Source organism: Delphinapterus leucas, chromosome 17, assembly GCF_059928025.1.
Source record: "Delphinapterus leucas isolate spDelLeu-1000000601 "Yukka" chromosome 17, BTC_Dleu_Yukka2, whole genome shotgun sequence".
Classification (NCBI taxonomy): domain Eukaryota; kingdom Metazoa; phylum Chordata; class Mammalia; order Artiodactyla; family Monodontidae; genus Delphinapterus; species Delphinapterus leucas.
The window spans coordinates 57869736-57941824 of record NC_143145.1 but is presented as its reverse complement, the minus strand read 5'-3'; the positions used below and the strand labels follow the sequence as shown (position 1 = coordinate 57941824).

General features: G+C 37.4%; 1 protein-coding gene across 8 annotated transcripts; it reads right to left on the bottom strand.

Moving 5' to 3' along the window:
- Positions 1 to 19981: 19981 nt before the first annotated feature.
- Positions 19982 to 67600, bottom strand: CA1 (carbonic anhydrase 1). 8 transcript variants are annotated; one of them, XM_022555038.2, is made up of 13 exons: positions 67504 to 67596; positions 48081 to 48205; positions 47167 to 47309; positions 46780 to 46843; positions 45272 to 45348; positions 40937 to 41085; positions 29791 to 29851; positions 29098 to 29295; positions 27640 to 27758; positions 25134 to 25229; positions 24333 to 24395; positions 21601 to 21756; positions 19982 to 20439 (listed from the first exon to the last, which is right to left on the bottom strand). In XM_022555038.2, exons 7-13 carry the CDS (start codon positions 29825 to 29827, stop codon positions 20323 to 20325), a joined length of 786 nt encoding a protein of 261 aa, XP_022410746.1. In that variant the 5' UTR covers positions 29828 to 29851; positions 40937 to 41085; positions 45272 to 45348; positions 46780 to 46843; positions 47167 to 47309; positions 48081 to 48205; positions 67504 to 67596; the 3' UTR covers positions 19982 to 20322. The 8 variants fall into 8 exon arrangements, with proteins under 8 accessions (XP_022410746.1, XP_022410744.1, XP_022410748.1 ...); XM_022555036.2 differs by lacking the exon at positions 40937 to 41085; XM_022555040.2 differs by lacking the exon at positions 46780 to 46843.
- Positions 67601 to 72089: the final 4489 nt, after the last annotated feature.

Here is a 72089-nt window from a genome sequence, read left to right as displayed (position 1 = left end):
GCTATACTCTAAAAGTATATCTACTATCAGCATAAATGGTTCTGTTTAAGGGCTTTCATTTGCTGAAGTTGAAGATTAAGAATTTTGGTGGTCTTCCTTTTAGGTGCCTTATCTAGATGTATGAGAGAGCTGATTTGCCAGATTAACTAAATCTGCAGTGTACATAGTTTCTCATTCCATTCTGGCCCATTTTACTTGAAGGGAAGGGTCCTGGTTCAGGCCATTAATAAACATAGATAAATAATAACATAATAAACATAAGCTACTCAGGGGGAATCAACATCTGAAGGAAGACCAGAATTTTCTTTAAAAATAATCCAAAGTCAATTGTAATAGCCATGAACATATTCATCAGATTTTTGTGTGCAGGCCTGAATTTTGTTCCAATCAACAGGCTTTTGAAAAGCCCTAGGATTTGTCTGATGAAGTCACCTAGCAATTGCCCAAACCTGATCATATAATAAGTTAGCTGGCTGGTCTCCAAATTTTAATTCTAGAGATCTTTCAGGATTTTCCCAGTTAGCAGTTTTCATCCAATGCTGAGCCTGGCCCTCACCACTGAGCATGTGAGCTAGCTAATACAAATCAGAGAAACCAGGTTGATAAGTTCGAATGACTATATTAAATTCCTCCACAGATCTGTGAGGTTCTTTGGCTACTTCGGAAATTCTTTGACTATGGCTTGTTGTTCAGCTTCAGTCTGAGGAATATAAAAAATTAAGCGTTTAGCCTCCGGATCCTCAGAAAGCTTAATTTTAAAGGGACAGGCTCTGATAAGATTAGAGAAAAAGAGAGTGGGGAGAATTCCAGAGAAAAGGGTAAGTTCGATGAGAGAAGTAGTATGGGAGAAATGAGTGTATAGAGGAGGTGTAAGCAGCACACAAGGGAAGGAGGAAGATGGTGCTAGTGGTGGGGCTGGGGCATGAGCACCAAGACCAGAGACAGAAAGATAATGCCAGCAGCAGAGTCTGAGACAAAGAAGCCAAGGAAGAAGTCATGAGGTTTTGAAAACCATTTTATCTATCTTTCTTTAATACTTTGTTTGCCTCAGTTATTCTCTTATTTTTTTATTGGAGTATAGTTGCTTTACACTACTGTGTCAGTTTCTGCTGTACAGCAAGGTGAATCAGCCATACGTGTACATATATACTTTCTTTTTTGGATTTCCTTCCCATTTATGTCACCACAGAGCGCCGAGTAGAGTTCCCTGTGCTATACAGCAGGTTATTATTAGTTATCTGTTTTATATGTAATAGTATATACATGTCAATCCCAATCTCCCAGTTTATCCCACCACTTTCCCTTTTCCCTTTGGTGTCCATACTTTTGTTCTCTACATCTGTTTCTCATTCCTGCTTTGAAAATAAGATTATCTATTCCAAATTTTTGGATTCCACATATATGCGTTAATATACGATATTTGTTTTTCTTTTTCTGACATACTTCACTCTGTATGACAGTCTCTAGGTTCATCCACATCTCTACACATGACCCAATTTTGTTCCTTTTTATGGCTGAGTAATATTCCGTTGTATATATGTACTGTACCACATCTTCTTTATCCATTCTTCTGTTGATGGACGTTTAGGTTTCTTCCATGTCTTGCCTATTATAAATAGTGTTGCAGTGAATATTGGGGTGCATTTATCTTTTTGAATTATGGTTTTCTCTGGGTATTTGCCCAGCAGTAAGATTACTGGGTCATATGGCAGTCTACTTTGAGTTTTTTAAGGAACCTCCATACAGTTCTGTGGCTGTATCAATTTACATTCCCACCAACAGTGTAAGAGGGTTCCTTTTTCTCCACACCCTCTCCAGCATTTATTGTTTTTTTTAAAAAATTAATTTTATTTATTTATTTTAAACATCGTTATTGGAGTATAATTGCTTTACAATGGTGTGTTAGTTTCTGCTTTATAACAAAGTAAATCAGCTATACGTATACATATATCCCCATATCCCCTCCCTCTTGAGTCTCCCTCCCACCCTCCCTATCCCACCCCTCTAGGTGGTCACAAAGCACCGAGCTGATCTCCCTGTGCTATGTGGCTGCTTCCCACTAGCTACCTATTTTACATTTGGTAGTGTATATATGTCCATGCATTTATTGTTTGTAGATTTTTTGATGATGGTCATTCTAAACAGTGTGAGGTGATACCTCATTGTAGTTTTGATTTGCATTTCTCTAATAATTAGTGATGTTGAGCATCTTTTCATGTGTTTGTTGGCCATCTGTATGTCTTCTTTGGAGAAAAGTCTATTTAGGTCTTCTCCCATTTTTTGATTGGGTTTCTGTTTTTTTGATATATAGCTGCATGAGTTGTTTGTATATTTTGGAGATTAATCACTTGTCAGTTGCTGTGTGCAAATATTTTCTCCCATTCTGAGTGTTGTCCTTTTGTCTTGTTTATGGTTTCCTTTGCTGTGCAAAAGCTTTTAAGTTTAATTAGATCCCATTTGTTTAGTTTTGTTTTTATTTTCATTACTCTAGGAGGTGGGTCAAAAAAGATCTTGCTGCAATTTATGTCAAAGAGTGTTCTGTCTATGTTTTCCTCTAAGAGTTTTATAGTGTCTGGTCTTACATTTAGGTCTCTAACCCATTTTGAGTTTATCTCTGTGTATGGTGTTAGAGAGTTAGAGCTGTCCAGTTTTCCCAGCACCAGTTATTGAAGAGACTGTTTTTTCTCCATCGTATATTCTTGCCTCCTTTGTCATAGATTAGGTGACCATAGGTGTGAGGGTTTATCTCTGGGCTTTCTATTTTCTGTTTTTGTGCCAGCAACATACTGTTTTGATTACTGTAGCTTTGCAGTATAGTCTGAAGTCAGGGAGCCTGATTCCTCCAGCTCCATTGTTCTTTCTCAAGTTTGCTTTGGCTATTCGGGGTCTTTTGTGTTTCCACAGAAATTGTAAATTTTTTTTTCCTAATTCTGTGAAAAATGCAATTGGTAATTTGGTAGGGATTGCATTGAATCTGTAGATTGCTTTGGGTAGTATAATCATTTTGACAATATTGATTCTTCCAATCCAAGAACATGGTATATCTCTCCACCTGTATGTGTCATCTTTGATTTCTTTCATCAGTATCTTATACTTTTCTGCATACAGGTCTTTTGCCTCCTTTTGTAGGTTTATTCCTATGTATTTTATTCTCTTTGATGCGATGGTAAATGGGATTGTTTTCTTAATCTCTCTTTCTGATGTTTCATTTTTAGTGTACAGGAATGCAGGAGATTTCTGTGTATTAATTTTGTGTCCTGCAACTTTACTAAATTCACTGATTAGCTCTATTACTTTTCTGGTGGCATCTTTAGGATTTTTTATGTATAGTATCATGTCATCTGCAAACAGTGACTGTTTTACTTTTTCTTTTCCAATTTGGATTCCTTTTATTTCTTTTTCTTCTCTGATTGCCATGGCTAGGGCTTCCAAAACTATGTTGAATAATAGTGGCGAGAGTGGACACCCTTGTCTTTATCCTCATCTTAGAGGAAATGCTTTCATTTTTCAGCACTGAGAATGATGTTTGCTGTGGGTTTGTCATATATGGCCTTTATTTTATTGAGATAGGTTCCCTGTTTGCCCACTTTCTGGAGAATTTTTATCATAAATGGTGTTGAATTTTTTCAAAAGCTTTTAATGCATCTATTAAGATGATCATATGGTTTTTATTCTTCAATTTGTTAATATGGTGTATTACATTGATTGATTTGTGTATATTGAAGAATACTTGCATCCCTGGGATAAATCCCACTTCATCATGGTGTATGATCCTTTTAATGTGTTGTTGGATTTGGTTTGCTAGTATTTTGTTGAGGATTTTTGCATCTATGTTCAGCAGTGATATTGGTCTGTAAAATTCTTCTTCTTTTTTTTTGTAGTATCTTTATCTGGTTTTGGTATCAGGGTGATGATGACCTTGTAGAATGAGCTTGGGAGTGTTTCAGCCTCCGCAAGTTTTTGGAAGAGTTTGAGAAGGATATTTGTTAGCTTTTCTCTAAATGTTTGATAGAATTCACCCGTGAAGCCATCTGGTCCTGGACTTTTGTTTGTTGGAAGATTTTTAATCACAGTTTCAATTCCATTACTTGTGATTGGTCTGTTCATATTTTCGATTTCTTCCTGGTTCAGTCTTAGAAGGTTGTACTTTTCTAAGAATTTGTCCATTTCTTCCAGGTTGTCCATTTTATTGGCATACAGTTGCTTGTAGCAGTCTCTTATGATCCTTTGTATTTCTGCAGTGTCAGTTGTAACATCCTTTTTCATTTCTAATTTTATTTATTTGAGTCCTCTCCCTTCTTTTCTTGATGAGTCTGGCTAAAAGTTGGTCAGTTTTGTTTATCTTGTCAAAGAGCCAGCTTTTAGTTTTATTGATCTTTGCTATTATTTCCTTCATTTCTTTTTCATTTATTTCTGATCTGATATTTATGATTTCTTTCTTTCTACAAACTTTAGGTTTTGCCTTTTCTTTTTTCTCTAGTAACTTTAGGTGTATGTTTATGTTGTTTATTTGAGATTTTCCTTGTTTCTTGAGGTGGGATTTTATTGCTATAAACTTCCCTCTTAGAACCACTTTTGCTGCATACCATAGGTTTTGGGTCATCGTGTTTTTGTTGTCATTTGTTTCTAGGTATTTTTTTATTTCTATCTTGATTTCTTTAGTAGTCTTTTGGTTATTTAGTAGCATATTGTTTAGCCTCCATGTGTTTGTGATTTTTAGTTTTTTCCCTGTAATTGATTTCTAATCTCATAGTGTTGTGGTCAGAAAAGATGCTTGATACAATCTCAATTTTCTTAAATTTACCGAGGCTCAATTTGTGAGCCAAGATGTGATCTATCCTAGAGATGTTCCATGTGCACTTGAGAAGAAAGTTTATTCTGCTGCTTTCAGATGGAATGTCCTATAAATGTCAGTTAAGTCTATCTGGTCTAATGTGTCATTTAAGTCTTGTGTTTCTTTATTAATTATCTGTCTGGATGATCTATCCATTGGTATAAGTGGAGTGTTAAAGTCCCCCAGTATTATTGTGTTACTCTCGCTTTCCCCATTTATGGCTGTCAGCATTTACCTTATGTATTGAGGAGCTCCTATGTTGGGTGCATAAATATTTACAATTGTTATGTCTTCTTCTTGGATTGATCCCTTGATCATTATGTAGTGTCCTTCCTTGTCTCTTGTAATAGTCTCTATTTTAAAGTCTATTTTGTCTGATATGAATATTGTTACTCCAGCTTTCTTTTGATATCCATTTGAATGGATTATCTTTTTGCATACCCTCGCTTTCAGTCTGTATGTGTTCCTCTGTATGAAGCAGGTCTCTTGTAGACAGCATATATACAGGTCTTGTTTTTGTGTCCATTCAGCCAGTCTGTGTCTTTTGGTTGGAGCATTTAATCCATTTACATTTAAGGTAATTGTCAATATGTATGTCCCTATTACCATTTTGTTAATTGTTTGGGGTTTGTTTTTGTAGGTCTTTTTCTTCTCTTGTGTTTCCCGCCTAGAGTAGTTCCTTTAACATTTGTTGTAAAGCTGGTTTGGTGGTGCTGAATTCTCTTAATTTTTGCCTGTCTGTAAAGGTTTTAATTTCTCCTTTGACTCTGAATGAGATCCTTGCTAGGTAGAGTAATCTTCATTGTAGGTTTTTCCCTTTCATCACTTTAAATATGTCCTGCCACTCCCTTCTGGCTTGCAGAGTTTCTGCAGAAAGATCAACTGTTAACCTTATGGGGATTCCCCTATATGTTATTTGTTGTTTTTCCTTTGCTGCTTTTAATATTTTGTCTTTAATTTTTGTTAGTTTGATTAATATGTGTCTTGGCATGTTTCTCCTTCAGTTTATCCTATATATGACTCTCTATGCTTCCTGGACTTGCTTGACTATTTCCTTTCCCATGTTAGGGAAGCTTTCAACTATTAACTTTTCAAATATTTTCTGAAATGCTTTCTCCTTCTCTTCTTCTGGGTTGTGTATAATTCAAATGTTGGTGCATTTAATTGTTGTCCCAGAGGTCTCTGAGACTGTCCTCATTTCTTTTCATTCTTTTTTCTTTATTCTGCTCTGCAGCAGTTATTTCCACCATTATATCTTCCAGCTCACTTATCTGTTCTGCCTCAGTTATTCTGCTGTTGATTCCTTCTAGTGTATTTTTCATTTCAGTTATTGTGTTGTTCATTACTGATTGTTTGTTCTTTAGTTCTTCTAGGTAATTGTTAAACATTTCTTGTATCTTTTTGATCCATGCCTCCATTCTATTTCTGAGATCTTGGATCATCTTTACTATCATTACTCTGAATTGTTTTTCAGGTAGATTGCCTATTTCCTCTTCATTTACTTGATCCCTGTGGGTTTTTACCTTGCTCCTTCATCTGCAACCTATTTCTCTCTCCTCTCATTTTGTCTAAGTTACTGTGTTTGTGGTCTCTTTTCTACAGGCTGCAGAGTCGTAGTTCCTCTTGCTTCTGTTGTCTGCCTCCTGGTGGGTGAGTTTGGTCCAGGAGATTGTGTAGGCTTTCTGGTGGGAGGGACTGGTGCCTGCACTATACAATTGCCTGGGTTCAGTCACGTATTCAGTCGGTCTCAACATTTTATTCTCTCAAGGCAGCAGCCTTGGAACAGCTCTCACTGAGGGAACGGTGGGCAGATGACCTTCCAAGACAGCCGAACTTGTGAGGTGCCTCGGAGTTATATTCAAAATCTTGTAATAAGCTATAATGGGAAAAAATCCTCTGGCAAACTGATGCACCAGCGTGTCCCTCTGGCTCATCCTCTCTCCCGCATGTCCTCTGGGTGCTGAGGCGGGATCCAGATCTGGCCACACGCAACAGCCACAGCTTCCATCCCAGACTAGAGCTGCATGGTGCCCCAGTGATGGTGAAGGAGCTGGCGCAGACACAGCTGCAGAAGGTGAGCAGCGCAGCCCTCCCTGTGGTGCTGCAGCAGCGCCACCTCCTGCTCTGGCTCAGTGCTCACCACTGGTGCTGGAGGACAGTGCCTGCCTCAGTTATTCTTAAAATCTTATTTTGCAGAGAGGCAAATTTAGGCTTCTGATAATGTTTGGACGCCTCCAAATACCAATCAAAATAAGCATTCTGTTCAATTTTAACACTATTTTAGTGCAATTCAGTTTTAAGAAATTTAAGTTGGGGATTTCAAAAATTCCCCATAATGACCACAGGTATTCTAAATTACTTTTGGTCAGGTAGTTCCATTTATCTAGAAATGCACATGAGGAAGGACATCACTTTTCAAACATAAAAGTCAGCTGGAATTTCTGTAGGGGGTGTGCCGTTGAAATATTTAGATAACTGGGATTCCATATCTCAGAGTTTTTTTTTTGTTGTTGTTCAAGGAAAATAAGTATTTTCAAAACCTTCAACAGCACAGACAGCATATAGCTCAAACAATTGAAACAGCTTGCAATTCAAACAATCTGCAGACCTAATACCAGCCGGTTCTAAGGGAACAGCTTGATCCCGTAGGAGCCAGGCCAAAGCATTTTCAGCCAGTTCCCATAGAATAGCCCCTATTTCAAAGGAGTGGGCTGAAGGCTTAAGTAGTACAGTTTCCGTTGAAACAGTCTTATCTCAAAATCAGACCAAAGTGCCGAATGAGTAGTCACGCATAGAACAAGGCCTTAACTGGAAAGATGAAACCTTAAAACAGATCCTGGATAAAGCCTGGAGAGCTTCAAATACAAGAATGGCATAAGCTTGGATCCAGGAGAGAAGCAAGCTTTCAAGCTCCAGGGTCAGTGAGAAAAGCAGTGAGCTCAATGGGCTCAATCGTGGGTATCCCATCTGTGTGTTCACCAGCCCCAGAGCCTATATGGGTCTTTTCTGGTCCCTGAATGGGCCATCAAAATGTTGACCTAAACCAAATAGTCTGCCAGTTATTTCCCCAGGGGTGAAAAACAGATTTACTCAAGATCAGCAGAGGATTGCAATTCGGGGTCTTCAGCTGTGGTGAGCTACCTTCAAGTCGCTGCATGGCAAATGAAGGAGGAGGCTTTTATACTGGGGCAAAAGGAAGTTGGGAGGCTACAGTAAACAAAATCCCTGGCTTCTCATTGACAGAGTCCTTGCCAGGGAAGGTAAGTCTTTGGGGCTTCTTCTTGTTGGGCTCTGCTATTGTCACAGGGCATGAGAGTTCTCCCTTCTGGTCTCCTGACTCTTTTATTGAGGTTTCTGTTTATTAGTTTTTTAGAATAGACAAAGAGGGTTATAGCAATAAAGGGAAGGTTATATTTGAAAAGTTAGAACCAAAGGAATCACTTCAAGCTCAATGGTGGCATCAGTTAGTCAGGGTCATATTTTACCTCTTTCCACCCTGCAATTGCTCCCTGGGCTGTGAGCAAACCATCCTGCCCTGTCACCTCTGTTCCCATTGGGGCTGGTAGGCACCAGGTCTGGGTGGGTTCCAAGAGTTGTGTTTTGAATAGGTTGAGATGTACTTGTGACATCGAAGTGGAGACATCAAACAGTCAATTGGATGAGATAATTTAAATCTTGATCTCAGATGAAAATATAAATTTAGGGATCATAAATGTAAATAAATAGAATTTATATAGCCTTTGAAACAGGGTAATAGATAAGGTAATCACATTATAGCAAGTCTATAATTCTTCAATTTAAATTTCCTTTCCTACATTGAACTTACAGTTTACTTACTTAATTTTTGATAATAAAATTTCTTCTGGAACACAACTTTTGCCTTATTCATGAGCAGACTGTACTATTGATATTTTATGCTCTTTCCAGCAATGTATGAGTTTTTATTTCTTTACTTCACTGACAACACTGTGTATTATTTTAAAATTATTTACCAATATTATATGCAAAGACTCAGAGAACATTGTTTAAAGTTATACTTCTTTGATTATTAAGATTAAGCATTTTTTCATATATTTATCAATCATCTGTCTTTCTTTTTTACAGAGTTGCCTGTTCATATCTTCTTACTATTTTCTGAAAGCTTTTTCTATAGCAGAGCCCTTGTATCTGTGGATGTCATTTATATTGAAAACTTTTCCCCAGTTATCACTTTCTTTTTCATTAAATTTTTTTTATTATTGTTGCTTGACCTACATATTTACATTTTTCATAGTTCAATCAATTATTCTGTTATTTCTTGATCTGTGCATTCAGTGTGCATTTTTTTAAGGAAATGTTCTTCTCCAACCGTATATTTAAATATTTACTTATTTTTATAGTACATTAATTATTTCACTGAAAAGTCTAACGCATCTCAGATTTATTTTGGTGTATGAGTGAGATAAGTGTCTATTATTTTTCTGAGTAACAAAGCATTATTCCTGCATGGTATGCTTGTTTGTTTTTGCTGGTAGTTTAGGTGGTTTAATAACATGATGGAAAATAACATATCCAAATAGCTTGGCATGTATCTGTTTCTAAAGGGTGTTAAAATACTTGTTGATGATTCGAGGAAGTTATATTCTCTAGTCTTTGAGGGAAAAAAAAATAAGGCCACTTAAACTCTATTCCTTTCTGACATAATTGCTGTTTCTACCTTCTCATAGTAAAGGGATTAGTCCAGATGCCATTCTGAGAAACCTTTAGTAAGTGCACTTGTCCTCTGAGCATTCTAATGCCTGCAAACATTACCATTTGTCCATCCATTTACTTTTAGGATAAAGATACTAAGGATACAAGATGAGGGTATGCACATTTCTTTAAGACTCTGAGTTACTCCTAGGAGTTGCTTCTCTATTGAAAGTGAGATCTGTAAGCAGGAGTGCTTGAGGCCCTTTCTCCTAGCTTCTTTCAAACATGTTACATTTCTATTAAGATCTTTTTATTTTATGCATTTTCCCCTTAGCTTTATAAATGTGTCCATATAAGCCTAGGAATATAAAATCCACTATCTTCTTGCAGTAGGTTAAATAACCCACTATTATTCTAGGACTGCTGTATTTTGTCAAATAGAGAAGTCCTAGAATAAATGCAATTATCTATTCATTTATATATATGCTTATTTGTCTATCTCTCTCTTTGTCTATCTAGTGAGATTTAAAATAGCCAAATCTAAGAAGAGTAATAAGGGAATCCTAGTACAGTGTCTCAAAGAGAACAGTGGGTAAATAAGTATTTGGTATTTATAGATAATCATGAAGATAATGCTGAAATAAGTATTTCTTTATGCTTTCATGGTCTTAGATACAAAGTGTGTTGATGACTTTCAGAGTGATTTGGGCCCAGTATTATCTGATGATATCTTCCCCAAGCAACTTTTCTTCTAAGCCTTTTTACACTCATTTGTAACTCGTTGTCTACCCACTAATAAATGAACCAATTCACTAAGGTTTGGATTATCTTTCTTTTTTTATCTTTTTATATCTGTTTGACAGTGGGACCTCATACCAACTCAAAATAATATTTGGAAAATAGAAAAACAACAAAAAATAATTCATGAGCTATAGTGAAAATATACTGTCATTCCATCTCTAGGGATCTGCTGTAAAGAATGAGGTAGAAAAGCAAAAATAAATGTTAAGTTAGAAGTGAGATCAAGAGAGACATGGAGTCCACTGTAGCTCAGTTTTTATAGTTTAGAGTCAGGATCTTATCCTGGGGTCCAGGACTGACTTTGTTATGAGGAAGGAAGGAAAGGAATGAGTCCCTACATACTGTAAAACTCAGTGTAAAATTTAAGCTACATATAATTATTTACATTTTGGGAGGAGGTAAGGAGAAGATTCATAGCTTTAATCACATATTTATAGGAATTTGTGGTCACAAAATGGTGAAGAACCACTGATAATAGAGTAATCAGGATTATAATAAAATAAAATTTTATCTTTGGAGTTCTGTCAGGAAATTAATTCTTTCAACATTTCTCTCCCTTCCTCTCCTTCGCCCTAATTCCCTCTGATGAATTTAATGTTTTTAGAGTTATTTTGCTAAAGCTTATCAAAATGAATAATTTAGAAAATATCTTGAGCTGTCTGGACTCACAAATTAGCTAAAAGATTTCATTAATGTTCAGCATAATATTTATGAAGAGGGAGGTGGTAAATAAGACAAAAAACAGCAGGGAGTAGGAGAATCCTTCTACTCTTGAGCCTACGGCTGAGCCCCATCAGTTGGCATTGTCATTCTGGATGATTAGAAGCCCAATAGATTTGGCATAAAGAAAGTCATGGAAGAGATAGAGAATCCTTGCTGGATGTTCGAAGTCTCCACCTAAGTTGGCAAGGGAAGAGGGCGCACAGCAGGAGGGTGAGTCACAGAAACATATGAGTTGCATTCTCAGATGATCCAGTTCCTGTCCACATACCTCCTTTCAACAGCTGCTTTTATCGGCTACTTCAGAGAAGAGTGGAAAGCTCCCATAATGCACCTTGTCTGTTCTGCCAAATATGTGAAATTTTGGCAGAAGCAAGTAAGGGGAAACATGCTTCCCAGTTGGCATTTAGCTTAGGGATAAAATTTGATGGCCATCATATAACTTCTGTCACTTCTTTGCCCGTTTCATAATAAGACTTACAGATTTATATTTAAATCCTGGAATCCATTTTAACCCTCTTAAAGAATATTGGTCATCAAGTCAAATATTTTTCAGGTCCTTGTCATGATATTTATGTTTAAATCGCACAATTTCTTTATTTTGTTTTTAAAAACTTGTTTTTATTTTTAATTTTTTTACATCTTTATTGGAGTATAATTGTTTTAAAATGGTGTTAGTTTATGATTTATAACCAAGTGAATCAGTTATACATATACATATGTTCCCATATCTCTTCTCTCTTGCGTCTCCCTCCCACCCTCCTTATCCCACCCCTCTAGGTGGTCACAAAGCATGAGCTGATCTCCCTGTGCTATGTGGCTGCTTCCCACTAGCTATCTATTTTACATTTGGTAGCATATATAAGTCCATGCCACTCTCCAACTTCACCCAGCTTACCCTTCCCCCTCCCCGTGTCCTCAAGTCTGTTCTCTACGTCTGTGTCTTTATTCCTATCCTGCCCATAGATTCTTCAGAACTTTTTTTTTCTTTTTTTTCTTAGATTGTATATATATATATATATATATATATATATATATATATATATGTTAGCATATGGTATTTGTTTTTCTCTTTCTGACTTACTTCACTCTGTATGACAGACTCTAGGTCTATCCACCTCACTAAAAATAACTCAATTTCGCTTCTTTTTATGGCGAGTAACTTTCCATTGTATACATGTGCCACATCTTCTTTATCCATTCATCTGTCAATGGACACTTAGGTTGCTTCCATGTCCTGGCTATTGTAAATAGAGCTGCAATGAACATTTTGTTACATGACGCTTTTTGAATTATGGTTTTATCAGGGTAAATGCCCAGGAGTGGGATTGATGGTTCGTATGGTAGTTCTATTTTTAGATTTTTAAGGAACATCCATACTGTTCTCCATAGTGGCTGTATCAATTTACATTCTCACCAACAGTGCAAGAGGGTTCCCTTTTCTCCATACCCTCTCCAGCATTTATCGTTTGAAGATATTTTGATGATGGCCATTCTGACTGGTGTGAGGTGATACCTCATTGTAGTTTTGATTTGCATTTCTCTAATGATTATGAGCATCTTTCATGTGTTTGTTGCCAATCTGTATAGCTTCTTTGGAGAAATATCTGTTTAGGTCTTCTGCCCATTTTTGGATTGCGTTGTTTGTTTTTTTGATATTGGGCTGCATGAGCTGCTTGTAAATTTTGGAGATTAACCCTTTGTCAGTTGCTTCATTTGCAAATATTTTCTCCCATTCTGAGGGTTGTCCTTTCATCTTGTTTATGGTTTTCTTTGCTGTGCAAAAGCTTTTAAGTTTCATTAGGTCCCATTTGCTTATTTTTGGTTTTATTTCCATTTCTCTAGGAGGTGGGTCACAAAAGATCTTGCTGTGATTTATGTCATAGAGTGTTCTGCCTATGTTTTCCTCTAAGAGTTTGATAGTGTCTGGCCTTACATTTAGGTCTTTAATCCATTTTGAGTTTATTTTTCTGTATGGTGTTAGGGAGTTTTCTAATTTCATTCTTTTACATGTAGCTCTCCAGTTTTCCCAGCACCACTTATTAAAGAGGCAGTCTTTCCTACATTGTATGCTCTTGCCTCCTTTATCAAAGATAAGATGACCATATGTGCGTGGGTTTATCTTTGGGCTTTCTACTCTGTTCCATTGATCTATAATTCGGTTTTTGTGCCAGTACCAAACTGTCTTGATTACTGTAGCTTTGTAGTATAGTCTGAAGTCAGGGAGTCTGATTCCTCCAGCTCCATTTTTCTTTTTCGGGATTGCTTTGGCGTTTCGGGTTTTTTTGTGTTTCCATACATATTGTGAAATTTTTTGTTCTAGTTCTGTGAAAAATGCCATTGGTAGTTTGATAGGGATTGCATTGAATCTGTAGATTGCTTTGAGTAGTAGAGTCATTTTCACAATGTTGATTCTTCTAATCCAAGAACATGGTATATCTCTCCATCTGTTTATATCATCTTTAATTTCATTCATCAGTGTCTTACAGTTTTGTGCATACAGGTCCTTTTTCTCCTTAGGTAGGTTTATTCCTAGGTATTTTATTCTTTCTGTTGCAATGATAAATGGGAGTGTTTCCTTAATTTCTCTTTCAGATTTTTATCATTAGTGTATAGGAATGCCAGAGATTTCTGTGCATTAATTTTGTATCCTGCTACTTTACCAAATTCATTGATTAGCTCTAGTAGTTTTCTGGTAGCATCTTTAGGATTCTCCATGTATAGCATCATGTCATCTGCAAACAGTGACAGCTTTACTTCTTTTCCAACTTGGATTATTTTTATTTCTTTTTCTCCTCTGATTGCTGTAGCTAAAACTTCCCAAACTATGTTGAATAATAGTGGTGAGAGTGGGAAACCTTGTCTTGTTCCTGATCTTAGAGGAAATGGTTTCAGTTTTTCACCATTGAGAACGACGTTGGCTGTGGGTTTGTCATATATGGCCTTTATTATGTTGAGGTAAGTTCCCTCTATTCCTACTTTCTGGAGGGTTTTTATCAAGAAAGGGTGCTGAATTTGTCAAAAGCTTTTTCTGTTTCTGTTGAGAGGATAATATGGCTTTTCTCCTTCAATTTGGTAATATGGTGTATCACATTGATTGCTTTGCATATTTTGAAGAATCCTTGCATTCCTGGGATGAACCCCACTTGATCATGGTGTATGATACTTTTAATGAGCTGTTGGATTCCCTTTGTTAGTATTTTGTTGAGGATTTTTGCATCTATGTTCATCAGTGATATTGGCCTGTAGTTTTCTTTCTTTGTGACATCTTTGTCTGATGTTGGTTTCAGGGTGATGGTGGACTCGTAGAATGAATTTGGGAGTGTTCCTCCATTTGCTATATTTTTGAAGAGTTTGAGAAGGATAGGTGTTAGCTCTTCTCTAAATGTTTGATAGAACTCGCCTGTGAAGCTATCTGGACCTGGGCTTTTTTTTGTTGGAATTTTTTTTTTTTTATTTTTGCGGTACGCGGGCCTCTCACTGTTATGGCCTCTCCCATTGCGGAGCACAGGCTCCGGACGCACAGGCTCAGCGGCCATGGCTCATGGGCCCAGCTGCTCCATGGTATGTGGGATCTTCCCGGACTGGGGCATGAACCCGTGTCCCCTGCATTGGCAGGCGGACTCTAAACCGCTGCGCCACCAGGGAAGACCTTGTTGGAATATTTTTAATCACAGTCTCAGTTTCAGTTCTTGTGATTGGTCTGTTTTTATTTTCTATTTCTTCTTGGTTCAGTCTCGGAAGGTTGTGCTTTTCTAAGAATTTGTCCATTTCTTCCAGGTTGTCCATTTTAATGGCATATAGTTGCTTGTAGTAATCTCTCATGATCCCTTGTATTTCTTCAGTGTCAGTTGTTACTTCTCCTTTTTCATTTCTAATTTTGTTGATTTGAGTCTTCTGCCTTTTTTTCTTGATGAGCCTGGCTAATGGTTTATCAATTTTGTTTATCTTCTCAATGAACCAGCTTTTAGTTTTATTGATCTTTGTTATTGTTTCCTTCATTTCTTTTTCATTTATTTCTGTTCTAATCTTTATGATTTCTTTCCTTCTGCTAATTTTGGGTATTTTTGTTCTTCTTTCTGTAATTGCTTTAGGTGTAAGGTTATGTTGTTTATTTGAGATGTTTCTTGTTTCTTGAGGTGGGATTGTATTGCCATAAACTTCTCTCTTAGAACTGCTTTTGCTGCATCCCATAGGTTTTGAGTTGTCGTGTGTTCATTATCATTTGTTTCTAGGTATTTTTTGATTTCCTCTTTGATTTTTCAGTCATCTCTTTGTTATTAAGTGGTGTATTTTTTAGCCTCCATGTGTTTGTATTTTTTACAGATTGTTTTCTATAATTGATATCTTACCTCATAGCATTGTGGTTGGAAAAAATACTTGATACAATTTCAATTCTCTTAAATTTACCAAGGGTTGATTTGTGACCCAAGATATGATCTATCTTGGAGAATATTCCATAAACACTTGAGAAGAAAGTGTATTCTGTTGTTTTTGAATGGAATGTCCTATAAATATCAATTAAGTCCATGTTGTTTAATGTATCATTTAAAGCTTGTGTTTCCTTATTTATTTTCATTATGGATGATCTGTCCATTGGTGAAAGTGGGGTGTTGAAGTCCCCTACTATGATTGTGTTACTGTCGATTTCCCCTTTTATGACCTTTAGCATTTGCCTTATATATTGAGGTGCTCCTATGTTGGGTGCATAAATTTTTACAATTGTTATATCTTCTCTTTTGACCCCTTGATCATTATGTAGTGTCCTTCTTTGTCTCTTGTAATAGCCTTTATTTTAAAGTCTATTTTGTCTGATATGAGTATTGCTACTCCAGATTTCTTTTGATTTCCATTTGCATGGAATATCTTTTTCTATCCCTTCTCTTTCAGTCTGTATGTGTCCCTTGGTCTGAAGTGGGTCTCTTCAGACAGTAGACAGCCTATATATGGGTCTTGTTTTTGTATCCATTCAGCCAGTCTATGTCTTTTGGTTGGAGCATTTAATCCATTTACATTTAAGGTAATTATCGATATGTATGTTCTTATTACCATTTCCTTAATTGTTTTGGGTTTGTTATTGTAGTTCTTTTCCTTGTGTTTCCTGCCTAGAGAATTTCCTTTAGCATTTGTTGTAAAGCTGGTTTTGTGGTGCTGAATTCTCTTAGCTTTTGCTTGTCTGTAAAGGTTTTAATTTCTCCTTCGAATCTGAATGAGATCCTTGCTAGGTAGAGTAATCTTCAGTGTAGACTTTTCCCTTTCATCACTTTAAATATGTCCTGCCACTCCCTTCTGGCTTGCAGAGTTTCTGCTGAGAAATCTGCTGTTAACCTTATGGGGATTCCCTTGTCTGCTATTTGTTGTTATTCCCTTGCTGCTTTTAATATTTTTTCTTTGTGTTTAATTTTTGATAGTTTGATTAATATGTGTCTTGGAGTGTTTCTCCTTGGATTTATCTTGTATGGGACTCTCTGCACTTCCTGGACTTGATTAACTATTTCCTTTCCCACATTAGGGAAGTTTTCAACTATAATCTCTTCAAATATTTTCTCAGTCCTTTTATTTTCCTCTTCTTCTTCTGAGACCCCTGTAATTTGAATCCTGGTGCATTTAATGTTGTCCCAGAGGTCTCTGAGACTGTCTTCAATTCTTTTTATTCTTTTTTCGTTATTCTGCTCTGCAGTAGTTATTTGCAGTATTTTATCTTCTAGGTCACTTATCTGTTCTTCTGCCTCAGTTAATCTGCTATTGATCCCTTCTAGAGATTTTTAAATTTCATTTAATGTGTTGTTCATCATTGTTTGTTTGCTATTTAGTTCTTCTAGCTCCTTGTTAAACGTTTCTTGTATTTTCTCCATTGTATTTCCAAGATTTTGGATCATGTTTACTATCATTACTCTCAATTCTTTTTCAGGTAGACTGCCAATTTTCTCTTCATTTGTTAGGTCTGGTGGGTTTTTACCTTGCACCTTCATCTGCTGTGTGTTTCTTTGTCTTCTTACTTTGCTTAACTTACTGTGTTTGGGGTCTCCTTTTTGCAGGCTGCTGGTTTGTAGTTCCCGTTGTTTTTGGTGTCTGCCCCCAGTGGGTAAAGTTGGTTCAATGGGTTGTGTGGGCTTCCTGTTGGAGGAGACTAGTGCCTGTGTTCTGGTGGTTGAGGCTGGGTCTTGTCGTTCTGGTGGCCAGGACCATGTCCGGTGGTGTGTTTTGGATGTCTGTGGCCTTGTTATGATTTTAGGCAGTCTCTCTGCTAGTGGGTGAGGTTTTGTTCCTGTTTTGCTAGTTGTCTGGCCTAGGGTATCCAGCACTGTAGGTTGCTGGTTGTTGAGTGGAGGTGGGTCTTATAGTTGAGATGGAGATCTCCAGGAGGGCTTCTGCCATTTGATATTACATGGAGCCAGGAGGTCTCTGGTGGACCAATGTCCTGATCTCAGCTCTCCCACCTTAGAGGCACAGGCCTGACACCAGGCCATAGCACCAAGACCCTGTCAGCCACACAGTAAAAGAGAAAATGGAAATATATATATATATATATCATTGCTCCCAAAGTCCACCAAGGTCAATTTTGGGCTGATTCGTTGTCTCTTCAGGTATTCCAAAGATGCAGGGCACATCAAGTTGATTGTGGAGATTTAATCTGCTGCTCTTGAGGCTGGTGGGAGAGATTTCCCTTTCTCTTCTTTGTTTGCACAGCTCCTGCGGTTCAGCTTTGGATTTGGCCCCACATCTGTGTGTAGGTCGCCTGAGGGCGTCTGTTCTTTGCTCAGACAGGATGGGGTTAGTGGAGCAGCTGATTAGGGGGCTGTGCCTCACTCAGGCCTGGGGGAGGGAGGGGTACAGAACGCGGGCAGATCCTGCAGTGGCAGAGGCCAGCGTGAGTTGCACCAGCCTGCTGTGCACTGTGTGTTCTCCCAGGGAAGTTTTCCTGGATCACGGGACCCTGGCAGTGGCAGGCTGCACAGGGTCCCGGGAGGGGAGGCATGGATAGTGTCCTGTGCTTGCACACAGGCTTCTTGGTGGCTGCAGCAGCAGCCTTAACGTTTCATGTCCATCTATGGTGTCCGCGCTGATAGCTGCGGATCGCGCCCGTCTCTGGAGCTCGTTTAGGTGGTGCTCTGAATCCCCTCTTCTCACGCACCCCGAAAAAATAGTCTCCACCTCTTAGGCAGGTTCAGACTTTTTCCCAGTCTCTCTCCTGGCTACCTGTGGTGCACTAGCCCCCTTCAGGCTGTGTTCATGTAGCCAACCCCAGTCTTCTCCCTGGGATCCGACCTCCGAAGCCCGAGCCTCAGCTCCCAGCCCCCACCCGCCACGGTGTGTGAGCAGACAAGCCTCTCGGGCTGGTGAGTGCCAGTCGGCACTGACCCTCTGTGCGGGAATCTCTCCCCTTTGCCCTCCGCACCCCTGTTGCTGTGCTCTCCTCCGCGGCTCTGAAGATTTCCCCCTCCGCCACCCGCAGTCTCCTCCCGCGAAGGGGCTTCCTAGTGTGTGGACACTTTTCCTCCTTCACAGCTCCCTCCCACTGGTGCAGGTCCCGTCCCTATCCTTTAGTCTCTGTTTTTTCTGTTTTTCTTTTGCCCTACCCAGGTACGTGGGGAGTTTCTTGCCTTTTAGGAGGTCTGAGGTCTTCTGCCAGCGTTCAGTAGGTGTTCTTTAGGAGTTGTTCCTCACGTAGATGTATTTCTGATGTATTTGTCAGGAGGAAGGTGATCTCCATGTCTTACTCTTCCGCCATCTTGAAGGTCCCCCTGCAGTGATCACACTCCAGCTACAGAAGCCATATTCCTGTGTGTTCCACTCAATTTCTTTTCAGAAAACACTTTCAAACATTGTAGGTCAAGAGCATCTTTTGCAAATATATTTCTTAAATTAAACTCATACTCCTCTTTTGGCCTTCATGATGACCACTGATAAATTTAGATTAAAATCCTTTCAAGGTAACTTAAGTGAAATAAGATGGTCATAGGACAGGTGTAACTGTTTCATGCTTTCTCAATATCTGGTAAATATATATTAATATACACAGTCAAATTACTTTTGCAAAGAAAGTATTTTATTTTTATAGACAGATTATGGGGGTTGAGCTAAATGAAGTGTTACTTGGGTCCATTACATTTTTATTAAAGAAGATTCACTTAAATTCTGGGCTCCAAATAAAAATATCAAAAGATGTCTCCTAGAATTTTTAGGTACAAAATAAACACAGCCTTTACACAAAAGCTACCTCAGAGCTATGAAGAATCTGCTTTGTCTACCTTTCTATGTACGATTACAGTCATTGAGAGGTTTTGACTGATTCTCTGATATTAGACAAGACTAGAACATTGGAATGGATGTGCTCTTTCATCTCTAATATGATTTCTCAGAGAAGAGAAAATAAGTAAATCACAAGACTAAACAATGAACACAAGATTTGCAGAATTCTGAATATAGATATGGCTTCAGAAAGAATGGCTTCAGGTTAAGTACACATCTGACTAAAAGCATATGTGATATTTCTATATGATTCTAAGCCAAATGATTCCTTTATCATTTTTATAAATAATTCACTGGTAACTTTTCTTCCAAATTTGAAGTACAGATTCTCCATGCTAGCTAACTAGTTATAATAATGGAAAAAAAACCCAACAAAAACAATGAACTTGCTAATGTTGGGGGGTGGGGAGTGGAAGCAATAACCAGAAGCATCATTTCCTGTAGGAAATATATCATTTTTATCACAGAGTATACAAATGGTAGCAACATGGGCCCAGCATAATAATATTAAATCCATTGTCATCCTAGCTGTCTTTGTCTTCAAGAGTAAGCAAATGAATTCTCAACATTTCATCTCAAGCTACTCTTAGGTTATTACATTTGAGGCAAAATAATGTTGCAAATAAAGCATTTAAAATTCTTGAATGTAAATGAGGTAGAAACCTAATGCCTTTTAAAAATAGAGTACATAATAGACAAGAAGACAGGGATACAATTATTTTATTAGTTCAATTAAAATGAATAAAATGGAAAGAGATACAAATAACTAAGAAATTAAGTACAAATCACTAAGAAATTAATTGTGTTATAAAGAATTCAACAAAATAGACTTGAATTTAAGCACAAGTTTTGTAAACTTACAGATTACTATTTGAGTTAAGCATTAAGAGTAAAAATTAAAGCTATTTAGTTCTGCAGATTAAATTTGAAAGTAGGCTGTCTTGCTAGTATTAAAATAAACTTTTCTTAAAACTGGCTTTATTGGATTACATCAGAAGCAGAGCCTCCCTCCTTGAGGGAGGATAAATTTCTTCTTGGGCCCATCAGAATGAAGCTTTTACTGTTCTGCCCTTCAGAGGCTGGGGTGGTCGGTTGTTGTGCTTAATGGGGACTTCTTTATCACCTTCGACATTTGATAGAAGACTGCGGAACTGTGCCAGCTTGGAGGGAGGATAAAGTATTTAAATAGTCAAAAGCTATTAAATTTACACAGAACACTTTTCTTCTAGTATAATTGATGCACTGATATTTAGAAAATCAGGTTGAAGACTGCAGTGGTTTCACAGATACGAAGGGAGGAAGCTAAAAATTCCTTCACATTTCTTTGCACTAGGCATTTGGCTTAAATTATCGATGATTGACTGGATTAGAATACCAGCTTTCTCACTCTTGGGTGAGAGACTTACCTGCTTGGTGCCCCAGTTTCCATATAGTACTATTTCATTGCATTGTTGTGAAGACTAAATGGGTCAATACATGTAAAGTTCTTAGAATGGTGTTTGGCATATGGCATATGCTCAAGAAGTTTTAGTTACCAATAGGTCACACCACCTGCCCTAAAGGCTTGTTATGAGAATTGACTGACAAACCGTACATAAATAACCTAATAAAAGGAGTTGCTCAATCATTGGTAGTTACTATTTTCATAATTATAAACAATAATTAATGAGATATTTTGTTGAATATTTACGAGCTTAAGTTTCAAAAAAGAACAAAAACCCATGTCAGCTATCAAAATATGCCACTTGAGAGTCACAATTCCCCAAAGTCTTAATAGTACTTCTAGTGCCAGTTTTTTCTTGTTTTTGAAACTCTTAGGAAGATATTTAACAAAGTTGGAGTTTTCCTTATTAAGGCAAGAAGAATAGCAAGAGTTCTGAATCTCATATATTTTTTCTACATAAAGTAAAAAAAGTGTTTATAAATACACTTTTATTTTTGATTATTCAATAGGCCTTATGTCACAAATAAATCTTTTTCAGTTAGAAGGGAAAATGAACTCTTCAAAATCTAATTGAAATAATAATTTCCCCCAATAATACTATGAATTGAAATGGTATTCCGGCTTTGCACTTCTAATGCTCACTCATTCACCTTTTTTTTTTTTTTTTTTTTTTTTTTTTTTTTTTTATGGTACGCAGCCCTCTCACTGTTGTGGCCTCTCCCCTTGCGGAGCACAGGCTCCAGACGCGCAGGCTCAGCGGCCATGCATGTGGGATCTTCCCGGACCGGGGCATGAACCTGTGTCCCCTGCGTCGGCAGGCGGACTCTCAACCACTGCGCCACCAAGGAAGCCCACTCATTCACCTTTGATACTCTACCTGTTCTGAGCTAATACTGATGTTTCCCTTAAAGATGATCCAGATTATACTCTCATAAAGAGGAGGATGAGTCAGAGAGCCATGGTAGGTCCAGTAATCCCGGGATGAAGGAAGGAGAACAGAGGGGTCAAAATTTGTGAATGAGGCTTTTTTGCCCTGAAAGAAAAAGAAAAGTAATATATTATTATATCATGATATAAACTATTTGCATCATTACATATATGACATATATGTTATATTATTTGGTAGATAGATCTTAACTAAGAATTTAATCAATTTTTCTACTATATAGTATTTCATGACTGGTGTGTTTGTGGATATAAACAATAAAAGTAATAGAAGATTGAAAATATGCTACACTGGAATTTTGACTGAGCAATCTGCCTCCTTCTTCATTTGGTTGAAGATAAGCAAAGATTCAAAAAGTTTTTATTATCTGTATTCTTTAAAAAGATAGTTAATTTCCAGTATAAAACATTTATTGCTTCTCTAGGAATGATACCAGATACTGTTCCAGTGGTAAAGATATTTATTGACATGTATATTGGTATGTCTTATCTTCATTCTATTTATTCGTATTTTCTTTTCTGATTGGTTATATTGGTGTATAGAAAATGAATTGATATTTGTATGCTAATATTTTATGTAGTCAACTTTATTAAACTTGTGTATTATTTCTGTTTTTTACCTGTTTGATTTGTATTTTCCAGGTCGATGTCAATGATCATATCCTCTGCACTTGAGGATAGACTTGTCTTTGTTTCCCTAATATTTATCCAAAAATGTACTCTTATTTCTTTCCTTTCTTTATTACATTGATTAGGACATTTATTGTAATGGTCAGTTGTGGTGGTCACAGTTGACACCCTGGTCTTGTTCTTGATTGAAATTGAAAGGCTTCAAATATTTCACTACTAAGTTTGATGTTTGATCCAAGTTGGTATGTGATATTCTTTCTTAAGCTCAATAAGTTTTCAGAGACTTCTTTCTTTTTTTTATCTTCAGGAATTGGCATTGAATTTTTATCAAATGCTTTTCAAGCATCTAACAAGTTTGTGATATGGTTTTCAATCTTTAATTTGTTACTGTAATGACTTATATTGGAAGATAGTCTAATATCAAACTATCCTTGCATCCTGGGGATAAAGTCTACTAGTTTGGAAACGTTACTCTTTTAATATACTGTTGAATATGATTTGCTGTAATTGATTTTAATATTTATTTTAGCTATATTCCTAAGAAAGATTAGCCTATGATTTCCTTTTTGTGGTGTTCTTACCCAGTTTGGGTATTAGGTTTCATTTAATTAAATCAAAATAAAGTTTTCTGTCCCCTCATCTGAGCAGTTTAGTTAACAGTGGCATGATTGTTTCTTAAAAGTTTTGTAACACTTCCCCATAAAGTGGTCTGGGCCTAGAGTTTTCTTTCACTAGATACGATTTTTACTATTTTTTCAATTTCTTTTTAGATTCTTGATCTGTTTAGGCTTTCAACACATTTTGAGTCAGTTTCTCTGCATTTTCCGAGAAATTCATCCTTTTAATCTAAATTTTCAAATGTACTGGTATAGTATTATACAGCTGACCCTTGAACAATGTGGGGGTTAGGAGTGCTGAACCAGGAGTGCTGAACCCCTGCACAGTCAAAAATCCACGTATAACTTTATGGTCATCCCTCATAACCACAGTTGTGCATCAGCAGATTCAATTAAGTGCCAATTTTGTAGTGCTATAGCATGTATTTATCAAAAAAAAAATCCATGAATAAGTGGACCTGTGCAGTTCAAACCCATGTTGTTCAAGGGTCAAGTGTACAAATTTTTCTCTTTTAAAACTTTTTACCACATCTTTAATTATGACCCAATTCCTTAATTCTAATAAATTTTTTGTATGTGTACCTTTTTTTCCATCATCAAACTTGCCAAAAGTGTGTTTTTTGGTTGTTTTTATCCAAAGAATCAACTTTTCATTTTAGTAATAAAATTTTACCTTGTATATATTCATTTTCTTTCTTATTTTATTAATGTTTTGCTTCATCTTCATTAATTATTTCCTTCTATTTTCTTTTCATATATTATTTTTTATATTCCTGAGTTGAGTGCTTATTTATCTTCAGAATTTCTACTTTATAATATATCCATTTGAAGATTAATTTTTTTAGACTCAACATGAACTAGATTTATTTTATATAAAAATACAATGAAAGAAAATGACATATCTCTGACATATGATTTAACTATTTACTATTAAAACAGTAAAGCTAAGGTTAAATATATCATAAAATCCATCTTTTTTTTCTTTTTTAAGCTGACAGGGGGAATCATGGTTATCAGACACTGCATATTAAAGGGATTTTAAAACAATATCCTTAACTTCTGTATTTTTGTATTGATAAAAAATAAAGATATCTTTCCCCATGATGTAAAAAATTCACATTTTAGTTGGTTATAGTTTTTAAACAAATTTGAACAGCTATGAAACCCATTCTTCTACAGGCTTCATCCTGCCAAAATAGATGACCAAAAACTATGAAAAACAAAGCTAAAATAAAACAAATATCTGAGTCAGAGACCTTTTCAGAAGCAAGGAACACCTAAGTAGTACCTTGATTTTCAGATTGGTAGTTTGTGCTTCGGCCTTCCTACTCCTCACATCAAATATGCAATTAAATGACTTCTGTAGTTCTGCGGATTCTTGTTGTCTGATTTAAACTAACTTAATTAGTCTATTTACCTTAGTTTTAACTGCTTTTAGGGCATCAAGTACTTTCTGCAGGTTTGGGTTGGCCTGACCCACCTGGAGATTAAAAAAAATAAAGTGTGAGATAAAAATTGTTATCAAGTCAAATCCTATTTAGTTAATTTTTTTCAATTAAAAACAGTAATTGAAGAAAAAATATGCAAGTCAAAATATAGGAATTTAACAAAACTGTAATACAAAAACAAACCTCCTACTTTTTGTTCTATTAATTATAATTAGTACAATGAATGTCATGTTGTTAGTGTTCAATAAGGGTTAACTAGAATCACTATAATTCCAAAAGTTAGTCACCCAAATATACCCACTTTAATAATAACTTCCCTATAGAACTTTTCAGGGACTCTCCTACAGAGGATGTGAACAAATCTTCCATTTTAAATATCAATTGAACTTTCTTTATGGGACAAAAATCCTCTTAATATATTTTTCTTATGAAACATTAAACTGATAAACTCCTGACTCTATGAGGTAGGAAATTTAGAAGAAAGGGACTTTGGAAGAGCTGAAAAAAAAAATTAGCTTCACCTTCAACACCTTCTCATTTCATCTCTACCTGAAATTTATTTCTCTCTTCAAGTGGGGAAAGTCAAGAGAAAACAAACTAAAATACACTAGGGAACTGTTTGTTCACCTGTGGTCAGCCATTAGTAGAAGGGGAACTTTCCAAAAAAAAAAAGAAGGACTCAAATACTCTTTTGTCTTATTTCATCCTATTTTGAGGTCTGATTGGTAAGAAATAGTTTTAGCAGAGCTCTGTAACTCTCTATAACTCACCTTCATCAAAACACCAATAAGTGCCAAACCATCAGCCTGTGAGGCAGCTTCAGCAAAGCTGGAGTACTTCGCAGAATTCCAGTGAACTATATGAAGCTAAAAATGACAATGTGGTTGAGTAGTTATTTATACCATTGTGAAAGTAAAAAGTAAGTTAGACATTAACTTGTTAATATATAAAGATATATCTTGGTCTCACAATATCATAACTATTCAATATTACTCCTTTTTTAAAAAAAAAAACTTTGGTATAAGAAGATCAGGAATTCTGGCTAACTAGTTTGGGGACAAAAACTTAATTTTCTCTCACTTGAGGTACTTAGTAACTTTATGAGAAGGGGTTCCTGAAGTATCTGGAGTCTTGGCCAAGGACAGATTCTCTTGGGCATATCCAGACACATCTCAAGCCAACATTTCCAGCCTAACCTCTCTGTGGAACTCTAGACTTGTATACCCAAGTATGTGTGTATGTCTTCTTGATACTTTCTTGATATCTCCACATGGATGTTTAATATGAGTCTCAAACTTAATATGGCCAAACTAGAACTCTTGACTTCCTCCTTGCCAGACCTGTTTCATTTTTCCTTCTTAGGAAAAGGCAACACCTTCCATCTAATTGCTCAACCAAAAAATACAACAGTTGTCATTAATTTCTTACTTTTCTCCATTTATCAACATCCATCTTTCAGCACATCTCATAGATTATACCCCTTCACTTGGTTCACAACTTTGAGTCTTTGCATTAGCTGCTGATTTTCTCTGGGGTGTCCTTCCCCATAATCTTTCAACAGCAGTATTTTGACTTGAATTAAGGCTGAACTCAAATGCCAGTTCTGAAAAAATCCTTTCCTGACCACCCAATGTAAAGTGATCATCTGGTCACTTGTATCACTCTAAATCAAACCAATTCTCTCCATGTCATGTATCCCTTCCCTTCCCTTCCCTTCCTTTCCCTTCCCTTCCCTTCCCCTCCCTTCCCTTCCCTTCCCTTCTCTTGCCTCCCCTCCCTTGCCCTCTCTTCCCCTGCCCTCCCCGCCCCTCCCCTCTTCCCCTCTTCTTTGTCTCTTCTCTCTCTCTTTCTCCCCATGTCTCCCTCTCTCCTTCTCTCTCTTCCATCCTCCATCCCACCACCTGTCATATGTTGAACTTTGTGGCTAAGTGCCTGTCATCTCTACCCTGGATTAATTTTATTTTTCTCAAATTAAATGAGAGAATCACCAGTTTATATTTCTTAAATACAACCAAATGTCCTCCCCCAAAGATGCTACTAATACTAATTTAGGCTTTCAGCCCATTTGATTTTAGTCCACCTTCAATTTTATGAAGGACAAATAGGAAAAATACATTTAATGGATTTCTGCAACATTGAAAGTTATTAGCCTGGCTTTACAATGTAACATAAAGTAAGTTATATTTGTATACTATTCCCAAATCCTCTATTAAAATGAAAAATGCATAACCCTGTACCTAACAGTCCCTCTTATGAAAATCTGCCCTACATAATTGCTTTCACTAGGGTGTAAGATACATGTACAGATGTATTTATTGCAGCATTTTTTTTTTGGTAAAAGCAAAAAGAACAGAACAAAAAGGAAAAGGCATTGTAATTGTCCATACGTAGGGCTCAGCTAATAAATTCTAACATATCCATACACTGAAATATTGTACAGACAGTAAAAGAAGAGGTGCAATTAAACCTACAGACTTGAAAAAATGATCATGATAAATTGGTAAGTGAAAAAAAAGCATGTTGGAAAACTATATGTATTACGAACTCATTTTATAAAAGTAAAATAAAAAAGCCAACCAGTCTATATTGGTACAAATGTATTGTATATTCATACATATGAAGAACAAAAGTTCTTTGTTTTTAGTCTCCCATACCCTCTGTTGACAGTTTGATGCAAATGTTCTTTATTTTTCCATGGATATACAGACAGAATGTCTTGAATTGGATCACAAACTTCCATGTGGGGGTGAATCAAGAGGCCAGAGGGTAGTGGCCTGAGCCAGGGAACCTCAAACCCTCATCTAGAGTATGCTACTCTGTGATGACTCCTGTGATTAAACTTGCACTCTTAGTAGAGTCTTACTGAAGTGTTCCAGCCTAGCTACACCTATGCTACTGGTGTGTCCAAACTTGAACATTTAAATAAGAAGAGAATGATGGTGTGTTCCATTTGGGGGTCGGAGTTTTAAAAGGAGAGCAGCATTTCCCCTTGAGGCTAGCCTGACATCAAGATAACTTTTCAAGGCATTCTGAAATGAAAGTATTCTGGGGTTCATGAGTCTGACTCCAAGTTCACCTGCCTCTTTCACATGAAAATTTCCCTCTATTGCCAAACACAGTGTGTCTGTATTTTATTTTAATGGAGCCTGGGAGTGCTTTTCAGGGACCAGAATGCTCATTCCTTTGGAGCCATTATAATGGAGTCTTATGTTATAAGGGAGCTGCTTCTGGGAGGACTCTCAGTGTAATTCTCGCTCACTCGTTAAGTTACCTTACCTCTGCAGAATATTTGACTCCATCCACCAAGTGCTCAGAACCATAGTCATCTTTGACACCCCAGTGAAAATGGAACTGATGGAGCCTATAGCTTTCAGAGAGAGGACCGCCTTTCAGCACTAGAAGAAAAAGGAAACTACTGTTAGTGTTACAATCATAAGCTCCAGCTTATCTTTGCATTTAATATAAACTAACATTAAATTGGATTGAGTAGAAATTAAAACAAACAGTAGCGCCAAAGTTTCCATCTTGTTGGTTTTTTTCCCCACATCCACAATGATGGTCTTCATATGTATGGTGCACCCTACGATAATGCATGAATTATATATAATTCTCAGCACATGAGCTGTAATTTTACCTTTTTCTGCCTTCAAGAAAGCATATTGGAAAATGAGTGAATTATATGATTACATGACTTTCCTTGAATCTGCTTTAATTTGCAAGTTCATTCATTCATTCTTTTAACAAAGACAGTAGTGGGCAGTATGCATCAAGATCTTTAGTAATTTATTTTTAGTAACAAATTACTCAACACATACCTTGTAACTGATCAGGACACAAGAGGGTATCTTGACAGCTTTGTTGAGAATCCCTAGCCAGGGACCAAAAGAATATTCCAGCAGAACAGTAAGGTCACTTTTAAAATTCTAACATTGAATGACCATGTTTCTTTAGAGAGTCTATCCAATCATATGATTAATAAAACACACATAATACCAGACCTAATCCTAACAATGGACATAGCTGCAAGGTGTCTAAAATTTAGGCTCATAACCTTGTAGGAAAGTGCTAAAACAAATTTTGCCTTTTGTCAGTAGAGTTGTTTTATGGAATTGTCATTTAATAAATTATTCAGTAAACAGTTTTGAAAATTTTATTATGTGCTAGATTCTGGGATATGAAGATAATTCAGTCACTATGGCCTAGTAAGGAGAGGGGAATATAGACAAGTATACTTATGCACAGAATTGTTCCATGCAAGATGCACACAAGACCATTTTCTTACTGGCACTTCACAGTTACGGAGCCATTTTTCTGTTCACACAAATAAATATATTCTTCACCTCTGTTTTTCTTCCCTACTAGGCTCCTCCACCCTCATCTCGATTAGAAAATATTTGCCTTTTCAGTTTTTATATTCATGATGATCCATAGACCTTTTTGAAAAGCTACTGTTTATTCAGAGGGTGTGAAGTGAGCAAAAAGACATTGGAAACAAGAAGAAATGGAATAGTGTCCCTGAAAAGGAGAAGGACTGAAAAAAGACAGATCTGGGAGTCCCCAAAATCATCTTTACCACTTGTAAATTTTCTGGATATTCAAGATGCCTTACCAGATTCCAGCAACGTTACACATGTGCACAAAAGACTGCAGATGGTCGTTTGTGTTTCTTAAAGCCCTATTGTTTTAATTTCCCCAGTAAAGTCGAAGAAAAATTAGAAGGGTCTTTTGGCTCACCTGATCGATTATCATTGTCCTCAAAGTTTACGTGGAAGGAATGTCCCACATTGACGATTTCTTTGGCTGTGTCTGGACTGTAGGAGACACTGATAGGTTTGAGAGAGGCATCATGTTTGGTTTCACTAGTTTTGATGTCGATGGGAGATTGGTTATTTCCATTTGCGATGGGGTACAGCTTGCCCCACTGTTCAGGGCCTACCAGGACAAACATACACTTACAATCAAAACTTGATCAAATCCAATGTTTTAGGAATATAACTTTGTTTATTAGATTAGGATTTACTGAGGATCTTAAATGATATTCTGTTTAACTTAATGGAAATTCAGTGTTTGAGAGTGCCCCTTTTCTATGCTATACTATAAAATGGTGTATTTGTCAATACAAATAATATGCTCATAGTCTGTGGGATCAGACTATACATATTTTACCGTTATAGCAATAGATTTTTAATATACACATATGGAGAGAGAGACAGAGAGAGAGAGAGGAAGAGAGACAGAATGCATTTTGTAGACAACAATGACCCAAAGGACAACTGCTAAGAATACATGCAGAGCTATTATGATTCAAAGTCAGGCAAACCAAACCATTAATCTATGACTACATAGGTACTTTAAGTGCTCAAAATCTCTTTTATTGGAAAAGGGAAGAGGCTGTTATTTGATCTACATGAACAGTAGAATGTTTACCATTTTCACCATCATATCCCCAGTCAGGACTTGCCATTATCTTCTACTTAGTTTTCTTTTTCTGAAAACAAAGATAATACCTGAAATAACTAACTGCAACTGAATGTGCAGTAGACAACTGAAACCACAACTTGTGAGTTTTTATAGAACCGTTTCTGTCCTTAATAGGTTACTATTTCATCATCTCTACCTATCAGGAAGTATATGCATGTAAAAAAAAAATATTGTAAAAGAAGCCCACAAGGGTACGGTCAGTTCCAATTGTTTTATTTTCTTATATTGTAAGAGAGAAATATGGAAATCTTAGCTTTTATAAAACCAAGCGCTGTTTCTCTCATGTTAGTAGAAGATATGGCTGACTATTATCATATATGATTCTTTGAATTTCTAACTGAAAATGACTGTGCACTTGAGATTTCCAATTTTTACCCTTGCTGGACACTTAAGCAATACTAGCAACAGTAATTTAGTAAGAAGAATAATTTGCGTGTTTACAGGCTGATCAGAACAAGTATCATGATGTTAATTTAAAATCAGGTAACAGAATCACTAATTATTTGTAATATATATTATTCATAATGGTACATTTCAAAGACACATGATGAGAATAAAGTCCATTTTTAAAGGAGTTGGGATTCATAAATGGAGAAGATTTTATTAATATTGAAATTAAATATGTTCCAATATTTATTTTACACATCAAATACAGGTCTACTGGAATAGAAGGCTTTCTTCTGTATAGTTCTATACAATTTATAGAGCACTTTCATATTATTTTATTTTACCATCACCACTACACTCATAAATCCTATACAGTGAGAATTATCATCTTGCGGCTGAGAGATGTTGAGGGTCTTCACCACAACTAGCAAGAAGCCAAGAAGCCAAGAAGCCAAGAAGCCAAGACTTGAGCCTCCAAGTCCAGTTGTTTTCTTTACTACACCTCTGCTGAATGCCACACTGGGTGAGCTATGAGGTGGATGATCCCTAATTCTCTTTCTATGCCCACAATTCTCTTAAGTCCAATTTAAGCTTGGACCAAGGTGAGACTTGCCACCTGTTGAGTGATGAGAAGATCTACAGGACTTTTCAAGGAGGCAAAGAAAACAAATTAGTATGTGTCAGACTGCCTAGGTCCATATTTCCAAGGCTCTAAATGTGCTCAGAGGAAACACAATCAGAAAATATAAGCTTCCATAGTAATGACTGATTTCCATGCCTTGGTAGTCATACTTCCTTTCACACTCTGGAATTTTCTGAGTTACCTAGGCTTTCTGAAATAAGTGAATCTGGCACAATTTTTAGCAAGGCTGACCAGAGGCACATTGTTTGTCCCTTTTGGCTAATGATAGCCAACTAGCTCAGATGCAGATGGACTATGTATGGCTCTTGAACAAAGTTGGAAGAGGCCCAAGCTTCCATTCCACACTTTAGTAGGCAGAAGAAACTATTACTTAAAAGGGGACTTTTTTTAAAGGTACCATTTATTAAAGGTCCAGTATTACTCAAATGCTAGGCTAAACAGTTTATATGCAGTAATTCATTTAATTCTCACAATAACCGAATTAGGCATTAAAATGTGTATTCCACATAAGAGGAAATTGAAGGCAATTCCTCAGGGTTATGCAAAGCTTGTAAGTGGCTGCTTATATCTTACAAGCCTAGGGTTTAAACTTAGATCTGTCTAACTCCAAAGCTTGTACTCTTTCTTAACCTTCCACTATCAACAAATGCCCATTGGCCTCAACTTGATTCTGTTTTCTGGAGGATTGGATTGGTTAATCTGGTCTGGCTTAAGATGACCAGTAGTCAGACTTGACCCTTGGGCTACTTCATTCTAGACCCAGAGTCTCAGGTTGGCCAGAAGCTCATGGAGTGATAGAAACAGGCTACTCTTTGCCCGATGCCTCCTAATTGCTACTTTGTTAAAAGTAACTTTAAATCTAACTACTATATTAATCAACCTATTTGGAAAAAAGGACAACTTCCTTTTCATTACATGATTATGTGATAATTCATCACATGAATATTTTAACATACATATGGGATTGTATTTTATTTAAAGTTTTAGGCACTAAATTACCTTGAACCCTAACCATTATGACCCTTTATTCCATTATGTACCCAGGGTGTGTTTGTGTACATCTACAAGCAGAAAACTATATAGAGAAAGGATGTAAAATTTAACGAGCACCTGTGGTTTAAGTCCTAACATAACACTCCTCCCATTTACTTTTAGCCCTCTTTTTCTGCTTACAAACTTTGCCTCTTTCAGCTTAATATCTGTACTAAATCCAATATGTCTCACTTTGTGTTCTCTTTACTTTCACCTGTAGTCTCCTCACAGTATACTTTTCTAGGCCTGTGATCTTTGGACTGCTTTTGCATACCAAGGAGTTCAGTCTACACAGCCTCTGCTCTTCTAATCTAAACAGTTTATTCCCTAAAACCGTCAAGTATATAAACACATACTGAAGAAGGCTTTTTTTTTCCCTGTTAGAATATTCCAAATAAATCCATATGTACATGGAATTGAATCAGGAGCAAGTAGGCTGATGGAAAAACCTATAGTTTTTAAAAAAGTAATGTAAAACTACGTAAATAATTTTGATAGAGAATTGACTAATTGGTAACTCTTAGAAGTATCAAGTAATATGCCAATTATATGTCAATAATATGGAGAAAACAATTGTAGTACTTTAAATAGAGATTTTTAAATGTTGAAAGAATGATGTGCAGAATGTTTAATTTTAATAATTACATTGGTTTAATTTGCAAATTTGATGAAAATGTATTAATAGGCTGAGGGTAGAAGGGAAAGAAAGATTTCTTCCTTTACCTTATGAAATGGAATTTTAAGAGGCCAAATATTTACTGAAAAAAATATTTAAAGATAAAATGTTAATATTATCTTGCCCTTTAACCATATGCCATAATTTTATCTCTTGACCTTCTTTCACAATACATAAAATTCTTGCAACAAACACACAAGCAAAAAGAATTATGAAAAGTGATAAAAGATTTACTATTATTATTAAGGAGAGCTATTTCACCGTGCACTCATCTCGGGGTACTGGAGAAGGCTAGAAAAGAATTTTGTTCATTGAATAATTACCATCTGTCAGATCCTTTAAAATAATAACTTAATTCAGTTCTCACAGTAGACCTAAGGGTTAGGTTAGTCTCATCCCACTTTTAAAGAGGAATAACTGAGGCTCAGAAAATTCAAGGAGAAGAGTCAGGATTTGAATCCATTTCTGGTTACCTCTAAAACCCATAAGTGCATCCTCTTCTCTATTTTATTACACCACTATTTTAACAGGCTGTCTATAAAACATTTGCTTTAAAGTTACTTAATAGGACTTCCCTGGCAGGCCAGTGGTTGGGACTCTGCTGTCCCAATGCAGGGGCTGAGGGTTCAATCCCTGGTTGGGGAACTAAGATCCCACATGGGCCTGTGGCCAATAAAATAAATACATACATACATACATAAATACACAAATACATAAAGTTACTTAATAGCTTATTACATTTATTTATTGAGTAGCATCAACTAACTTTGTTGAAGATTTTTTAGTGCCCTGAAATGTTTTAAAAAAAGCAGAGACATTTTCTCAGTGCTTTACAAAATTTGAAAACCATGTTTAGCTAATTTTAAATTATATTAAGCATTTCTTATATGAATTTTTTTCCTCCTAATCTCTTAAATGAACATTTTCCTCTGATTCCTACTTCAGTCTTAAAACTGAAAGCATGAACTCTTATGAAGGCAAGTAAATTATGATGAGTTTCAAATTTAAATTTATAATTAAAAAATAATGCTTTAGTATGGAAGGAACTAGGAATGTGAAAGAGTGCTGTGTCTAACTATGGTAGAGATCTGCTAAATGCCACTGAAAAGAAATTCCAAAAGGCAATACAGTTCTATAATCCTTAGCATTCCATAAGGATAGGTGGTTTCCCTGGGACCCATATTTTCCCTAAAATAAGGAAATATACATAGTGAAAATCAAGTGTCATGTTTATTAAATTTGGCATAACTCTCACTTTGTTCCCTAATTTCCCTGCTTCCCCAGAATTGATATTGTTTAGGGTGACAAGAGAAAGCTTATTTCTAGTGGAGAAGCGGGTCATGGAAAATGGTTATATTATCTTGTACATTTCTGCAGTAAGACAATTGGAAGTTCTGCTGAATCAGTTTAAATGGCAGGATGGTTTATCAGGATTTCACAGTTACTATTTCTTCCAAACTGGTCTTTCTCTCCACTTGTAACAAGATGTCTTACCAACTTTATTCTTTCCAGTGGATGTCTTTGTCTCCATCCATACCAAGCTTGTTCCCATTTTAGGACTTTTGCACTTGCTGTCCCCTCTGTCTGGATGCCTCTGTATCCAGATCTTTACACAGGCTCACATTTCACCTCCTCAGAGACAAGTTTCCTGATGTCTAAATTTAATATACCCCTGCTTCTCAGTCACTCTATTAATTCAGTCTGTCTTCTTTCTTTCATAGTATTTGTTGCATCCTGAAATTATTAATTTTTTTGCATACTGAAATTCATTTATTTACTTGCTTAATATCTATAACCATCTCTGTAATGACACCTGGATAATGATGGACCATTTTATTTTTTTAAATCACTGCATGGAAAACAGTGGTGTTCAATAAATACTTTAGAGAGAACAATTAAGTGGTCATTTTAAACTTCAATTATTGTATTTCTATAAAGACTTAGAAGAAAAAACACTCATCAGGGACTGCACCCACCCAAACGTACTGGTCTGAACCCAGGGGTGTGTGAATGAGTTTTGCTGGAGGTGAACTCATGTTCGTATTTGGAACTAAGGAAAAAGAGCCTTTCCTATCTCAGTTCTATTAATGGAGGAATGAAGAGACCCGTCTGTGTCTGTCAGTCATTGCTGGGAGAGTGAGAACATTGGTTTTTGTAAGTGTCAACTTTTTTGACACTTTGTAAGTATCAAAACTTAACTCTTGAAATGTGGTTTGAACTTTTGACATAGAAATTTCACAGATCCATAACTCATGGATTTTATTACTGTAATAAAAGAAAAACTTTCAACCTTATATTTCCTGCCTTGGAACATTTTATTTTTATTTTTGAAGGCAGTTTTAAAATTCACTAATGAATATTTTTTATTAACCTAGTCAACTCTACATAGGTAACTATTTTAATCCACAGCATAGAGGCATTCAATTTCTTACAATTTCTTGCTTTTGGAAACATTACATTTTAAATATACCTAGTTGATTGTCATACGTATTGAAATTACTGGTTGGAGTGATATATACTGAATACACTGAAAATATAGGCTGTGTACTTTAAAAAAAATATTTATTTAAAATTTTTTTTTGAATTTTATTTAATTTATTTTTTTTATACAGCAGGTTCTTATGGCTTGTGCACTTTTAAGCTAATTGTTAGGAGTCTCTTCTACTGGATGAATGGGTAACTTGTACAGATTAATTGTACCATCTTTATATTTATTTTTAAAACAGACAAAATCATATTTGTCTTATCTCCTATAACTGTTTAGGGAATTGATGAGCTCCTCTATAACAGATGACATAATTAAGCAATATTTTTCATCTGAAAAGAAAATAACATGCATAATCCTTAATAAACCTTAAAATACTGCACAAATGTAAATGATTAACTTCAGCCTCAAAAAAAAGTTTGATTTTAACTCTCAGGTAAATACATAATATAAATACATGAAATAAAATAAAATAGTTTGAGTCATTGCATGTGGCCTGAAATTCAAACAATTGAGTAAAAGACATCTGCTTGCCACAGATTAAACTAAATCCCACATGTAAACATGAAAGGAGATAAATTCTCAAATGTAAATATTAAGGGAGGTGAAGGTCCGTCACATCAGTCACCTTATCTTAAGATGTTTCATGCAACCTTTGTTGGAGTCCATCTACCTAAAAGTTATCTGAAGATTTAAAAACATTTTCTATTGACTCCCCCAAATAATTCTGTTAGCTCTCAAACCCTTTTGTCAAAGACTAGATTTCTAAAACACATTTGCAACTGAATATGTCCTCTCTTAATCCCGTGTTTCTTAATGTACAAGCTGTAGATCACCTGCCTCAGGTTCACATATATGTGAATTAAAATGCACATGCATGTCTCATCCACTCCCTTACTTTTGTGAGATGACCTGGTGCAATTTAGATTGCTAACATATATCAAGCTCTGCTGGTAGGTATTGGTAGCCTTTTTAGACGTATCCGGGGGCTATAGGAATCTGCCTTCACAATCTAATTACTAAAGATATGTTTCAATGAAAGCAAGTCTCTGATCAGACCCCCTCCATTGTACATTCATTAGTAGAAAATTGGCACAAAATAGTCATGTGACTTGTCTGCAGTTTCAGGAGGGCTTGCTGCAAGTGAGGCTCACCACCCAGCACCTTGAATGAAGGACTCACTTCAAACACGCTTTGATGATATCAGGACTGGTGATCTTTGTTGTTGGTTCAGGCAGCTGGGTCCACTGGGACCCAATGGGGCCTAGACTTACATACTACATCAATGGCATTCAAGTGTTGTACTTGTCCACTCATATATCTTGTTCATGTTCTAGCAAATTTTCTCTAGTCACTTATTACTTTTGATACCACTAATTTCATGAGCACAAAATTATTTCTAACACCCTTTATAGTATATAACTAACCTTTCAGTGTTGAGTTAGCTGTAGATATTATAAGTAGTCATTCTGAAGATCCTAGGTCCTGATTAGGATGCTATTATGCATTCCTATTAAGCATTAGATTATATTAACAAAGACATTATTAATACTGAAGTAACAACTACTGAATCAAAATCTCTTCACAGGAGGCCTGAGAATCTGTTTTAACGAACATTCCAAGGTGACATTTTAAAACACACTTGGACAGTTTTACAAACACTCTTTTAAGTGGAATGTCATTTTCCTCACATGCCTTCCTCTTTTAGGAAGAATACCAAATATTAGCAGCCACTTGAAAAATTATTTACTGTTTTACTAGTTTTTATCCTCATAAGATTTTAAAAATCCTTTAATGCTTTTACTGGTACCTGACTACAGAGGAGAAAATCTTTTTTTCATTCATTTTTTTTTTTTGATGCTTTTTTATCTGTTGGGTCAATGTGCTAACAACAGGGTGGTGACGTTCTCTGCAGGGGTTTTTGAATCAAATGCTCAAGTCGGATACATGGTTAAGTGAAGACAAGCATAATAACCAAATGCCTTTTAGTAGTGGAAATATCCATGCCTACATGCAAGAAGTTGCCATTTTAGTTCTCTCTTAACTGATTCCTGTCCTAGTAGGGCTACCGAAGAAAAGCGGCAAGACCAGTAATTGAAATACCGGTTTGCAGAATGACTCAGAGTGTACAGAAGAAGTGCATTACAGTGAACCCCTTTACTGATCTTAAAAGAGTGATTCACTTTGTTATAAAACAGAAACTAACACACCATTGTAAAGCAATTATACTCCAATAAAGATGTTAAAAAAAAAAAAAAAGAGTGAATACAGACACCTAATGTGGATGAAGCCATAGCTACAATGCTCCTTTGGTCTCTAAAGACTTTCTTTAGAGTCACAGCTATTTTCAGGTGTTAGCATTAACTAAAATTTGTCTGTCTAACCTAATTTCTCTGAGTCATTCTATTTCTTTATTGTGAAGCAGGTTAATGATTGTACTTACCTTGAAGGTTTTGCTTTTTTATGAGGATTAGAGATAAAGGCACATAGCAGATGCACAGTAAAACATAGCTATTATATTTTCACTGAGTGTACTACTAATAATGGAAAACTGTATGGGTTGTGGTTAAATTGGATGGGAGAGTTAAATGACCCTGAGAGTTGAGGACACAGGTCTGTGTCAGAACTTCCAGGACTTTGACTGATGAAGTCTATTAGCTAATCAGCCTTAAAACCATGGGACATAATCCTCCCTAGGGTTTGTTTTTTTTTCTCTAAGAAATGGGTAAGAAATAAATGAAATGATTATAGATGCTTTTCAAGAAAAAACCCTTTCTTCTAGAACAGGCCCATAGAAAGGGGTTTTTACTCACTGTAATTATACTCACATGATCTTACTTATAACTTTTAAGAAGATTGTGAGCTGAGTAGAACAAATGTTAGTATCCCTCTTTCAAAATGAAGAAAGAGGCTTTCACAGATGAGAAAGTTAAGGTACTTACCCAAAGTTAGATGTAAGTGTTAGAACAGTGTCTTCAAACTCTGTATCAAGCATCCTTTCCAGTGACGAATTATAAAATCAAACTAAAAATAGTGTTTCATCACTTTGTACTTCATTATTAAAAAAGAGTTCAGTGATATGGTTAGTTATTACCTCCCAAACAGTCTTTGTATTTTCCTTAAAATAGACTTCTTAATGTCAACACAGACAGGGCTTGGTTTTTTGTCCATGGGAGGGGTCAGGGTGCTATATGGGCCATCATCTTTCCTGGATGATGGCTGCTGTGGGTTTTTGCATCTCCACAGCCAGGCTGTCCAGGCCCACAGAGCTATCACACATCCTTCTTGATGTTCTTTCGGTGTCTACCCTTCTAACATTTCTGTAGAGAAACCAAGCTACACATGATTTCAACTCCCTGGTTGCAGTGTAACTCATGAACATATATCTCCACATTTCCACAAAAATCTACTTTATTTCTTCTAGTCCTAGGGTGAAGGATCAGAGCACAGGATGGAACATAATAGATCCTCCTCCCTTATATTTCTAGGGCTGGAGGAAGAAAAAGTAAATTTATATTAGATTCTCCCTACAACAAGATTTCAAAAACAATCATTGCTTTTAGCTAAAGGCTAAATAGCAAGATTTTAATGAAAGTCCTTCCAGATCCTGTCTCCTGTAAAGAGATTACTTGTGTAATTTAGTTGCTAAAGGCCATATGTCTTATTCTGACTTTTCTCTGCTTTTCTTTAAATTTTTAAAAAAGTTGCTCTAGGGGGCATCCCTGGTGGCACAGTGGTTGAGAGTCCGCCTGCTGATGCAGGGGACATGGGTTCGTGCCCCGGTCTGGGAGGATCCCACATGCCACGGAGCGGCTGGGCCTGTGAGCCATGGTCACTGAGCCTGTGCGTCCGGAGTCTGTGCTCCGCAACGGGAGAGGCCACAACAGTGAGAGGCCCGCGTACCGCAAAAAAAAAAAAAAAAAAAAAAAGTTGCTCTAGGCAAATGAGAGCTACCTAAATATATAACTTATACTAAGCTGATCTCAAAGATAGACTTGGCTACAAGTAAGTGAAGAATATTAAGAATTCTTGAAGATCTCTGATAAAATATAACTCTTCCTTTAGCACTGACTCACATAGTGAGAGTGCACAGGGTCTTTTCCTATAGTTTCTTAGGGCTCCTTTCTGGAATCAGAAAACTTTGGGGCGGCTACTTGGGCAACAGTTCTCAACTGTGACTTGAAAGGCCTTGGGTTTCCAAACTTCAGGGTTGAGAGTGAAAAGGTGTTGATTGCATTCCCTTACACCTCACTTATCTGGTCTGTGGTGGAGTTCCTTAGTATGCAATAGTTAGGTAGTTCAGTAACAATCCTAAGTCCTTTAAGACTGTCCCAGACTGTGCCTTTAACTACTTGGTAAAGTTCCACACAACCTTTGTGCAACTGCCTGAGGATTACAAAATGAGGCAATGACATGTAGGTTAGTGCCTTAGTTTTCCGTCATCACCCAGGAGGCAGCCGGAACCAGTCCGGTGAGAAAGAACTCCAGGAAAAACACTTCCCCAGGTTCATGTCAGTAATGCTTTTAAAATGGAGACCCACAGAGTCCAAAGGACTCCTTAAGGGCCTTAGTGGCTATGAACAAATCTCCAGTTAGAATGAAGCTTATGAGCATAAACTTCCTAGAACAAATAGGGCTGATTTTATGCAGTGATTTGATCTGGGGAAGATGAATTCCTGGCAATGTTATCAGTTCCTCCTGTTGGTAATTTCTGGGGGTGCTAGCTAGCTGGGTTTACATTTGACATTCTTACAATGTGGTCTTTTGTTGCTCCTGTTGCAGGCTCCAAGAGTTCTCAGAGATCTCCCTCAGAGTTGGACAGGATTCAACTGTGCGGTTGCTTGCAGCTGGCACCAGCTGTTGCTACACTTTTCAATCCTAATTTTGTTTTTTGCTTAAGATTGTGTTTCTAGTCCTCCCCCAACTTCTGATACTACAAATATAGTGCCAAGTTGTTTGCTGGTGAGCATGATATTATTAATAAAGGCCAGTGGCTCCTTTCAAAGGAGCATCAACTATTAACATAAAATCACTCCTGGAAATAAGGCTGGCTGTGCCATTTATTTTGGTTACTACATTTTTAAAAGAATCATTCTAAGTTTAAAATAAGAGGTGGCAAATAAAACTTTGCTTAAGGATTCAAGGCATTAAAACATAAAGTTGGAGTGGTGAGGAAGAAAGGAAATCATCATTTAGCAGCCGTTAAATATCATAAAGCTTGAAGAAAAGATAGGGTGACTTTTATTAGATCAAATATTAGCAGCAAAGTTCTGGCATGATGAACATGCCTTCTGTATGAGATGAGTATGACATCCACTCAAAAAACAGCCCAGTGGGGAGAGAAATGCCAACCATAATAGATGTGACCTTTCAGTGCCTTGGCCATTGGCATTGCGCGAGGGTAATCCTAGATCACCCATTTTTCCATTTGGATGTAGCTGAGACTGACGGGGCAGGTGTCCTGCCTAAACCAACTGATTTACGATCTGCTTTCAGTCTCCTTCCTACTTGCCTCTTCCAAAGTGAGCTTGAAAATCCAATTCTTTCCACTACCTCTTCAGAGAACCTAGAGTTAAGGTAGTGATATATTATTTTTGTTACTGGTAAGGCTGCTTGAGCCAATGCAAAGATTGATGATAAATGCATGCACCTGAAAAAATATTTAAATCTATTAAATTAGGATTGAAATGTAGCTACTCACCGAAGACTTGAATTGCAGTGTCTAGAGAAAGCTACATTGAGCACAACTTAATCCCCTCATCATAATATGAACAAAGCATAAGACAAATGGTACCACGGCAGTCGGGCACCACAAATTATGGTTGTCGAAATGAGCTATGGATTGACTTCGTGACTCACAATTACTCACACACATCAATTAAGGTCACCAGCCTGCCTCCTTAATCATCAGGGCTGCCCCCAGATCATTCAACCCAACTCCAGGCGATGGACAGTGAAAGTTTGTTGGGACTTCGGTGATCCATCACTTCTTAGGGTATAAAATTGGGCTGGACAGTACTGCATGTGGGAGGGAGAGAATCACATTCACTACATGTGACAAGTAACACTTACAGATTCCTGCCTCTCTCTGATTTGTCCTCAGGAGGAAAAGTGCTTAAAACCAGCCCAGAGGGGATGTCATAGTTCCATTCTGGAGTAAACATGTGTGAACCTGTCTTTTCTGGAAGTTTAACTCTGTTTTTAGTTCCTGGCTTGAATGTCAAACCTACACTTGTACGCCCAGGTTCAGTTCTATCCAATGCCATCCAGAGAAGCTTTGCTTTCTGGACCTCCCACCTGGACTCTGACCTTGCCTTTGTCTGGGGATGGCCATCACAGATGGACTGCTGCCTGCCTCAGGACCCATGTGCCTTCTCTGCCCATCCCCTGCCTGCCAGCTTAGCCCAGCTTCTCATCCAGAATCCTCTTATTCTATCCTGTTCTGTGACCATTAGTTGAATTCAGGCTCAGATAACCACTTAGGCCACAGGCTGAGAGTACTTGCCAGAGAAGAATACTGTCTGGGGACCTAAGCGACCGGGGGATAGTGCAGCCAGACATGAGCCAAAAACAAAGGCCAGTGTGTGCTCTTCAGTGGTCAAAAATATGTGGAAAAACATCTGGCCTAAATGGGAAAAAGATGAAAGCAAGAAGAACATGAGCCATTTATTATGTGCCACACTAATGACTAATGCCAGGCTGTGCACTTGTAACTCAGCTGACTTGGGTAGCATTTGTGTCTTAAGTCTCTCACACATTGTGAAAAATCATTCATGGATATATTTATTTATGACTTTAATTTTTTGAATGGATAATAAGTTCATTTTGTTCTAAACTTATGAAAGGGTACAAAGTAAAAAAATCTCCCTCCCATCATCCCAGAGAGAAACAAAGCTATCAATTTTGCTCATACTCTTCTAGTTGATGCATATACATGAAAATAACTGCATATATTTTCTCTTTCAAAAAATACAGATAGTATTCTTGGTATACTTTTTTGGCCCTCACTTTTCCCCCTTAACATATTATTTAATTTTAAAATTAAATGTCTTTTTGCTTGAACAAATAACCCCACACTTCTCTTGGGATCAAGTACAGATAATACCTTGGAATCACAGAATGAAGTTACTTTAAAGAAAGCAAGAAGATAAGGCACATTAGAAAATTTCCTAAATTCCTCTTTGTGCATGAGAGGAAAATAATATAAAATTACTTCAACTTTGAAAAAGCTTTGTGGACTATAGAGTCATTCACAAATATAACAGATTACCAGTTGCTCATCTGAAACACTTGGGACCACATGTGCTTCAGACTGTAGAATGTTTCAGATCTTATAAGAGAATTACAATGCAAATATTATATAAGTAATGCCCTCAGTGGTGCCTGGTGGAGCACCCTGTAATTTAACACATTACTATTTTTATAACAAAATGTATAAGCAGTCATAATAAGTGGAATAAATAAGGACTATAATTAGCTTCATATCAGTTCAGGTCAAGTTTTGTTCACAAATGAGTTCAGGTCAAGTCGGGTCAGATTTTTGCAGAAAAACTTGGTTTTCAGAAAGTTTGGGATTTCAGGGTTGGAAGCAAGTCATAGTGGACCTATATTTCCCTCTCCTATGTTGAGCGGGTCAACACAACAACAATGTGAGTGGTAGGAAAACAGTCAGATCTAGACTCAAGGGTCTAAATACCTGCTCTACCATTTAATCCTTAGATGACACTGTGGAAGTTTCTTGACCTCTGTAAGTCTCTGTTACCTCATCTGAAAAATGAGGAAAATAATTCCTACCTTGCAGGACTGTAGTGAGGGCTAAATTATGTTTCAAGTATCTGGTACCTGGTAAGCAAACTAGGATGATTGACAGCTGTTATCATTATTTATGAAGGTGAAGTCTAATGAAATAGAATTTAAATCTTTTATTTTTCATGAAGAATTTGAAAGTAGCAGGAGAGAGAGGTAGGAATTTAGTATAAGAATCCCAGGAGAGTTCTTTAAGGAATAAGGATCAATACCCCAAAGCTTCCTTTCTGGAATTTAAATTTATGGAAACCTGTTAGGGTAGACAGGGCAGTGCTGACCTAAGCTCAGAGTCCTGGAAGTTCCAAAGAGCTTCTGAAAATGAAATCCCCAGAAAGTGGATAGTCCCAAACCAACCTGGAACGAGAAGGACAACAGTAGTCTGGACCTATCAGGAATCGGACATATGAAGATGTCCTACTCCAGGCATTTGTGGTCACACTTTCAGACCGGGACTTACTATGTTAATTCATTTATTTATTCATTTAGCAATTATATTTGAATGCTGAACAATCATTGTTGTATGAAAATATTCAAGAAATGTTGGGACATGACCCTATTTTATATGGGTATTATAGCTTATTGGGGACTTATAATAAATAAGTAAACAACAAGAAAATTACTGAAAATCGTAAATTCTTTGAGTAAACTGGGTAGGGTGTAGTGAGGGCAAGAATAGGATACTTTAGATTAGGCAGACAAAGAAAGCCTATTGAAAATAGTGATCTTCAAGCTGAGATGAGAAGGAACCAGCTGTGTAAAGAGGAAGTCAGGAGGTGGCCAGGGAGGGTAGTGGTGGAGATACAGGAGCTGTTTCTTCTGCTTGGAATACTCCTTGCCTGTAACGCCCTGTCGCTGGCTCCTTCTCATCATTCGGATTTCAGATTCAGTGCCATCCACTCAGATCTTCCTGACCTTTCTAAACTTAACTTCTTCACTTTTGCCAGTCACTTTCTACCCATTACCCTGATTTATTTCTTCAGAGCTCTTATCACCATCTAAAATTATCTTGTTTGTCATTGCACTTGCTTACTGTGTGTCTCCCCTCTTTAGAAGGAAAACCTCATAAGAGCCCTGAGCACTTTGTCTAGTACCTGTGGGTATCTAAATATTTGTTGAATGCCTAAAAAAAGAAACTATGGAAAGACCCTAAAGTATAAAAGAACTTGGTGTATTCTAGGAAATGAAATCAGGCCTTTGGGTCTTGTCACATTAATGGCCCCCAATGAATCTTGCCTCCTGGCATCCATGCTCTTATGAAGCTCTCTCCCACATTGACTTTGGGCTTGGCCACATGACTTCTTTGGCCAATGGGACATCCATGAACAACATAAGTTTGATAAATGCTTATTTGGAACACAGATGAGCCATGAGAGAGAGCCCTATCTGGTCTTGCCTCCTTCAAATGGAAATACCACTTGGAGAGCAAAGCCCCGTCATCCCAGAGTCCCAGTTGAACTTTTCTTCCTGCTGATCTTCTGGCTAAATACAGCTGCATGAGTGGCAAAACCAGAAGAACAACCCTCCTAATCCCCTGAACTCCCACACCACAGAAATGTGAGATAAAAAATAGTTGCTTTAAATCACGGAGTTTTTGGGTGATCTGTTACCTGCAAAAGAACTGGACCAAAGCTGAAGCATAGTGAGCAGGGGAAAGTGATATGAAATGGGTTTAGAGAAGTAGACAGGGAAACAATCATTCAGAGCCTTAAACATGTAAAGTTATTTTATATTAAATGTGATGGGAAATTATTAATAGATTTGAAAGAAAGAAAGAAAGAATTTATGATTGAAGGGATCACTTAGGGGGCTATTCCAGTCATCTACTGATGTTTTGACGAATGGAATATGGTGAAAGAAACTTTACTGATTTCCAGGCTCAGGCCTCGAGACTGACACCTTCTACTTTCTTTCTCCAGAAATAATCTCTTGGAGGCCTGAGCCTCCATTAAAAAGTTGATCCTCTGCTGTAGAAATCATGTTAAGAGGTCCTAAGTCACAGAGCCCCCCAGGTTCAACAGGAGGGGATCTACTCTACCTATCTTTGGGAAGAGTCCAGTCTGCCATAAGACCCCAGATATTATCTTTCATTCCTCACAATAACACTCTTAAGTCATTAATGTCATTTTAATTTTTATGGATCAGAAAAATAAAGTTTAGTTGGGTTATACCACTTTGTTTAAACTTTCATAGAGGTAGAAATTCCAAAAGCAGACTATTTCTACTATAAGAGATTAGATAGGATCTGGATTGGTAATATACGAGAACCTTAATGGCAGAAAGAGGAGAGGCAAACATTGTTAGAGTCAGGGAGAAGATAAGAGAAAAGGAAGGAATATTCTAGGAAAGCAACTCTTTCTTCTCACCACTCTTTTCCCAAACTATACCCCACCCCAAGTACCTTCAGTGACAGCTATAACCACAATCTCTGAAGAATACCTCCTTCTAAGTTTTCCACACTACAATTGCTTCAAATCCCTTTAGAAGGAAAACAGAATTATTAAAACATTTTTTTGCAGTAGTTAATAGCTAAAAGCTGGAAACAAATATCATCTAACAGAGAAATGGGCAAATACATTGTGACATTGCCCTACAATGGAGTATAAACAGAACTATATGCATCAACACAGATAAATCCCAAAAATGTAAGCAAACTAAGCAAAAAAAAGTTAAATTGGATAACAATGGATATAGTATAATACCAATTACATAAAGTGTAAAATATACATAACAATGCAAAATATTATTTATGGATTTATACTATGTAGTAATAGCAAACAATATAATTGAGGAAAGTAACCATGAATTTCAGGTGATCATGGTCACCTCTAGGAAGGAAAAAGTAGAAAAAGAACAAGAGGTATAGACTAAGAGCTTTAATTGTATCAATAAGTTCTTATTTCCTTAAAAAAAAAAAAAAAAGCAAAATGGCAGGTAGAAGCCAAAGAAACTGTCTTTAAAATGGATTTTGTAAGATCAGAGGCCAAAGCAAAATTGTCTAGGGGCCCAGCTGACAAATTGCGACAACTTGGGAGACATTCGACCCATTAGTTCACAAAATACCACATAGTACCTTGAACACAGTGGGAACTGAAAGAAGTAAACTGTAACTTGATACCTTGAAGTAGTGCAGTTGGGGGAAAAAAAATGCATGGATTTTACCCTAGTCAGGGATGTAGCATTCCCACAAAGGTTTTCAGCAGCCAAGGTAGTGGGATGACACCTCTCAAACTGCTTTTGAGGTAAGTAAGAATATAACAGGAAGGCAGATGAAGGAACATGAGACTTGCCTCTAAACATACAAAACATCCTGAAAGACTCCAAGGGTGAAAATGGGGTGAGGTTTTGAATGAGGTGGGAGTATAGAGAATCTTATTCTAGCAGGTTAGATCAAGAAATCAGTGTTTTAATTTGCCTTATAGGTTGGTGGGTGAGGCTTAGGGAAATATAAGTTATACTTAAAAATAGAAAAACCTGGATTAGTTAACATAAAGAAAAATGAGGTTTGACCAAATGCAAATGATAACATCAGGACCTTTTGAATTTTAATTTTAATTGGTGGAGAGGGTTTGAAAGGAGAAAAACAAAGGGCCTCAAACTAAAAGAAAGGCTGACATGGAGATAAAAGTGAGGCAGAAAGGGTTGCTGGAGAAACAGAAGACCAATTTTGTTGAAGGTTATTTTCTTTTCTCTTCATCTTTGCAAGAACCCAGTGGAAGCTGCTTACAGTGGTACTTTACATGTAGTTGACAACTTAGTGAAATTTATAATAAAGCTCATTTTACCATGGCCCATGATGAACACTGGCCTCCTTCAGTTACTCTGGAATACCCAGATTCTCTGAAAACTGAGCCCTAAAGTAAGCACAACTGGCTAGAAAAACATTTACTAGTGTTATATATGACATACCAATGAGGAGACCAAATTCCTTGGAGGAACCAGAGAGCTTGTGGTAATGTTCCAGATTATGTTTCTTGGTTGTAGCATTTGGTTAAATGGAAGAAATTAAAAAACAAAAGACATAAAGATACAGAAAGAACAGTTTAAGCTCCATTAAATTTTTGTCAGCCAGTCTTTGGGAACAAATTACGTAGTCCTTTTCCTATAAATTCTTCCAGGAAAATAAAAAATATGAGATTTTATAGGTTTTTTTAATCACCTGCAACCCTACATGCATGAAATAGTCACTTTTTCATATATTAAATAGAAAATTAAGCCAACCAGATTTTATTTATAAGTTGAAATACCAGCATCCCCTGAAAATAGGCATACATGTGTTTTAAAGACACTACTCACCTTTACTTGTCAACCTATCAGGTGAAAATTAAATATCAAAATTGGCCCAGGAGGTGGGTTCAAGATGGTGGCCTACAAAGATCCTGAAGTCATCTTCTCCCAAAGACACAACAAATCTGCAACTACATATGGAATAATTCCCTCTGAAAGGGACATGAAAATTAGATGAACAGAGTCTCCACAACAAAGGGTAAAAGGGTATCATTGAGATAGGTAGGAAAAACTGAGATATGGTCATGCTGAGGAAAAAACCATATCCCAGCCTTGGTGATCCACAATCAGGAAGGATCACAAAGGTAAGATTATTTTCCCTGAGAAGAAAGAGATTTGAACTCCACATCAGGCATCCCAACCCCTAGATCCTGCACAGAAGAGATGAGCTTCCAAAACACCTGGATTTGAAGATCAATGGGAAATCCAGGAAAACTATTAAAACTACAGGGAATGGGAAACTCACTCTTAAAGGGCTTGCACACAGACTTGACCCCAAAACCAGCACAAAAGCATTAGATTGAAAATTGCATGGACCATAGGTAAAGGGGATCCACTTACTAACTTTGAAGTATCTGCTGGAGAGGCAGGGACCAGTTGGAATGCTCTCTCTGGGGACTGAGACACTGACAGGAGCCACCTTGTTAATGCCAGCACAGGTGGCATTTTGGAAATCTCCATCTAACATGTTAGCCCCAGTGGGCACACCTGCAGAGAGCCTTGCTCACCCCTGCCACCTAGCCAGGACTTACAGCTGATTGGGCAATAACCACGTCCACCAGCACCTGGCAGCATCCATGGCCAGGCCCCATAGCAGTTCTGAGGTCCAGCTCTGCCCACCAATGCCCAGCAGCTGCCATGGCTGGGTTCCAGAGTCATTCCAGGGGCTATCCAGTGCACTGCAGCAGCAGCTTCAGCCTTACCACAACAGGAGAGTGTATGCAGCCCACATAGGAGACATCACTTGAGCATCTGGCTCTGGTGGATAGTTGGGAGTACACTTCTGAGCCTCACAGGACATATCCTACATAAGTGTACTCCTTTAAGACTGGGAGAGGCAGCAGATTTACCCAGTACATAAAAACAAAAACAGAGAATTAGGCAAAATGAGGAGACACAGAAATATGTTCCTATCAAAACAACAAGACAAAACCTCAGAAAATGATCTAAAGAAAACATAGATAAGCAATCTACCTGGTAAAATGTTAAAAGTAATTGGTCATAAAGATGTTCACTGAACTTAGGAAATGAATGGACTACACAGTGAGAACTTCAACAAAGAGACAGAAAATATAAGAAAATGCCAAACAAGTTATAATTGAACTGAAAAATACACCAGAGGGATTCAACAGCAGATTGGATGAAGTAGAGGAATGAATCAATGAGCTGGAAGACAAAGCAATGGAACTCACCCAGACAGAGCAGCAAAACAAAAACAGAATTTAAAATAGTGAAGATACTTTAAGGGACCTTTGGTACAACATCAAACAGAATAACATTCACATTATAGGGGGTCCCTGAAGGACAAGAGAGAAGAAAAATTATTTGAAGATATAGTGGCTGAAAACTTCCTTAATCTGTAAAAGAAACAGATATGCAGGCCCAAGAAGCCCAGAGAGTTTCAAATGTGATGAACTCAAAGAGACACACACCAAGACACATTATAATTAAAATGGTAAAAATGAAGTATAAAGAGACAATCCTAAAAGCAGCAAGAGAAAAACAATTTGTTATATACACAGGAAACCCTGTAAGGCTATCAGCAGATTTTTCAGCAGAAAGCTTACAGGCCAGAGACAGTAACATGACATATTCAAAGTGCTAAAAGGAAAAAAACATCTTTCAAGTCAAGAATTCTCTACCCAGCAATGTTATCACTCATAACTGAAGGAAAGTTTAAAAGTTTCTCAGACAAACAAAAGCTAAGGGAGTTCACCACCACTATATTGGCCCAACAATGTTAAAAGGGGCTCTTTAAGCTGAAAGAAATGGTACTAATTAATAAAAAGAAAATGTATGAAAGTAAAAATCTCACTGGAAAAGGCAAATATATAATAAAGGTAGTGTATCAATCACTTATAAAGCAGGCATACAAGTTAAAGACAAAACTAGTAAAATTAACTAAAATTACAAGAATTAGCTAAGAGGTACATAAACTAAAAAGATGTAAAATGTATCATCAAAAGTATAAAAGGGGGGAAAATAAAGCTTTGGAATGTATTCAAATTTAAGTTGCTACAAACTATTTACATAAGATGTTATATGTGAGCCTCATGGTTGACTACAGGGAAAAATCTTATAGTAAATACTCAAAAAGAAATGAAAAAGCAATCTAAACATAACACTGCAGAAAGCTACCAAGACACAAGGGAAGAGAGCAAGAGAAGCAGAAAGAAACAGAGAGGTACCACAAAACAGCCAGAAAACAGTGAACAAATTTGCAATAAGTACATACCTCTCAATAATTACTCTAAATGTAAGTGGACAAAATTCTCCAATCAAAAGACACAGAATGGATGAATAGATTAAAAAAAATCTATATGCTGCCTACAAGAGACTCACTTCAGAAGTGGGGACACACAGACTGAAAGTGAAGGGTTAGAAAAAGATATTCCATGCAAACACAAATAAAAGAAAGTTACAGTAGTTATACACATATCAGACAAAATAGACTTTAAAGACTATAATAAAAGACAAACAAAAGCATTACATAATGATAAAAGGGTCAATAAGCAAGAAGATATAACATTTATAAATATATATGCTGCCAACATAGGAGTACCAACATATATAAAGCAGATATTAATGGACCTAAAGGGTCCATTACAATAATAGTAGGAGACTTTAACACCACACTTACATCAATAGATAGACCATCCAGACAGAAAATGAATAAGGAAAGAGCAGACTAAAATAACACATTATCAGATGCACTTAATAGATATATATGTAGATATAGAACATTACATCCAAAAGCAGAAGGATGCACATTTTTCATGGGTGCACATGGAACATTCTCCAGGATAGATCACATGTTAGGTCACAAAACAAGTCTCAATAATTTCAAGAAAATTAAAGTCACATCAAGCATCTTTTCCAACCACAATGGTATGAAACTAGAAATCAATCACAAGGGAAAGAATTGGAAAAACCACAAAAACATGGAGATTAGACAACACGCTACTGAATAACCAGTGAGTCAAAGAAATCAAAGAAGAAATTTTAAAAATACCTATAGAGAATGAGAACAGAAATACAACATACCAAAATTTAAGGAATGCAGCAAAGTGGTTCTGAGAGGGAAGTTCATAGCAATACAGGCTACCTCAAGAAAGAAGCAAACAAATAATTCCCAAATAAATGATCTGACTTTATACCTAGAGGAACTGGAAAAAGAACAAAGACCAAAATTAGTAGAAGGAAGAAAATAATAAATGTCAGAGAGGAATAAGTGAAATAGAGGCCAAAACTACAATAGAAAAGATCAATAAAACTAACTCAAGAAAAGAAGAGAGGGCTCAAATAAAATCAGAAATAAAAGAGAAGTTACAACTGATACCACAGAATAGACTACTATGAACAGTTATATGCTAACAAATTGCACAACCTAGAAGAAATAGATAAATTTCCAGAAACATATGGTCTTCCAGGACTGGACCATGAAGGAATAGAAAATCTAAATTGACCGATTACTAATCAGGAGATTGAAATGGTAATCAAAAAGCACACAAGAAACAAAAGACCAGAACCAGAATCTTCACTGGCAAATTCTACAAAACATTCAAAGAAGGTTTAAGAACTATCCTCAAACTCTTCCAAAAAATTGAAGATGAGGGAAAACTTCCAAACACATTTTACAAAGCCAGCATTACCCTATTACCAAAAGCAGACAAGGACAACACAGAAAAGAAAATTATAGACCAATATTCTTGACAAGCATTGATGCAAAAATCCTCAATAAAATATTAGCAAACTGAATTCAATACATTAAAAGGATCATACACCATGAATAACTGGAATTTATTCCACAAATGCAAGGATGGTTCAACATTTGCAAACCAATCAAATGTGATACATGACATTAACAAAACGAAGAATGAAAATTATACTATTATCTCAATAGATACAGAGAAAACTTTTGACAAAATTTATCAGCTATTTATGATAAAAACTCTCAACAAAATGGGTATAGAGGGACCATAACTCAACATAATAAAGGCCATATGTGACAAACCCACAGATAACATCACATTCAACAGCAAAAAGCTGAAAGCTTTTCCTTTTTTTTTTTTTTTTTTTGCGGTACGCGGGCGTCTCACTGTTGTGGCCTCTCCCATTGCGGAGCACAGGCTCCGGATGCGCAGGCTCAGCGGCCATGGCTCACGGGCCCAGCCGCTCCGCGGCATGTGGGATCTTCCCGGACCGGGGCACGAACCCGTGTCCCCTGCATCGGCAGGCAGACTCTCAACCACTGCGCCACCAGGGAAGCCCAAAGCTTTTCCTTTTAAGATCAGGGACAAGACAAAAATTCCCACTCTTGCCACTGTTATTCAAAATAATATTGGAAGTCCTAGTCGCAGCAATTAGGCTAGAAATAAAAGACATCCAAATCAGAAAGGAAGAAACAAAGCTCTCACTATTTGCAGATGACACGATACCATATATAGAAAAACTATAAAAACTTCACCCAAAACTTGTTAGGACTGATGAATTCAGGAAAGTTGCAGGATACACAATCAATATACAGAAATCTGTAGGGTTTCTGTACATTAATAATGAACTAACAGAAAGAGAAATTAAGAAAATAATCCCCCGTACAATTGCAACAAAAAGAATAGAATATCTAGGAATAAATTTAACCAAGGAGATGAAAGACTTGTATATTAAAAACTATTAAACACTGATGAAAGAAATTAAAGAAGATATCAGAAAATGCAAAGATATTCTGTGCTCATGGATAAGAAAAATTAATATTGCTAAAATGTCCAAACTACCCAAAGCAACATCTATCAAAATGCCAATGGCATATTTCACAGAACTAGAACAAACAATTCTAAAATTTGTATGAAAACATAAAAGACTTCAAATAGCCAAAACAATCTTGAGAAAGAAGAACAAAACCAGAGGTATCAAGCTCCCGGATTTCAAATCATACTACAAAGCTATAGCAATCAAAACAATATAGTACTGGCCCAAAAGCAGACATATAGATCCATGGAACAGAATTGAGAGCCCCAAAATAAATCCAACACACATGGACAACTAATATGGACAATTAATCTACACAAAGGAGAAATGAACATACAGTTGAGAAAGAACAGTCTCTTCAATAAATAGTGCTGGGAAAACTGGACAGCTACATGCAAAAGAATGAAAGTAGCCTGCTATCTCACACCATACACAAACATTAACTCAAAGTGGATTAGAACCTTGAATGTAAGACCAGAAACAATCAAATTCCTAAAAGAAAACATAAGTGGTAACTTCAATGACATCAGTTTTAGTTATGTTTTTGTGGATCTGACTCCAAAGGCAAGGGGACAAAAGCCAAAATAAACAAACAAGACTACATCGAAATAGAAGACTTTTGTAGAGTGAAGGAAACCATCATCAAAATGAAAAGGCAATCATAAATAGATCTACAGTGAATATTGTGGTACATGACTCTTTTTGATAGCCAGGACATGGAAGCAACCTAAGTGTCCATTGACAGATGAATGGATAAAGAAGATGTGGCACATATATACAATGGAATATTACTCAGCCATACAAATAAATGAAATTTAGTTATTTGTAGTGAAGTGGATGGACATAGAGTCTGTCATATAGAGTGAAGTTAAGTCAGAAAGAGAAAAACAAATACCATATGCTAACACATATATATGGAATCTAAGAGAAAAAAAAGGTTCTGAAGAACCTAGGGGTCCGACAGGAATAAAGACGCAGACTTAGAGAATGGACTTGAGGACATGGTGGGCGGAAGAGTAAGCTAGGATGAAGTGAGAGAGTGGCGTGGACACATATACACTACAAAATGTAAAATAGTTAGTGGGAAGCAGCCACATAGCACAAGGAGATCAGCTTGGTGCTTTGTGACCACCTAGAGGGGTGGGATAGGGTGGATGGGAGGGAGATGCAAGAGGGAAGAGATATGGGAACATATGTATATGTATAGCTGATTCACTTTGATATAAAGCAGAAACTAACACACCATTGTAAAGCAACTATACTCCAATAAAGATGTAAAAAAAAAAAATGAAAAGGCAACCTACTGAATGCAAGAAGATATTTGCAAATCATGTATTCAATAAGGTGGTAATATCAAAAATATATGAAGGCTTCATACAATTCAACAAAAAAACCCGAAACAACCTGATTTAAAAATGGACAGAGGATGTGAAAAGACATTTTTCCCAAAGAAGCCATAGAGATGGCCAACAGGCACATGAAAAGTTCAACATTCCTCTCAGGGAAGTGCAAATCAAAACTTTAATGAGGTGTCACCTCACACCTGTTAGAATGGCTGTTATAAAAAAGTCAAGGAATAACAAGTGTTGGAGAGGATGTGGAGGAAATGGAATCCTTGTACACTGTTTATGGGACTTTAAACTGGTACAGCCACTATGGAAAACAGTACCAAGATTCCTCAAAAAATTAAAAATAAAAATACCATATGACCAAGCTATTTCACTTCTGGGTATTTATCCAAAGAACATGAAAACAATAATTCAAAAAGATATATACACCTATGTTCATTGCAGCATTATTTACAATAGCCAAGATATGGAAACAACCTAAGTGTCCATCAATGGATGAATGGATAAAGAAGATGTGGTATATATATATATATATATATATATATATACACACACACACACACAATGAAATACTACTCAGCTATATAGAAGAATGAAATTCTGACATTTGTGACAACATGGATGGACCTTGAAGATATTATGGTAGTGAAATAAGACAGAGAAAGATAAGTATTGATTACTATATGATTTCACTCCTATGTGGAGTCTAAAAACAAAACAAAACAAACTTCACAAATAAAATAAAAAAAAACAAGAAACAAACTCATAGATACAGAGAATGGATTAGTGGTTGCCAGAGGGGAAAAGGGTTGGAGGGTGGGCAAAGTGGGTGATAGGGGTCAACTGTATGGTGATGGATGGTAACTAGACTTGTGGTGATGATGACTCTGTAGTGTGTATAGGTGTTGAACTATAACACTGTTCACCTGAAACATATATAACTAAAAATTCGGCCTGGACACTCAACATTAAAGCTGTTTTTAGAATGTAACAGAAGCTAGCAAAGTTAACATGTCCAAAATGTAACTCTAATCTTCCATCCCCCACAATGCTTCCCCTCAGTATTCCACCTATAAGTGGCACTACTACCTTCCCTATTTCTTGAGGAAGAACCCTGGGAGACTTTTTTGAGCATTTCCTTTCATAAAACCTATTAAAAAAACACTAGCAGGTTTAATATTTTCTTCCTTTTAAATATATTTTAAGTCCATCTACTTTTGCCCAACTTCATAGCACCTACCCCTTTGCCACGAGTTCTCTCTTGCAAAACTACCAGGTCTGGAGAGATTTCACTCTTGGAGAAAATTCTGGTCATGCAAGAGGTAATTGATCCTTTCAGGAAATTCACACTCTGTCTCCTAAACAAACCCCTAAATTGAGAACTGGGTCTTAGGGACAGGCATGGCATCACCCTTAGAATGGGTACCAATGACAATTCTGAGGCTCGGGCCACTGGAATCTGAACCCATGACTCTCCTCCTGAGCCAAGACTCTCAAGGGAAATGAACTGGCCCATGTCGGGGGTGATAGCCACTGTATACTGACCTCTCTGAAGGAAAGATTGCCCAATTTAGAATTTAGGACTCCCACAAATAATGATCAGATTATGAGCTTACTACAATCAAAGACTACATATGCTCAAGAAGACAAGCACTGTGTATCTCAAAGACGTTTAAAAAGATAATAAAGGAGAAAAAGTCAAAGAGGTAATATATGTAAAGCATTTAGCACAATGTCTGAAATGCAGTGGGGGCTCCTTACTAGAAGCTCTATTTGGATCTCACTTCTTCCTTTCTTCTCTGAACCAGTGCTCTCAGCACTGGTTCTCCAGCTACTGTCATCCTGAGCTATGCACTGATCATATAAGTTACCTCACTCTGAGCAGGCAGTCCACAGTTTCATGGTTCGGGGTTCATGGCAAAAGATGCATGGAGGTAATATAGTAGTTTCCTACTGCTGCTGTAACAAATTACCCAAAATTTAATAGCTTAAAACAATGCAAATTTATTCTCTTAACACTTCATGTGGTCAGAAGTCTGAAATGAGTCTTAGGGGCTAAAATCAAGATGTTAGCAGGGCTGCATTCCTTCTCGAGGCTCTAGGGGAGATCTGATTCCTTGCCTTTTCTAGATTCTAGATACTGCCAGGATTTCTTGTCTCATGGCCCCTTCTATCTTTAAAGCCAGCAGCTTAGCATCTTTTCTCTTTTTGCTCTTCTGCTTCCCTCTTATAAGGAATCTTGTGATTATATCAGGCCCACCTGGATAATTCAGAATAACCTTCCCATCTCAGGATCATTAATTTACTTGCTTCTGCAAAGTCCCTGTAAAGTAACAAATTCACAGGTTCTGAGGATTAGGACATGGGCATCTTTGGGGGCCGTTATTCAGCCCACCACAGTTAGGGAGCAGAGAGGAGCTTCTCAAAGATTCATTGAATAGTGGCAGAGATTGGTGGTGGTGGTGGTGGTGGTGGTGGTGTATTGAGGAGGAAAGTGGCTAAATGGGGAAAAGAGATGAATTTCAGCCCTGGGCATGATGGGCTTGGCACATTTAGGGAAGGAGAGTCAGGGAAATTAGCTTCATCTTGAGCTTAAAATGATCCAGGGATTTTGCTTTCTAAAAAGCAGGTATAATTGTGTGTGTTTTGGGTGTGTTGGGGGTGGGGATAGGGGTGCTTGAAATAATATGATAAAGTAATAGTTTCATTACTACTGTAAAAAGTATTGTTCTTTGGATATTTTTTAATCGACTGTGGTTGATATAGCAGAAAGGAGTAGATTTTTCTATATTGCTATTTCGTCTGGTGATCTTACTGGATTTTCTAAGTTCTACTTGGTCACCCACTGATTCTATCAGATTTTCTAGGCAGATAACATATCATATATTATTTTGAAGAAAATATCAGTGCTGATATTTGAAGAAAATATCAATAAGAGACACATAAGAGGAAGTGGTTAAGGAGAGCTGAAAATGTATGTTTTGGCAAAATGATTATCAATAAAGTCATTTATGTGCACTGTTCACCTTTAATTCCCCTGCGGCACAATAGCACGAAGGTAAGTCAGATTGATTTTAATGTGAGTTTTATTTTATAAGGGCTGTTAAGCCTACACAGCTTTGCTTAGTCATCATGGTTGGTGTTTTGTGGCATGTTCATCCCCTCACAGTTTAAGGAAAAAGTAAAGGGAACACTTTTCTTTTTCAACACTTTGGCTTCAGGTTGCCCCTTGTTACTTTTACTACTAATGGGAGAAACTCCAGTTTCTTAGTAGTTAATTTAAACACTAACTTTTTTTTTAAACATCTTTATTGGAGTATAATTGCTTTACAATTGTGAGTTAGTTTCTGCTTTATAACAAAGTGAATCAGCTATACATAAACATGTATCCCCATATCTCCTCCCTCTTGCTTCTCCCTCCCGCCCTCCTATCCCACCCCTCTAGATGGTCACAAAGCACTGAGCTGATCTCCGTGTGCTATGTGGCTGCTTCCCACTAGCTATCTATTTTACATTTGGTAATGTATATATGTCCATGCCACTCTCTCACTTTGTCCCAGCTTACCCTTCCCCCTCCCCATAAACACTAACTTTTACCCATATCTTTCCCGCTCCTGGTGGAGTGCCACACACAGGAGCACAGCACAATAAATATTTCTGTTCATGCAGGTGATGAATGTTGTCAAGTGTTCCATCTGTTAATCATTTAAGAAGTGTAGACTTACATACTTGCAAGGCATAGCTGTGAAAATGTTACTTCTTTAACTAAAAAGTTATCTACTTGATCTTTCTGCTAAAAGATCAGCACTAACTGAATGATTTGCCCTCACTCTGAGCTCTTCCTGCCTCCAGATGATATCATGCTCGTTCTTCTCCTGCCTCCAGTATGTTGGTTAATGTTGCCACCAAAGCCCAGGGTCAGAGTCTAAGCCCACAGGCCTGGACTTCTCACATTCTCCCTCCCTTTCCTTAGGCTTCCTCATGTGAATGCTGTCCATTTTATCTCCACAACACCTCTGGCATTCCTCCCTTCCACTTCCTTTTCATTGCCACTGCCTCTCACCTGCTGACATAAAATTGCACCCTACCTGGCCTCACTGCCTGAGCCTCTCTCCCCTCCAATCCAGCTCAAGTCCTCCTGTGAGAATAATAGCCCTGAAGCCTAGTACCAATCAGCTCACTCCTGGTCTGTTAAGTTGCAGCAGCTTCCCAATACTTTGCATAAAACGTGAATAGCACAGCCTGGCATTCAAGGGCTGCAAATTTATTTTTCTAGTCTTGTATCTTGCTAGTTCCCTTCATATTGTTTATGTTTCAGTCAAAGAGGATTATATGTTATTCCCAAGTTGATTCTGTGTCTCTCTCCACCTTCAGGCTTTGCCACGTGCAGCTCTTTCATGTGAAACACCCAGCTTCTCAGCCCAAACACACATATCCACTTGTGAAAATCCAACCTATTATTCAAAGTGCATCTCAGATGATAAGTATTTCCTTAATGAAGACTTTCATGAAATTCATACTCTCCCAAGTTTTTTGGCTGCATTGGGTCTTCATTGCTGCGCGTGGGCTTTCTCTAGTTGCAGTGAGCGGGAGCTACTCTTCATTGCGGTGCCCGTGCTTCTCATTGCGGTGGCTTCTCTTGTTGTGGAGCACGGGCTCTAGGCTGCGGGCTTCATTAGTTGTGGCGCGTGGGCTCTAGAGCGCAGGCTCAGTAGTTGAGACGCACTGGCTTAGTTGCTCCGTGGCATGTGGGATCTTCCTGGACCAGGGCTCAAACCCATGTCCCCTGCATTGGCAGGCGAATTCTTAACCACTGCGTCACCAGCGAAGCCCTGTTTTGTATCTTTCTTATGACACTTCTCATATTCAAACCTTGGTTACATTTATGTGTATACTTGTCTCTCCACTAGATGATAGGATGGCTAGGAATCTTCCACTATCCTTAACAGATCCTCAATAAATATTTGTCAGATGTTGGATGGATAAACAAGGGAGTTGAGTTTGTTCATTTATTTCCATGGGATGTGTGTGATGCTGGGAACAAGCACTGTCAGGCCACCAGAATATGTGCCTGGAGCTGGAATGACAGCATTTTCAATTGAGGAAGACTGTTGTAATATACACTAAGCTAAGAATCATCTCGTCTCAGGAAAATTGGCCAGAATTTTAGCACTCCATTTTCAGGAAAGGGATACTGTCTCTTTACCTAAGACTTGGTCTAATCTTAGAACCAGAAACCTGAAACCTCCTAACTGGAGAATAAATGTTTCAATTTTTAATATGTCATAAATTGTGACAGAGGTGAAAGTATCATATTAGCCTGAATATTGGCCACCCCACTGTGCCAGCCAAGGGGTATGGGGTGACAGAGCAGCTAGAGAAGGCTGGGGAGGGTGGGTCCTCAGCTTCTGGTCATGGTACTGGCAGCAACAGCTGCTACTTGGCTCTGAAGGCAGCCTTCTGCCCTCCCTCTTTGGCTAAGAGGTGGATGAGAAAAGTCACAACAGCTAAGAGATCCAAGAAGTGATGGGGAGGTGGGTGTACAGATGGGGCAGGGGCTCCAGGAAGACTCTGGCCTCAGAAGTGCAGCTGAGCTGCATGAAGCAGGATGATTCGTTAGACCGTCTTCAGCCTATGCAATGGTGATGATCTCTAAATTGAGTCATAATATCTGCTTGACAGACTATATTGCATCTGTTATGAAAAAGAATAACTTCTACATTCCAGAAACAGAGGATTATCTGGGGTGTAAACTTACAGGTGCCTCACTTTGTAGCAATGTGAAAAAATTAAAGGCACATAAATCTAGAAATAGATAGCTTCGGCTCCACCATAATGGATGATGAAAAGTGAGATTAAATGATTCTGAAACTTTACCTGACATGATAAACCTCTATCACTTAAGAAAGTGAACCCTGCTCAGTTGGACACAGCCTCCCTAATATTATTATGGTAAAAGGAATTTTTTACATTGCAGGTCGGGGAAGCCAAATATGGTCTTCATATCACAGTGTCCTGCACCCATCCATACACAGGATATTACTTCAAGATTAGCATTTGCAAGAATTGGTAAATCACTTAATAGACTTTGTGTGGGTTTTATTCTAGATAAATATATAAAGGGTTGATCCACTTTTAATATTTAAAACATTTTCTCCTTTTCACCTTCAATATAGCCTGGACTTGTTAATTTGTTTTTAGGTTCATGGAGAACAACTGTGGCCATAATCTCTTAACACCCAGATGAAGAAGAAACAAAAAATTGGGAAAGATGAAAATCTGATTTCAAATCCATGACCCCCTCTCCTTGTCAATGCCTTGCTGGCAAGATTCAACCAGTTGATAAGAAATGTATGTGGGTCTCCAAAATACAAAGTCTTAAGAACACACACAAACGTGGGCATCAGTGTTTACAGAACTGGGGAAGGCAGTGGCTTCTGGCTGGAAACAGGCGTGATGTACTAGGGTGAGAAACTCAGAAACTTTGGCTCCCAGAGTGCAGACAACCAGTTAAGCCCAGTGGATCCCCCTTCGTCTTTGGAGAAAATTTGATCAGCCAGTTTCCAGTGTGCAGCCTGCTTCTTGGAGATCAGCTCTAGAAGCTCTGGGGAAGAACTGCAACTTTGTGCAGAATTTGCAAATACACAGAGTTGAGGAGGGGAGAAGCCCACCATGCCCTTTCTCACAAAACACAAAGAGGTGTTTTTTGCCTTTTGCATCCAAAAGAAGAGTTTTTAGACTCTGCTCACCAATAGGCAATAGTGTGTGAAAAGACTCTCTATGTGACCATTGTGTAAGAAAATGAAATTCAAAGCAATGAGAAACCAAAAGAATGGGGGGTAAAATGCAAAGCATTGATAATATTTCTTATGGAAGCATAAAGTGGTACAATCATTAGTTTGTATACTCATTTGAATTATAAATGGATATAGACTTGGGTCCCTAAATCTCATGTTTAGAACTCTATGCTACTGAAGAATTGACCAAAATAATTTGAAGTATAAGGACACTAATTGAATCAGAGTTTGTGAGAGAAGGCATTTCAAAGTAGCCTAAAGACTGAAATAATGATCCTAGGCAACCGTGCTTGTAATATTTTAAGTGTAAAAAGTGAATTGCATATATGTCCATGCCACTCTCTCCAAACGTAAAGTAGATAGCTAGTGGGAAGCAGCCGCATAGCACAGGGAGATCAACTCGGTGCTTTGTGACCTAGAGGGGTGGGTTAGGGAGGGTGGGAGGGAGGGAGATGCAAGAGGGAAGAGATATGGGAACATATGTATATGTATAACTGATTCACTTTGTTATAAAGCAGAAACTAACACACCATTGTAAAGCAATTATACTCCAAAAAGATGTAAAAATAAAAACGTGAATTGCAGAGCAACAGCATAATATGATCCTGATTTTGTATATAACACATGTTTTGCATGTATACATGCTTATGCATTCATTGAAGAGTGAGTGGAAAAACACCAACCTGGTAACATTTGTTACCTTGAAGGGAATATGATTGGAAAGAACAGGAGATGAAGGACTCAACTTTTACAGCTACTCACATTAGAAAATAAATAAAAACACAGAGTATTGGAGGGAAAAGAAGGCAGATTATTTGTGAATTGCATTTGCAATTAAAAAAATCCTTTCTATCTTTAGTTGTGGTACATAACTGCTTTAAGCATATGGAAGTATTTTTTCCATTTTATTTCTATAAAACAAACATAAATACCTTTTTGATGATTGTGTTTTATTCTAACTGAGGCAGTTGACATGCACAGTAAGCTCTTTTGGGTTTCCTTATAATTTTTTCAAGACTCACCCTCTGTCTTTCTTAAAATTTAAATGTTTTTGAAAAAGAGAAACATGTTAGAAAACTCCAGATAGATATAATTACGTAAAACTGGTGGGGGGAGGGTAGTGTCCTATTCCTTAAAAGGTCTAATAGCTATGCATCAAACCAGGAAGTTCCAGGCTCATCACCATCATGTCAATCTTACAACTTTCCCAACAAGGTCCTGCCTCCCAGAAACTAAATCTGACTTTCTCCTTGAGCCAGTACCAAGTCTCTGGACAGAGTTTTAATGGGAGGATTTGGGGTCATGGGTTTTCTCCAAGGAAGCTCAGAAAATGCTTCCCTTGCAGTTGGAGTTTGAAGGCTGCAGCTCAGTGGCAGACCAGGACAGCTAAGAATATTTTGAAGCAAGTAGCCACTTTTCTTCTCCTCTCACAGCCTTGTATGTACCCTGTTCTCTGTGCTCTTCCCTCTGAGGTTCTCCCCTGTTCCAATTAAACTGTACATCATAATTGCAAGGCCATCTCAGATACACTTTAAAATAACATGTTTACTTTGTGAAAGCTCTTACTTTAGGGAAACCAGAGGTCAAGATTGCAGTTTGTTGACACATTTGTGAAATGGCTTTGCCGTCCTACTTCCTTGTTCACTTCCATTTTATCTTTCATGGTATTCTCTCTTTTGCAAGTTTATGGTTTTCTAATACTACCTCTTGTCTATCCTACTTTGGACATTGGACTGCCTAGGACACATCTCTACCTTCCAACACTGTATCCAAGTTTGTCTAACTTTAGCAAGTTAACCACCTTGAAATGAATTCACATCAGTGTGTTAATGGCAGAAAATTGTTTTATATGTTAACTTCTTTCAGTCACATCTGCATTTTATATAGTGATTTTAAACTCAAGTGAAAGAATATACTTTCAACAACATTTTCATGGACTAGCACAGGCTAGAAAAGGAGAGATCTTTGGCCACAGCCGCTTCTCAGGGTCCCTCACATTGTAATAGGTACCCCAATTTGAGATGCTGCAAAGGTTGTACTTGACAGGAAACAAGTGAACAATGTTCTTTTTAAAAAGCGTACTCTCAGCCTCTACCTGAAGAGGAAATGAATGGGCACCCTGGCACTGTCATGAATTGATCTCAACGTTCTCCATTCATCCTCCATCCATTACTCATGTTATTATGTTCCTTACTGATTGGAAGTTATGTTTACTTGTGTGATCCCTGCGTGTTCTTTGAATAGCCCCCAACTATTATGACTTTATTACCATCTTTAGCATCGATCTACAGGCTCTGGACCAATCCCATGTGTAGGTAGAGGAAGTTTAAAGGAGATTTAAATTATCTCTCCAGTTTCAATGACACTTGGGGCTGGGAGCTGATTCTGTGGCTTAGTCCTATCTTGCCTAAGGCCTGAACCTAAATCACAACTTGTATAAAGAGCTCTATTTTTTTTCCTAAACTTCAGACTCTGACTTGATAATGGGTCAGGTGCCCCAGGCCTTCTAGATTTGTCATTTTTAATCCTTTTTGGTCATGAACTCCTTTGAGATTCTGATAAAAGTGCTATTTATGTCTGCACATATTCTCAGACTCACATACCCTCCTCAATTTGAAATACAGTTTTAGGGTTTTTTTGAACCCTAAGGCCCACCTAGGAATGGGATCCCCAAATCTTGTAGGATTTTGTGTCACATATAGTGCACCTAAGCAGAAATCAGCTCAGCTGAAGTGGTACCCTAAAACACATGCTACTGATCTCATCTGCCCTTGGGGCACCAAAATCTTGTGAGCAATAGTCAGGTAGAGTCCACCCAGGACAAATATTTGTCTAAAGTAATACCCAGAGAGGCTCTTTGACTTATAACTTTATGAGAAAAATAAAACTATTTGCTGAGCATGAGTGAGCATTACAGAAGGAGAACAATACAGAGTTTACTATATTGATAAGACCTTAATTGCACAGAGTGAATTACAGAGCAGCAAAATTCTGATATGTACTTTCAGTTCTGCACTAAGGAACTTTTGAACTCCTATATTCACAGTGGCTAAAAGAATTGTGACCTGTGTTCTACAGACTAATATAAGCTCAACCATGAAATATTTGTTAAATGCTGACTGTGTGTCAGGCCCCAAGCTAGGTTTTATAGATAAAAATATGAGTGAGGAGCTCAAATATAGTACAGGAGAAAGATGTGTAAATAAATAATAGTAAAAGTACTGCTACTTTCTAAGTGTAGGCACTGTGTTAATGGTGTCACATATATTACTTCACCAAATCTTCAAAACAATTCTAGAGGCTGGCTTATTATTACCCTCATTTTATAAATGAGGAAACAAAAAACATAGAGAAATTGAGTAAATGGACCATATACCATGGTGGAACTGAAATTCAGACCTGAGTCCAAGGAAGACCCAAGTTTTGGGGACCCTCTGACATATGGAATACCCTTCATACCCATTAGTTGGCTATTATCAAAAGCCAAGCAAAACAAAACCAAAAGAACAGAAAATAACAAGTGTTGGCAATGATGTGGAGAAATTGGAACCTCTGTGCATTGTTTGTGGGAATATAAAATGTGCAGCCACTGTAGAAAATGGTATGGTGGTTCCTAAAATATTAAATATAGAGCTACCATATGATCTAGCAATTCCACTTCTGGGTATAAACCTAAAAGAATTGAAAGCAGGAACTTGAACAGATATTTGTACACCCATGTTCATAGCAGCTTTATTCACAATAGCCGAAAGGTAGAAACAACCCACATGTCTGTTGACAGATGAGTGGATAAGCAAAACATAGTATATACATACAATAGATTATTATTCATCCTTTAAAAGGAATGATACAACATAGGTGAACCTTGAAGACTATGCTAAGTGAAAAAAGCCAGACACAAAAGGACAAAGGAATAATACAAATATAATTCTACTAATAAGAGGTACATAGAATAGTCAAATTCACAGAGCTGGAAAGTACAATAGTGGTACCAGGGGCTGAGAGAAGAGCAATTGGGGAGTTACTGTTTAATGGATATGGAGTTTCAGGTTGAGAAGATGAAAAAGGTCTGGAGATGGATACAGTGGTGACAGTTGTACAATAATGCGATGTACTTAATGCCACAGAACTGTACACTTAAAATGGTAAATTTAATTTTTTCACAAAAAAGAATACAAAATTAATAATAAAAATTAGTTACTAAGGTGAATATGTACTCAGGACAAAAAAATCATAACAAACATTAAAAAATTTAGCAAATATCAAAACATCACAAAATCCAGAAAAATAATACAGTATTTTATATTAAACTGCCTGATACAACTCTGTAATATCTTTTCCTTACATTTTTGTTTCATAACCTTCAGTTACCTCTTCATATGACAAAAAGTATATCATTTTCTATAGAGAGAATAGAAAGATAATTTAGTCTTCCAGCCTGGTTGATTAAATTTTTTGGTTATTGATAATGGGATGCATAAAACTTCACACACATTTGAAGTTCTGCTTCACACTTGTGCCTTACAAGCAGGATTCTCATAAATTTAATTTTGTATTATTCCCATCAAAAAATATGATGTGGTTTTAGTTGTATATAAAGCACTATCAGATCTATTCCTAAGTGGAAAGAATTTCTGTCTTGACTAGGATGAGAACCAAATTCTCTGTCTACAATTTTATATATTTGGTGATTGAAATTTTTTTCCGACAGTCTGCTCTGTCTCTACATTTCACAGTCTCTCTTCCACAGTCTACCAATTTCCAGAGCTGGGAGCTATTAGAACACTTTTGCATTTTGATAAGACTTTGGGCTCAGCATGTTTGTTTTGGCATAGTGGATGCTACCATAATGGCTAGCAATAAGTTATCAATATACAGAAATGACTGTGAACCACATAAATATATCACATTAAACCCAAACTAAAATTCAACATTCCCTCATCTGGATCTCAAAATACCTGCAGCCTCTCTAACAACATCTGACACAGGAAACCTGATGATAGTGAGATGTCAAAGTATAATTGTGGTTAAATACCTTTTGTAAATTTTATGTAAACATATGTCCACCTGTAGACATTTCTAGGGCTTTTCCAGGATCTTGGAAGTGGGTTCAAGCAAGTGGAGTGTCCTGAAGCTTAAGCATCATATTTTCACATTAACACCACCTCTACCCAAGTCTCAACGCTTTTGCTTCTCAAAACAATACTATTCCACCGCAGACAGTTATAAAGTAGTGAGGCAAAGGCAACAAGAGAAACCTAACTAGATGTTAAAGTCACACCAACAAAGGACACATAGAACAGCCTGGGTCAAGGAAGGCTTTGGAGGAATTCACCTACCTTGTGCTGACCTTTACTAGGATAGCACTGTCGTATTTCAAGCCTTTCATCTCCACTTTCAGAAAATTAACACTAAGCACCTCTAATTCCACATCTTGCCCACCTGCCTTATCCTGCCCAATGGTGCCATAAAAGATCTGTTTACTCCTTTTTTTTTAAAGAAAGATTTATGTTTAGAACACATATTTACAACAAATTAAAAGATTAAAACAAATGTTGGCATGACAGAAGCAAAGAATAAAATAGGCAAAAGTTCCCAAGGCAAGAGCTCCATGCTTTCAATGGATTTATGTCTTTTCAAGAGGTATAAGATGCATGGTATTGAGGGGATGTTTGGATAAGATGGATGAACTGCAGCCAGGAACTCCAAGGTACAGTGGAGACTCCCGTACGATGACTGTATCCTGGCACCTGCTAGCCCAAACCGCAGAGACGGAAGGGTGTATGTAGGTGAGCTACAGATCATGAGCTCGATGCAACCCTAGAGGTAATATTCTAAAATAAGTATCAAATTGATTGTGTTAATCAGGTAGGGAATAGTCAATAAAATGACAATAGGGTTATTGATAATGAATAAGATACATAAAGTATAAAAACATGCAGACTCCAATCATGCAATAAAGAGATAAATTTAGTCAAGTGGTGAAGAATATTAGCCTGTAGAGGGAGTATCGACTAACAAATCAGACAATTAAAAGTTGTAAAAGAGATTAACATTAAAAACTGGGGAAAGATACACATAATGTACAAGGTTGTACAAAATGGTGTGAGCTTGAAAAGTTCCATTGCCTCAAGGACACACCCACATGTTGACCTTTGGCTCATGAGGAGGCCCCCTGGCCCTGGGTAATACCTAACTGTGTCCCTGCTCCTCTCTCAGATTTTTTTTTTTTTTTTTTTTTGCTGTACGCGGGCCTCTCACTGTTATGGCCTCTCCCATTGTGGAGCACAGGCTCCGGACGCGCAGGCTCAGCGGCCATGGCTCACAGGCCCAGCTGCTCCGCAGCATGTGGGATCTTACCGGACCGGGGCACGAACGCGTGTCCCCTGCATCGGCAGGCGGAATCTCAACCACTGCACCACCAGGGAAGCCTTCAAATTCTTTAATTGACATTTCAACCTTGACCCTGATCTTCTGATACAGTAACCTCAGCCCAACGAGATCATATGTCTCTACTCTCTATTTTAGTCAGCGACTATGCAAAACAGTGAAAACAGTAAAGTTGAAATTAATAAAACCTACAGCATTAACATGTTTGTATTGAGTTTAGGAATATTTTAACCATTGAAATAATCTATGAAATATTATTTTTAAGGTGCTCAAAACAGTAAATAGAACTTGACATTTTAGAATATTATATATAAGAGCCATTTTATTTCAAAGGTATAAGAGAACTTTCTTAAGTTTCTACAGTGTTTAAACATTTAAGAGAACATAATTTACTAATGCATACATTTGATTTATTACTTTTACCAGAGTTACTTTAATTATTAGAAAAGTCTTCCCCCCACCCCTACCCTGGCCTTTAACTTGTCAAGTGTGTAAAAGACTAACATGTCAGGCATTTGAAATATTTGAGAGACTCCAATAAACTAAATTTATAATTCATATATTTTAAAATATTTAAAGCAACTTTTAGTTAACCAGGCCTATCAATTCCATTGTATGTTTAGGGGAATTAACATTAGATTGAATATTCATCAAGGATTAAGTATAATTTGTATATTCCACCTAAAAATACAAAAGCTTTAGAAAAAGTAGTTTTTAAACTTGGCAGCTTTAATATATTAAATGGTAATTAAAGCCTATGTAGAACTATATTTTATAAGATTTAAAGATTCCTTTGGTGGTGGGACACAACACACTGAAAGGCAGAACTTTCTGTTACTTACAGCTCCGAAGGAGGGAAGGCTGCCAGGCAGGGTGACACAGTGGGTTGTACCTGGAGACAATGTAACAGCAAGCTTGAGCTGTAGGTGCAGGTAATGTATGGCAAGCAGGGTGGGGTTAGCTAGGTTTCCCGGGCTCTCTATGGATTGGCTAATTTTAATAAGTTTGGTGGGCCCTGGGGCATGGGCTTGTCCCCTAGTTGTCTGGTACCTGGCCTGGTAGAGATTAGGATAAGTGTATAGTGGCCCCAGAGTGTGTGAGCCTGATAAGGAAAGTGGTTGAGGTGTGGACTTAATCAGTTGTTCAAGAAGGGGAGCTGTCTAGTCTCTAGCCAGGGCCTCAAAACTGAGTCAAGACAGCACAATAAATTAAAAGTTTATTAAACTAAAATTAAAAATTTTGTCTATACCTATATATATCTCAGTTGAGCCCTTAATGTTTTTTTTTTTTTTTTTTTTTTTTTTTGAGCCCTTAATGTTTTGACATCAGTTTTCTTTTTTTTTAAAATTGTAGCATTAGTTTTAATTGCAAAACATCAAAAATAATATGAATCCCATACTTGAGATGTTATATTATGAAGTTATACAAAAAAAGAGCATGATGTGTATGAATTATTAATTATTTGTGATTTTCAGCATATACTGTTGTTTTTGTTTTAAAAAGTAAAGTTAGCTTTTTTTTTTTTTTTTTTTTTGCAATACGCGGGCCTCTCACTGTTGTGGCCTCTCCCGTTGCGGAGCACAGGCTCCGGAAGCGCAGGCTCAGCGGCCATGGCTCACGGGCTTAGCCGCTCTGCGGCATGTGGGATCCTTCCGGACCGGGACACGAACCCATGTCCCCTGAATCGGCAGGCGGACTCTCAACCACTGCGCCACCAGGGAAGCCGTAGCATGCTTTTTAATGTCAGAAATTAAGAGGAAATATGCATGTACGCATGTTTGTTTATACATATATAGTCCTTATTTTTGCAAATGAAAACTAGAAAGGTATTATAATAAGAAATTGGTTACCAACAGATGGTGATTTGTAGATAAGGAGAAAGGAGTGAGGAATGAATGACACTTCTTTACATGTGTGTTTTGCATAATTTTGATTTTGGAATTTTTAAATATGCGTATTAATAAAATAAATTAACTCAACAAAACTGGAGAAAAAAGTAAAATTGAATGTAAATATAAAAAACCCCAAGTGTATTTCCAATGAACAACACCTCACATAGAAAAAAAAAAACAAAAACAAATAATTTTGAACACAGCACTTTGACTATATTCCCTCAGTCTAAGGGTAAAAAGAACTTAAAAAATATTGAGCCCTAATTAGTAAGCTTTTTGTTCACAGTGATAGGGGTGTAATAATTCTGAAACTGCATTGTGTGTTTTATAGGACTGAGTAAATGAAAAAATATATTGATTGACATCAGTTTTGAGCTCAATTATTTTGGGTATTTGAGTGGCCTGAATAGCAGAGGAGACCTCTAGAGAGTAGGATATAAGTTGCCCTAAACAGCACAGAAAACATTTCATTATGACAGTAAAAAGGAGGAAATGAAAGCAGAAGCAAGAAAAATATGAAGAGTCCCTAAAGGCTGGTTTGCAGCCAGGCTCCACGTTTGTTTGATGTTAACCAGAAGAATAAATCAGTCATGAAAGAGGCCTCCAGTAATATTTTGGTTGAATTACAGAGTACGCTAAAGGCACAAGTTATGCTTTTTAGGATGTTGATTTTGTGGTCCAGGCTTTCTGTTGAGTGGACACTAGATTAGTGTTCTTATCCCATGTACAAAGGGAGGTATTAATAACATCACAAACTTCTTCTTGACAAGCTAGGGCAAATCTATTGTCAAAAACTATTTTTGCCAGGGTTCTCTGGTCTTGATTAAGCAGGCTTAATATTTGTTGTACTTTAGAAATATGAAATACTAGAGTTTCAGACATTGGTAGATTAGTTTCAATGATTTTTGACTGTTGGGTTAGAGCAATGGCCTAACCATGTGGCCATTCCAGCAAGTCCCAGAGTAGTGGCGAATCCCAATATTACAGGTATAAATGCTGCATGTCGATGATGCTTGGCCAGGGTCAGGAAAAATTATTAAAGTTTATATAAATTGAAGATCCTTAGAGGTTGGAGTTCATCCATGTGTCTTGTGGCTGGGAGGTAATGGAAGGGCAAAGTAGAAGAGATGAGACCCTCGTTCGTAGGACCACAGTGTAGTTCTGTGCTGTTGCCTTTAAATTGAAAAGTTGTACCTTGATTTTGATAAATGGTAACTATCAAAGAATGGGACTGGAGGAAGACAGCAATTTTTGCTGAGTATATGTTGAGGGTCAGTAGCGCCTACATGGTATGTACTGAGGAAATATGACAGCAGTGACTTGCCATGAGGGAGCGCTCCAGAATCAGGGGAGATGGCTACTTCCCAATATTTTCCTTCTCTGGGCCAGATATCACCTGAATAAATGTGTGGTGTTGTATATGTGGAAGCAGATTGATAGCAAGTCTGACAGTTATGGGTAGTCAGTGCCTGAGAGGCTATTTCAGTCAGATGTATGCCTATGTTAGATGTGTAAATATTCAAGAGTCTAGGGTATTGGTTTTGCATTTTACTTGCCTTATAGTTCTTTAGAGGGAAAGAGGCATAGACACTTAGGCATAGACAGACTAAGGTGTGGGTGTGGGTGCTGAAAACTGTGGAGGGGGAGGGGAAGAGGATGAAGGGGAATGCATGGTTTGAACACTGAGAGGCCAGCAGAATTCTCCTGTTAAATCTAGGAGAGCACACAGTGTGGATACTTTGGTAAGGCTGCCCTTTAGAAAGGAGCGGTGGATGGTATTAGAGCAACCTGAATCTTGGGAGCATTGGGAAGATATTGGACTTGGTCCCATAGGGGCTTAGCATGGTATAGGTTGAATTATAATCATAGGGATAGAACTTATTGTTTTACAAGTATCAAAATGTAGAGTTGGGTCATGCAACAAGCAAATTGCTATATCTGGAAAGTCACTCCAGTCTGGTGGGTCCCACCTTTTATAGCAGGACTCAATAGTAATAAATCATTGGAAAGTCAAGGGTCTGGGTCTTCTGTGGGTGGTGAGGCTTTCCCAGTTCTGGTGTAGTTGGGACTCCTGGTAGTTGGTTGAGAGGCAGAGGTGAAGTCATCTCTTGGGCACTGTGATACTGCAGTATCCTTCCCATGTAGATATGCACTCATGTTGCGGTGGGTCATATCTTTGTGGCTCTATGGTTTTAAACTGAGGCTGAGCAGCTTGTAGAATTTGAAGATAGTGTTGGACCCTGGAAGCTTCATTTTCAAATATCTTTTAAGTCAAAAGTTTTGTGGGTGCAGAGCTAGCATGATGCTGGCATCCATGATACTGCTGTCATTAGAGCAAAGTGCCAGAACATGACAGGCATAATTAAAGCTCCACTTAAAAGTAGCTGAATCTAAAAGTTCTCAGTTGTCCAAGGTTTTGCCCAGATAGGTGATGAGAGGAGTTCTGCTGCAAACAGGTTTTAAATCATAAGGCCTGATTTGGGTCCATGTGGTTAATAGGCTTTTAGATGGTTTGACAATTAAAATATCCATGGCTGAGGTTGGAGCTCCAGTATTAGCTTCAGATAAGCCCCCCAATTTAACCAATTACTATGGGGTTTTTGTCTCAGTTATTTTTTTCTTGGTTGGTGTTGGGCAAGCCATTGAGATTTGGGGCTACAGGGTTTGCATTATTGAAATTCAATGGCATTGGGCCTCAGAATTTGCCATATTTGGATGAAATAATGGCTTATTTGGAGGGTTTGTGTGTCTGGATTGCAAACCAATGAAAGTACCTAAACCCATAATAAGACCAAGATCCAACAGAATGATGTACAGCTACATCTTAAAGGTTTTTTGTTGCTTGGTGTTTCTGTCTGGCATGAATTATTACCAAGGAGGGGGTTCTGGTTTTATCATGATGGGGTAGAGTGTTGGTTCTAACATTATTTTTAAGTGTGATTTTAATTTATCAAGTGGAATTGCTCATCTCCCTTCTTGGTAGTCCATATCATCTGTGGAAATGGCTCTGGAGCAATAATTTCAATTTCCTTGAGGGGTTGAGACTGAAAGGCTGGATTAATCATCCATTCATTATAGCTTGAATAGTATAGAAAATTTTTAGGTGATGGAAATTGAGGTTCAAATGGGTCCCCTAGCAAGTGGTTGCATGCTGAGCCTGTAGGACAACCTATCATGGATGGGTCAGCTTGTTCACTGAAAAGAGCCTCAGTACTGTTGGCCTTGTTATGAGCAGGGACATAGGTGACCCAGATTTTAAGACAACGCTCATCAGCTCTTGCCAAATGGATGGCCCCTATGGCTCATTATCCTGGATAATGAAATTGTTCTTCTTCTATTGGCCAGACCAAAAGCAAGAACTTTGGCTATTACCCAGGAATTTTATAAAAGTTGTTGGTCTTTGAACATTACGTGGGGTGATAGCCAACCTCTGACTTGAAACCGAGTCACCGTGGCATCCAGGTCTTCCTGGATGACCTTTAGTAATTGAGATTTTAAGAGAATATCACATATATAATGACAGCGGTGAGTAGAAA

Coding starts and splice junctions, on each gene's coding strand:
- CA1 (XM_022555045.2), bottom strand. CDS start 29,827: ATGGCAAGTCCTGACTGGGGATATGATGGTGAAAATG. Junction 24,396..25,133: donor TTATTGGTGTTTTGATGAAG/GTGAGTTATAGA, acceptor TTTAATCTCCAG/GTGGGTCAGGCCAACCCAAA. Junction 21,757..24,332: donor TAAAAGCAGTTAAAACTAAG/GTAAATAGACTA, acceptor TTTTTCTTTCAG/GGCAAAAAAGCCTCATTCAC.